At 41.5% G+C, this 69,451-nt stretch overlaps 5 protein-coding genes and 3 long non-coding RNA genes across 11 annotated transcripts; 2 read left to right on the top strand and 6 right to left on the bottom strand.

Annotated features, from left to right (window-relative positions):
- Nucleotides 1–25,061: 25,061 nt before the first annotated feature.
- LOC143502071 (uncharacterized) lies at nucleotides 25,062–26,592 on the bottom strand. Its single transcript, XM_076995256.1, has 4 exons — nucleotides 26,474–26,592; nucleotides 25,809–26,306; nucleotides 25,387–25,469; nucleotides 25,062–25,275 (listed from the first exon to the last, which is right to left on the bottom strand). Exons 1-4 carry the CDS (start codon nucleotides 26,480–26,482, stop codon nucleotides 25,131–25,133), a joined length of 735 nt encoding a protein of 244 aa, XP_076851371.1. The 5' UTR covers nucleotides 26,483–26,592; the 3' UTR covers nucleotides 25,062–25,130.
- Nucleotides 26,503–32,889, bottom strand: LOC143502073 (uncharacterized). Of its 2 annotated transcripts, none has more exons than XM_076995258.1 (2): nucleotides 32,135–32,889; nucleotides 26,503–26,613 (listed from the first exon to the last, which is right to left on the bottom strand). In XM_076995258.1, exons 1-2 carry the CDS (start codon nucleotides 32,585–32,587, stop codon nucleotides 26,587–26,589), a joined length of 480 nt encoding a protein of 159 aa, XP_076851373.1. In that variant the 5' UTR covers nucleotides 32,588–32,889; the 3' UTR covers nucleotides 26,503–26,586. The 2 variants fall into 2 exon arrangements, with proteins under 2 accessions (XP_076851373.1, XP_076851374.1); XM_076995259.1 differs by lacking the exon at nucleotides 26,503–26,613 and adding an exon at nucleotides 31,772–31,891.
- LOC143502084 (uncharacterized) lies at nucleotides 28,888–30,687 on the bottom strand. The gene is made up of 3 exons (XM_076995268.1): nucleotides 30,586–30,687; nucleotides 29,272–30,017; nucleotides 28,888–29,113 (listed from the first exon to the last, which is right to left on the bottom strand). The coding sequence occupies exons 1-3, from the start codon at nucleotides 30,685–30,687 to the stop codon at nucleotides 28,888–28,890; spliced, it is 1,074 nt and encodes a 357-aa protein (XP_076851383.1).
- LOC143502093 (uncharacterized) lies at nucleotides 32,643–34,442 on the bottom strand. The gene is made up of 5 exons (XM_076995277.1): nucleotides 34,341–34,442; nucleotides 34,150–34,250; nucleotides 33,940–34,015; nucleotides 33,027–33,772; nucleotides 32,643–32,868 (listed from the first exon to the last, which is right to left on the bottom strand). The coding sequence occupies exons 1-5, from the start codon at nucleotides 34,440–34,442 to the stop codon at nucleotides 32,643–32,645; spliced, it is 1,251 nt and encodes a 416-aa protein (XP_076851392.1).
- Nucleotides 34,443–34,562: 120 nt separating this feature from the next.
- Nucleotides 34,563–40,431, bottom strand: LOC143502070 (ubiquitin carboxyl-terminal hydrolase 42-like). The gene is made up of 9 exons (XM_076995255.1): nucleotides 40,226–40,431; nucleotides 38,178–38,219; nucleotides 37,845–38,054; nucleotides 36,960–37,070; nucleotides 36,756–36,855; nucleotides 35,769–35,836; nucleotides 35,521–35,591; nucleotides 35,093–35,175; nucleotides 34,563–34,692 (listed from the first exon to the last, which is right to left on the bottom strand). Exons 1-9 carry the CDS (start codon nucleotides 40,305–40,307, stop codon nucleotides 34,578–34,580), a joined length of 882 nt encoding a protein of 293 aa, XP_076851370.1. The 5' UTR covers nucleotides 40,308–40,431; the 3' UTR covers nucleotides 34,563–34,577.
- Nucleotides 40,432–40,706: 275 nt separating this feature from the next.
- LOC143502077 (uncharacterized) lies at nucleotides 40,707–43,337 on the top strand. The gene is made up of 3 exons (XR_013127082.1): nucleotides 40,707–40,966; nucleotides 42,950–43,036; nucleotides 43,120–43,337. It is a non-coding gene; the product is annotated as an uncharacterized LOC143502077 (long non-coding RNA).
- Nucleotides 43,338–49,752: 6,415 nt separating this feature from the next.
- LOC143502099 (uncharacterized) lies at nucleotides 49,753–51,247 on the bottom strand. The gene is made up of 3 exons (XR_013127091.1): nucleotides 50,739–51,247; nucleotides 50,131–50,397; nucleotides 49,753–49,795 (listed from the first exon to the last, which is right to left on the bottom strand). It is a non-coding gene; the product is annotated as an uncharacterized LOC143502099 (long non-coding RNA).
- Nucleotides 51,248–51,363: 116 nt separating this feature from the next.
- On the top strand, nucleotides 51,364–57,185 carry LOC143502075 (uncharacterized). 3 transcript variants are annotated; one of them, XR_013127080.1, is made up of 5 exons: nucleotides 51,364–52,120; nucleotides 52,386–52,471; nucleotides 53,331–53,505; nucleotides 53,891–53,987; nucleotides 54,465–57,185. It is a non-coding gene; the product is annotated as an uncharacterized LOC143502075 (long non-coding RNA). The 3 variants fall into 3 exon arrangements; XR_013127079.1 differs by having other exon boundaries at nucleotides 52,386–53,505; XR_013127078.1 differs by having other exon boundaries at nucleotides 51,364–52,471.
- Nucleotides 57,186–69,451: the final 12,266 nt, after the last annotated feature.

Raw genomic sequence — 69,451 nt, 5'->3', positions numbered from 1 at the left:
TTACAGACACAAAAGACCAAGATACCAAATCGCATACAAACAAGAGATTAAACACAAGACTTAAATACACTAACCAACCAAGGGACTCAACAAGACACAGCAGAAAGCAATAACGAGGGGGCAGGGGAGTGAAGACAGACACAACTAGGAAATTTCAAAATAAAAGACAAACAGAAGACATGACCGACAGGAGGGAGGCAGGACTGACACTGACCCATTTTCATGCCTGTTTAAAGACTGGTTTAGGCCAGTGGTTAGCAACAACCGAGAGGCCACTTCAGTCGCCGCTTTAAGTCATGCTGGTATTAAAAAATATTTTGTAGGTATTAAAAAGGTATTAAATTCAACTTAAGAATCTTTGTATATACCCTGATGTATTAAATCTGTATTTATATTACCAGCCTGTTACCTTAATTAATGAAATATGCAAACATTGTGTAGAAAAGGAACATTTAATAAACATTAATCATCAAATGAAATGTATTTATATAGTGGTTTTTACACAAAGCACCCTTATAAAAGTCCAGAATCATCAACAACAAAAAAAAAAACCTGGTGAGCAAGCCAAAGGCAACAGTGGTCAAGGAAAATCTCCTTCAAAAACTATAGGAAGAAACCTTGGGAGGAACCAAGACTCACAAGAGGAAACATCATCCTGTGCCATTAATACAGGTAATGAGTGGAGGACAGAGAAGCCTCTTAAAGAAGTTGTTACAGGTCTGTAACAAAAAAAAAAACATAATATAAACAAAAAACCTTCATTCCATCATTAAACATGAATAGAACTATAAATAATTTTGTATCTTTGTTTCTTCCAGTGTTAGAAGAATAATTTAGACAGGTACATCACTGTTTAAATCTAAGGGACCTTGGTAGTTGGTCATTACAACAACCGGTAGTCCACAGCAGATTCACTGAGCCTGAAAGGGTAAGAGGAATGGTTGTGTCCCAGATGTGGTATTCTTTGACTCTTCTGATAGCTCTCTCCACCAGGATTCAGAGACGAGCTATGGCTTGTGTTTTCTCCGTGTCCTCCTTGCTGAAGCAGGTGGATTTCTTGAAGGGGGGGATGATGAGTGTTGCACCAACATCAGACAGCATCTGGTCAATGATAAAGCCCTTGTCTGCCCTTGTCTCCTGGTTCCAGTAGGCTGAGAATTCCAGACTGTCTTGTTATTTCTTTGTCAGACACTGCCCCTGTGAAGAGCTTTGAAACAAAGGTGATTACACCACATAGGGCAACACCTATCAGTGCTCTAAAAGTTGTGTGATTCTTGTACACTGAAAATGTTTCAGACTGGAGTGTAAGCGATGATGGAGTTTTGCATCTGATTTCTGTACAGTCCAGGATCACTCTTAACGTTTGAACAGTACTGTTTAAACTTCTCTGGCATGGTTGCTTGGGACCTGTTCCCTTTACATCCAGGTTGGCACTGACCCCAAGACCAGGTATAAATAGTTGGCCCATGTGATGAGAACTCTGCTTACAGTTGTTGTGCTGACCCCAAAGATGTCTGCAAGAACCTTCTCTTTCAGGGCCAACTGCAACACAGCAGCAGTACCTGAACAATTAATCCACAAGTGCCAGTCTTTGGTTTGGACTTGGTTTCTCAATTTCCATCACACCCTCGTTCAATTACTGTTCATTTGTTAAAAAACATCTGCAATACATTAGCGTATACCCGATTATTGGTTATGATTTTTTAAATTCCTGTTTGATTTTTGGGTCTGGGTAAAAAGTAAAAAAAAAAAACATAAACATTTTAGGTTATATACTATATGTATTTTATACACACACTATGTTTTATACACGCACTCCTTTATAATCGTGTGTCCTGTAATCAATAGATTAACATAAATACTGCGTCCTGCTTTAAAAATGTGATTTGCATATCTGTCACGTGCTGCATGCCGGCGTGATGTTTGTTGGACACCGCCCCCACGCGATGCGATGCTGGCGACTCGGCGACGGAGAGCGATTTTATCGCTTTCGGTGTGAACGCACAGTTAAATGCGAGGTCAGTGATAAGAGCAATGAATAGCCAACCATATGACCATAAAATAGCTTTATTGTAATGTGCTGTTATGGTACCAGACTAGGAGGGTTTGGGTTAGCTAACGTTTATATTAAAACTTGTCAGAAAGCTCTCTGAAACATAAAGTTACATTACTCTCTGGCCACGTCCAAAACTGCTACTACACTGAATGTGTAAAAAATAAAATATAATGAATAAAACAAATAAACGAATAAATAAAAGGACACCATGGTTTGAAGTGTTTTCAGTAGTGCAGTATGTAATGTTCCAGAGTGTGCTGTTTGGGGACACGGACTGTCCAACATTAACGTTAGTCTTGTCTAGTCAGGAAACCTTAACATACATTTTTTGTCATTTCATTTCAGCATGCCACCAAAGAACAAATAAAACCACAGGACACAACACTCCTGAGTTTTTTTTTTAAAGAGCGGAAATAGTTTAAGTAAATAATAATAATCAAACCTGTTATATTATTTTAAATATTATGTATCACCTTATTAGAGAGTACTGGTACAAAGATACAGTAACAGTGCAGAAGCTGCAGAGATCATTCATGCTTTGCCTTCAGAGGTACATGGATTATTTGGGCAAGTGGAAGCTCTGGTTGCTTTTAGTAGTCCATGTTTCATCCTCTGAGGCAGAGAGAAGTTTTTTGGTTATATCTGAATATAATCCATACATTGCATGCATAATTTATTTAAAGTTTGTGGACAACAGTCATGTTGTATTTTGTTTATTTGCAATTTACCGTAATTCCACAAATGTTCTATGTCACTATACATACAGTGATTAACTACCTTGCCTACAGTGGAATCAGTTTATATTAATATTTTAGAGGATAGGATGGGCTTTGATTTGATAGCAAATGTATGTCTGTCTGCGGGTTAGGAGGCGCCGAGGCCGCTGGAGCATCTGGGGAGGAACATGGACATGCCCTTGCGCCGCCCCTCAGTCCCCTCTTCCTCCCCACATTGCCAATGGGGTCGGTCTGATGAGACATGAGGGCCCGACGCATAGGCTCATAGCACCCCCCCAAAAAAAGTCTTAGGAAAATCCACCATACTGGTGGAGAAGACCACTCCAGGAAGAGGTGTAGTAGCACCTACAGTCTCAGACATGCTGTAGGGCTGGGGGGCAACACCGGAGAACCTAGCCTGTAAGAGTTTGAAAAACCCCTCCACAGTCCAGGCTTCCTCCGTCCGGTGCGCAAGGATGAGGTTTGCCCACTGAAGCGCCTTTCCCTGTAGTCTTGCCCTCATAAAGAGCACCAGAGCCTTTCCGGTGGCATAGGGCATGTCAGGAACTGAAAATACAGGCTACATTGTAGAACAAAGGCATCAGCATTACGCTCCTCTCCATCGTACATGTCTGGGGAGTCAGTTAAAGAGGGCATTGCAACAGGTTTACCTGCAGTGTCCAAAATGAAACATGACTGCAAATAGTCCAGCTGTACCTGAAAGTCCTCATCATCTTTGGGAGGAGGCAAGCAAGCAACATGCCTCACTCCACTGTCCGCTGCGTTCATTGTAGGTCGGTTATTCTGTAACAACTAGGAGAGAGGGCTGAACGCAAGTGCGGACTGAACAATGAATTTAATGACAAAACTGATACATATACACAAAGCACACAAAACATACCCCAAGAATAATCAAACACCTAACTTATGAACCAAACCACACTAACAGAAATAGCTGGGTGAACAAGGCTAAATAAAAGCAAAGACATCAACAAGCAAAATCACTAGAGAAACCAAAGTCACACAAAATACAAGGAGTACATACAGACTAGTATTACAGACACAAAAGACCAAGATACCAAATCGCATACAAACAAGAGATTAAACACAAGACTTAAATACACTAACCAACCAAGGGACTCAACAAGACACAGCAGAAAGCAATAACGAGGGGGCAGGGGAGTGAAGACAGACACAACTAGGAAATTTCAAAATAAAAGACAAACAGAAGACATGACCGACAGGAGGGAGGCAGGACTGACACTGACCCATTTTCATGCCTGTTTAAAGACCTGGTTTAGGCCAGTGGTTAGCAACAACCGAGAGGCCACTTCAGTCGCCCGCTTTAAGTCATGCTGGTATTAAAAAATATTTTGTAGGTATTAAAAAGGTATTAAATTCAACTTAAGAATCTTTGTATATACCCTGATGTATTAAATCTGTATTTATATTACCCAGCCTGTTACCTTAATTAATGAAATATGCAAACATTGTGTAGAAAAGGAACATTTAATAAACATTAATCATCAAATGAAATGTATTTATATAGTGGTTTTTACACAAAGCACCCTTATAGAAGTCCAGAATCATCAACAACAAAAAAAAAACCCTGGTGAGCAAGCCAAAGGCAACAGTGGTCAAGGAAAATCTCCTTCAAAAACTATAGGAAGAAACTTGGGAGGAACCAAGACTCACAAGAGGAAACATCATCCTGGTGCCCTTAATACAGGTAATGAGTGGAGGACAGAGAAGCCTCTTAAAGAAGTTGTTACAGGTCTGTAACAAAAAAAAAAAAAACATAATATAAACAAAAAACCTTCATTCCATCATTAAACATGAATAGAACTATAAATAATTTTGTATCTTTGTTTCTTCCAGTGTTACAAGAATAATTTAGACAGGTACATCACTGTTTAAATCTAAGGGACCTTGGTAGTTGGTCATTACAACAACCGGTAGTCCACAGCAGATTCACTGAGCCTGAAAGGGTAAGAGGAATGGTTGTGTGCCAGATGTGGTATTCTTTGACTCTTTCTGATAGCTCTCTCCACCAGGATTCAGAGACGAGCTATGGCTTGTGTTTTCTCCATGTCCTCCTTGCTGAAGCAGGTGGATTTCTTGAAGGGGGGGATGATGAGTGTTGCACCAACATCAGACAGCATCTGGTCAATGACAAAGCCCTTGTCTGCCATGCATGCATCTCCTGGTTCCAGTAGGCTGAGAATTCCAGACTGTCTTGTTATTTCCAGTCTTGTTGTGCCAGTCTTTGGCTTGGACTTGGTTTCTCAATTTCCATCACACCCTCGTTCCTCTGTGCTTTACTCCAGTACACCAACCTGGATGCTGAGGGAGCAACCGACTCCCAAAAGATCAAAAATACCTTCTCTGATGGAAAACGGGTGTAGAATCTGAACTTCTCATCAGTTGCACAAAATCTGTTGATTTGCAGGCCCCTGAGCTGAGATTTCTAATTCTCTGACCTTGGCCTCCAATTCTCTGATTTTTTCAGCAGCAGCATCCAGGGCACCTGAAAAATGCCGACAAAAGCATCAGGGTAAAATGTCGTCTTTACAATACAGACATTTATATGGGAAGCCCATTCCCACCCACCTAAAGTAAAAAAAAACAGCACATATATTTTTTTCTCATTATTAAGTAAATTGCTATCTCATTATTTCGAGATACTAAGTCATTATTTTGAGATACTATAGTATAATGACTTAGTATCTCAAAATAATGAGATAGCAATTTTTTATTTTTTATTTTAGGTGGCGGAAATGGGCTTCCATACATTCCATTTATCTTCTTTATCAGAGCACTGTGTTTTAGAGCAGTATTGTGTAGCTCTTGTCGTGATGAAACGTTTAAAACGTGAGTCAGCTGCCCTCTAGTGGCTGGCTGCAGTACAACTTTTAACCCCGCCCATTCCCATGTTGGTGAACGGGCCGGACGACAAACTTTGAATTTTATTACACGTAAAATAAGTTTTTTGAGCAATTATATTTTGTCAATTCTGTAAGACCCCATTGCGTTAGTATCTCTTCCAGTGTTTTTCTCTATGATAAACAGATTTTATAGAAGTTATTAAGTGTTACTTAAAGGGGTGTGGCGATAAGGTGATTGACAGTTAATAGCTGCGTTGGTTGACATCTAATACCAGACGCTCAAACGTGAACGCGAAACTCTCGACAGCAAAACTCTCGACAGCAATATTAAAACCTTTTACCTTTGTTTATTTTGTAAAACGTCAAAAGTGTCTATACTGGTGGGCGTATCCTAACAAATGTCGGAGCGGAGATAGGTCTCTGGCGGAGATACTGTCCTGCCTACCGTTCTAATGCGCATGCTCTGGCTGCAATTTTCAAGATGGCAGCGTCCTTGTGGCCATCTTGGTGGCTTCAAAAACTCACAATGGGAGTCAACGGTGACGTACCGTCCATTATATATACAGTCAATGTCACTGACCCGAGCTCTCGCCTCGCTGGAGCGGCGGGTAGTTTGCGCCCGTGTTAAACGCGAGGTCAGTGGATAAGAGCAATGAATAGCCAACCATATGACCATAAAATAGCTTTATTGCAATGTGCTGTTATGGTACCAGACTAGGAGGGTTTGGGTTAGCTAACGTTTATATTAAAACTTGTCAGAAAGCTCCCTGAAACATAAAGTTACATTACTCTCTGGCCACGTCCAAAACTGCTACTACACTGAATGTGTAAAAAATAAAATATAATGAATAAAACAAATAAACGAATAAATAAAAGGACACCATGGTTTGAAGTGTTTTCAGTAGTGCAGTATGTAATGTTCCAGAGTGTGCTGTTTGGACACGGACTGTCCAACATTAACGTTAGTCTTGTCTAGTCAGGAAACCTTAACATACATTTTTTGTCATTTCATTTCAGCATGCCACCAAAGAAACAAATAAAACCACAGGACACAACACTCCTGAGTTTTTTTTTTTAAGAGCGGAAATAGTTTAAGTAAATAATAATAATCAAACCTGTTATATTATTTTAAATATTATGTATCACCTTATTAGGAGAGTACTGGTACAAAGATACAGTAACAGTGCAGAAGCTGCAGAGATCATTCATGCTTTGCCTTCAGAGGTACATGGATTATTTGGGCAAGTGGAAGCTCTGGTCAGGTTGCTTTTAGTAGTCCATGTTTCATCCTCTGAGGCAGAGAGAAGTTTTTTGGTTATATCTGAATATAATCCATACATTGCATGCATAATTTATTTAAAGTTTGTGGACAACAGTCATGTTGTATTTTGTTTATTATTTGCAATTTACCGTAATTCCACAAATGTTCTATGTCACTATACATACAGTGATTAACTACCTTACCTACAGTGGAATCAGTTTATATTAATATTTTAGAGGATAGGGTGGGCTTTGATTTGATAGCAAATGTATGTCTGTCTGCGGGTTAGGAGGCGCCGAGGCCGCTGGAGCATCTGGGGAGGAACATGGACATGCCCTTGCGCCGCCCCTCAGTCCCCTCTTCCTCCCCACATTGCCAATGGGGTCGGTCTGATGAGACATGAGGGCCCGACGCATAGGCTCATAGCACCCCCCCCAAAAAAGTCTTAGGAAAATCCACCATACTGGTGGAGAAGACCACTCCAGGAAGAGGTGTAGTAGCACCTACAGTCTCAGACATGCTGTAGGGCTGGGGGGCAACACCGGAGAACCTAGCCTGTAAGAGTTTGAAAAACCCCTCCACAGTCCAGGCTTCCCCCGTCCGGTGCGCAAGGATGAGGTTTGCCCACTGAAGCGCCTTTCCCTGTAGTCTTGCCCTCATAAAGAGCACCAGAGCCTTTTCCGGTGGCATAGGGCATGTCAGGAACTGAAAATACAGGCTACATTGTAGAACAAAGGCATCAGCATTACGCTCCTCTCCATCGTACATGTCTGGGGAGTCAGTTAAAGAGGGCATTGCAACAGGTTTACCTGCAGTGTCCAAAATGAAACATGACTGCAAATAGTCCAGCTGTACCTGAAAGTCTCATCATCTTTGGGAGGAGGCAAGCAAGCAACATGCCTCACTCCACTGTCCGCTGCGTTCATTGTAGGTCGGTTATTCTGTAACAACTAGGAGAGAGGGCTGAACGCAAGTGCGGACTGAACAATGAATTTAATGACAAAACTGATACATATACACAAAGCACACAAAACATACCCCAAGAATAATCAAACACCTAACTTATGAACCAAACAACACTAACAGAAATAGCTGGGTGAACAAGGCTAAATAAAAGCAAAGACATCAACAAGCAAAATCACTAGAGAAACCCAAAGTCACACAAAATACAAGGAGTACATACAGACTAGTATTACAGACACAAAAGACCAAGATACCAAATCGCATACCAAACAAGAGATTAAACACAAGACTTAAATACACTAACCAACCAAGGGACTCAACAAGACACAGCAGAAAGCAATAACGAGGGGGCAGGGGAGTGAAGACAGACACAACTAGGAAATTTCAAAATAAAAGACAAACAGAAGACATGACCGACAGGAGGGAGGCAGGACTGACACTGACCCATTTTCATGCCTGTTTAAAGACTGGTTTAGGCCAGTGGTTAGTAACAACCGAGAGGCCACTTCAGTCGCCGCTTTAAGTCATGCTGGTATTAAAAAATATTTTGTAGGTATTAAAAAGGTATTAAATTCAACTTAAGAATCTTTGTATATACCCTGATGTATTAAATCTGTATTTATATTACCAGCCTGTTACCTTAATTAATGAAATATGCAAACATTGTGTAGAAAAGGAACATTTAATAAACATTAATCATCAAATGAAATGTATTTATATAGTGGTTTTTACACAAAGCACCCTTATAGAAGTCCAGAATCATCAACAACAAAAAAAAAAAACCCTGGTGAGCAAGCCAAAGGCAACAGTGGTCAAGGAAAATCTCCTTCAAAAACTATAGGAAGAAACCTTGGGAGGAACCAAGACTCACAAGAGGAAACATCATCCTGGTGCCATTAATACAGGTAATGAGTGGAGGACAGAGAAGCCTCTTAAAGAAGTTGTTACAGGTCTGTAACAAAAAAAAAAACATAATATAAACAAAAAACCTTCATTCCATCATTAAACATGAATAGAACTATAAATAATTTTGTATCTTTGTTTCTTCCAGTGTTAGAAGAATAATTTAGACAGGTACATCACTGTTTAAATCTAAGGGACCTTGGTAGTTGGTCATTACAACAACCGGTAGTCCACAGCAGATTCACTGAGCCTGAAAGCGGTAAGAGGAATGGTTGTGTCCCAGATGTGGTATTCTTTGACTCTTCTGATAGCTCTCTCCACCAGGATTCAGAGACGAGCTATGGCTTGTGTTTTCTCCGTGTCCTCCTTGCTGAAGCAGGTGGATTTCTTGAAGGGGGGGATGATGAGTGTTGCACCAACATCAGACAGCATCTGGTCAATGATAAAGCCCTTGTCTGCCCTTGTCTCCTGGTTCCAGTAGGCTGAGAATTCCAGACTGTCTTGTTATTTCTTTGTCAGACACTGCCCCTGTGAAGAGCTTTGAAACAAAGGTGATTACACCACATAGGGCAACACCTATCAGTGCTCTAAAAGTTGTGTGATTCTTGTACACTGAAAATGTTTCAGACTGGAGTGTAAGCGATGATGGAGTTTTGCATCTGATTTCTGTACAGTCCAGGATCACTCTTAACGTTTGAACAGTACTGTTTAAACTTCTCTGGCATGGTTGCTTGGACTGTTCCCTTTACATCCAGGTTGGCACTGACCCCAAGACCAGGTATAAATAGTTGGCCCATGTGATGAGAACTCTGCTTACAGTTGTTGTGCTGACCCCAAAGATGTCTGCAAGAACCTTCTCTTTCAGGCCAACTGCAACACAGCAGCAGTACCTGAACAATTAATCCACAAGTGCCAGTCTTTGGTTTGGACTTGGTTTCTCAATTTCCATCACACCCCTCGTTCAATACTGTTCATTTGTTAAAAAACATCTGCAATACATTAGCGTATACCGATTATTGGTTATGATTTTTTAAATTCCTGTTTGATTTTTGGGTCTGGGGTAAAAAGTAAAAAAAAAAAACATAAACATTTTAGGTTTATATACTATATGTATTTTATACACACACTATGTTTTATACACGCACTCCTTTATAATCGTGTGTCCTGTAATCAATAGATTAACATAAATACTGCGTCCTGCTTTAAAAATGTGATTTGCATATCTGTCACGTGCTGCATGCCGGCGTGATGTTTGTTGGACACGCCCCCACGCGATGCGATGCTGGCGACTCGGCGACGGAGAGCGATTTTATCGCTTTCGGTGTGAACGCACAGTTAAATGCGAGGTCAGTGATAAGAGCAATGAATAGCCAACCATATGACCATAAAATAGCTTTATTGTAATGTGCTGTTATGGTACCAGACTAGGAGGGTTTGGGTTAGCTAACGTTTATATAAAACTTGTCAGAAAGCTCTCTGAAACATAAAGTTACATTACTCTCTGGCCACGTCCAAAACTGCTACTACACTGAATGTGTAAAAAATAAAATATAATGAATAAAACAAATAAACGAATAAATAAAAGGACACCATGGTTTGAAGTGTTTTCAGTAGTGCAGTATGTAATGTTCCAGAGTGTGCTGTTTGGGACACGGACTGTCCAACATTAACGTTAGTCTTGTCTAGTCAGGAAACCTTAACATACCATTTTTTGTCATTTCATTTCAGCATGCCACCAAAGAAACAAATAAAACCACAGGACACAACACTCCTGAGTTTTTTTTTTAAAGAGCGGAAATAGTTTAAGTAAATAATAATAATCAAACCTGTTATATTATTTTAAATATTATGTATCACCTTATTAGGAGAGTACTGGTACAAAGATACAGTAACAGTGCAGAAGCTGCAGAGATCATTCATGCTTTGCCTTCAGAGGTACATGGATTATTTGGGCAAGTGGAAGCTCTGGTTGCTTTTAGTAGTCCATGTTTCATCCTCTGAGGCAGAGAGAAGTTTTTTGGTTATATCTGAATATAATCCATACATTGCATGCATAATTTATTTAAAGTTTGTGGACAACAGTCATGTTGTATTTTGTTTATTTGCAATTTACCGTAATTCCACAAATGTTCTATGTCACTATACATACAGTGATTAACTACCTTGCCTACAGTGGAATCAGTTTATATTAATATTTTAGAGGATAGGATGGGCTTTGATTTGATAGCAAATGTATGTCTGTCTGCGGGTTAGAGGGCGCCGAGGGCCGCTGGAGCATCTGGGGAGGAACATGGACATGCCCTTGCGCCGCCCCTCAGTCCCCTCTTCCTCCCCACATTGCCAATGGGGTCGGTCTGATGAGACATGAGGGCCCGACGCATAGGCTCATAGCACCCCCCCAAAAAAAGTCTTAGGAAAATCCACCATACTGGTGGAGAAGACCACTCCAGGAAGAGGTGTAGTAGCACCTACAGTCTCAGACATGCTGTAGGGCTGGGGGGCAACACCGGAGAACCTAGCCTGTAAGAGTTTGAAAAACCCCTCCACAGTCCAGGCTTCCTCCGTCCGGTGCGCAAGGATGAGGTTTGCCCACTGAAGCGCCTTTCCCTGTAGTCTTGCCCTCATAAAGAGCACCAGAGCCTTTTCCGGTGGCATAGGGCATGTCAGGAACTGAAAATACAGGCTACATTGTAGAACAAAGGCATCAGCATTACGCTCCTCTCCATCGTACATGTCTGGGGGAGTCAGTTAAAGAGGGCATTGCAACAGGTTTACCTGCAGTGTCCAAAATGAACACATGACTGCAAATAGTCCAGCTGTACTGAAAGTCCTCATCACTTTGGGAGGAGGCAAGCAAGCAACATGCCTCACTCCACTGTCCGCTGCGTTCATTGTAGGTCGGTTATTCTGTAACAACTAGGAGAGAGGGCTGAACGCAAGTGCGGACTGAACAATGAATTTAATGACAAAACTGATACATATACACAAAGCACAACAAAACATACCCCAAGAATAATCAAACACCCTAACTTATGAACCAAACCACACTAACAGAAATAGCTGGGTGAACAAGGCTAAATAAAAGCAAAGACATCAACAAGCAAAATCACTAGAGAAACCAAAGTCACACAAAATACAAGGAGTACATACAGACTAGTATTACAGACACAAAAGACCAAGATACCAAATCGCATACAAACAAGAGATTAAACACAAGACTTAAATACACTAACCACCAAGGGACTCAACAAGACACAGCAGAAAGCAATAACGAGGGGGCAGGGGAGTGAAGACAGACACAACTAGGAAATTTCAAAATAAAAGACAAACAGAAGACATGACCGACAGGAGGGAGGCAGGACTGACACTGACCCATTTTCATGCCTGTTTAAAGACTGGTTTAGGCCAGTGGTTAGCAACAACCGAGAGGCCACTTCAGTCCGCCGCTTTAAGTCATGCTGGTATTAAAAAATATTTTGTAGTATTAAAAAGGTATTAAATTCAACTTAAGAATCTTTGTATATACCCTGATGTATTAAATCTGTATTTATATTACCAGCCTGTTACCTTAATTAATGAAATATGCAAACATTGTGTAGAAAAGGAACATTTAATAAACATTAATCATCAAATGAAATGTATTTATATAGTGGTTTTTACACAAAGCACCCTTATAGAAGTCCAGAATCATCAACAACAAAAAAAAAAACCCTGGTGAGCAAGCAAAGGCAACAGTGGTCAAGGAAAATCTCCTTCAAAAACTATAGGAAGAAACCTTGGAGGAACCAAGACTCACAAGAGGAAACATCATCCTGGTGCCCTTAATACAGGTAATGAGTGGAGGACAGAGAAGCCTCTTAAAGAAGTTGTTACAGGTCCTGTAAACAAAAAAAAAAAAAACATAATATAAACAAAAAAACCTTCATTCCATCATTAAACATGAATAGAACTATAAATAATTTTGTATCTTTGTTTCTTCCAGTGTTACAAGAATAATTTAGACAGGTACATCACTGTTTAAATCTAAGGGACCTTGGTAGTTGGTCATTACAACAACCGGTAGTCCACAGCAGATTCACTGAGCCTGAAAGGGTAAGAGGAATGGTTGTGTGCCAGATGTGGTATTCTTTGACTCTTCTGATAGCTCTCTCCACCAGGATTCAGAGACGAGCTATGGCTTGTGTTTTCTCCATGTCCTCCTTGCTGAAGCAGGTGGATTTCTTGAAGGGGGGGATGATGAGTGTTGCACCAACATCAGACAGCATCTGGTCAATGACAAAGCCCTTGTCTGCCATGCATGCATCTCCTGGTTCCAGTAGGCTGAGAATTCCAGACTGTCTTGTTATTTCCAGTCTTGTTGTGCCAGTCTTTGGCTTGGACTTGGTTTCTCAATTTCCATCACACCCTCGTTCCTCTGTGCTTTACTCCAGTACACCAACCTGGATGCTGAGGGAGCAACCGACTCCCAAAAGATCAAAAATACCTTCTCTGATGGAAAACGGGTGTAGAATCTGAACTTCTCATCAGTTGCACAAAATCTGTTGATTGCAGGCCCCTGAGCTGAGATTCTAATTCTCTGACCTTGGCCTCCAATTCTCTGATTTTTTCAGCAGCAGCATCCAGGGCACCCTGAAAAATGCCGACAAAAGCATCAGGGTAAAATGTCGTCTTTACAATACAGACATTTATATGGAAGCCCATTCCCACCACCTAAAGTAAAAAAAAACAGCACCATTATATTTTTTTCTCATTATTAAGTAAATTGCTATCTCATTATTTCGAGATACTAAGTCATTATTTTGAGATACTATAGTATATAATGACTTAGTATCTCAAAATAATGAGATAGCAAATTTTATTTTTTATTTTAGGTGGCGGAAATGGGCTTCCATACATTCCATTTATCTTCTTTATCAGAGCACTGTGTTTTAGAGCAGTATTGTGTAGCTCTTGTCGTGATGAAACGTTTAAAACGTGAGTCAGCTGCCCTCTAGTGGCTGGCTGCAGTACAACTTTTAACCCCGCCCATTCCCATGTTGGTGAACGGGCCGGACGACAAACTTTGAATTTTTATTTACACGTAAAATAAGTTTTTTGAGCAATTATATTTTGTCAATTCTGTAAGACCCCATTGCGTTAGTATCTCTTCCAGTGTTTTTCTCTATGATAAACAGATTTTATAGAAGTTATTAAGTGTTACTTAAAGGGGTGTGGCGATAAGGTGATTGACAGTTAATAGCTGCGTTGGGTTGACATCTAATACCAGACGCTCAAACGTGAACGCGAAACTCTCGACAGCAAAACTCTCGACAGCAATATTAAAACCTTTTACCTTTGTTTATTTTGTAAAACGTCAAAAGTGTCTATACTGGTGGGCGTATCCTAACAATGTCGGAGCGGAGATAGGTCTCTGGCGGAGATACTGTCCTGCCTACCGGTTCTAATGCGCATGCTCTGGCTGCAATTTTCAAGATGGCAGCGTCCTTGTGGCCATCTTGGTGGCTTCAAAAACTCACAATGGGAGTCAACGGTGACGTACCGTCCATTATATATACAGTCAATGTCACTGACCCGAGCTCTCGCCTCGCTGGAGCGGCGGGTAGTTTGCGCCCGTGTTAAACGCGAGGTCAGTGATAAGAGCAATGAATAGCCAACCATATGACCATAAAATAGCTTTATTGCAATGTGCTGTTATGGTACCAGACTAGGAGGGTTTGGGTTAGCTAACGTTTATATTAAAACTTGTCAGAAAGCTCCCTGAAACATAAAGTTACATTACTCTCTGGCCACGTCCAAAACTGCTACTACACTGAATGTGTAAAAAATAAAATATAATGAATAAAACAAATAAACGAATAAATAAAAGGACACCATGGTTTGAAGTGTTTTCAGTAGTGCAGTATGTAATGTTCCAGAGTGTGCTGTTTGGGACACGGACTGTCCAACATTAACGTTAGTCTTGTCTAGTCAGGAAACCTTAACATACATTTTTTGTCATTTCATTTCAGCATGCCACCAAAGAAACAAATAAAACCACAGGACCACAACACTCCTGAGTTTTTTTTTTTAAGAGCGGAAATAGTTTAAGTAAAATAATAATAATCAAACCTGTTATATTATTTTAAATATTATGTATTCACCTTATTAGGAGAGTACTGGTACAAAGATACAGTAACAGTGCAGAAGCTGCAGAGATCATTCATGCTTTGCCTTCAGAGGTACATGGATTATTTGGGCAAGTGGAAGCTCTGGTCAGGTTGCTTTTAGTAGTCCATGTTTCATCCTCTGAGGCAGAGAGAAGTTTTTTGGTTATATCTGAATATAATCCATACATTGCATGCATAATTTATTTAAAGTTTGTGGACAACAGTCATGTTGTATTTTGTTTATTATTGCAATTTACCGTAATTCCACAAATGTTCTATGTCACTATACATACAGTGATTAACTACCTTACCTACAGTGGAATCAGTTTATATTAATATTTTAGAGGATAGGGTGGGCTTTGATTGATAGCAAATGTATGTCTGTCTGCGGGTTAGGAGGCGCCGAGGCCGCTGGAGCATCTGGGGAGGAACATGGACATGCCCTTGCGCCGCCCCTCAGTCCCCTCTTCCTCCCCACATTGCCAATGGGGTCGGTCTGATGAGACATGAGGGCCCGACGCATAGGCTCATAGCACCCCCCCCAAAAAAGTCTTAGGAAAATCCACCATACTGGTGGAGAAGACCACTCCAGGAAGAGGTGTAGTAGCACCTACAGTCTCAGACATGCTGTAGGGCTGGGGGGCAACACCGGAGAACCTAGCCTGTAAGAGTTTGAAAAACCCCTCCACAGTCCAGGCTTCCCCCGTCCGGTGCGCAAGGATGAGGTTTGCCCACTGAAGCGCCTTTCCCTGTAGTCTTGCCCTCATAAAGAGCACCAGAGCCTTTTCCGGTGGCATAGGGCATGTCAGGAACTGAAAATACAGGCTACATTGTAGAACAAAGGCATCAGCATTACGCTCCTCTCCATCGTACATGTCTGGGGAGTCAGTTAAAGAGGGCATTGCAACAGGTTTACCTGCAGTGTCCAAAATGAAACATGACTGCAAATAGTCCAGCTGTACCTGAAAGTCCTCATCATCTTTGGGAGGAGGCAAGCAAGCAACATGCCTCACTCCACTGTCCGCTGCGTTCATTGTAGGTCGGTTATTCTGTAACACTAGGAGTGAACGCAAGTGCGGACTGAACAATGAATTTAATGACAAAACTGATACATATACACAAAGCACACAAAACATACCCCAAGAATAATCAAACACCTAACTTATGAACCAAACAACACTAACAGAAATAGCTGGGTGAACAAGGCTAAATAAAAGCAAAGACATCAACAAGCAAAATCACTAGAGAAACCAAAGTCACACAAAATACAAGGAGTACATACAGACTAGTATTACAGACACAAAAGACCAAGATACCAAATCGCATACAAACAAGAGATTAAACACAAGACTTAAATACACTAACCAACCAAGGGACTCAACAAGACACAGCAGAAAGCAATAACGAGGGGGCAGGGGAGTGAAGACAGACACAACTAGGAAATTTCAAAATAAAAGACAAACAGAAGACATGACCGACAGGAGGGAGGCAGGACTGACACTGACCCATTTTCATGCCTGTTTAAAGACTGGTTTAGGCCAGTGGTTAGTAACAACCGAGAGGCCACTTCAGTCGCCGCTTTAAGTCATGCTGGTATTAAAAAATATTTTGTAGGTATTAAAAAGGTATTAAATTCAACTTAAGAATCTTTGTATATACCCTGATGTATTAAATCTGTATTTATATTACCAGCCTGTTACCTTAATTAATGAAATATGCAAACATTGTGTAGAAAAGGAACATTTAATAAACATTAATCATCAAATGAAATGTATTTATATAGTGGTTTTTACACAAAGCACCCTTATAGAAGTCCAGAATCATCAACAACAAAAAAAAAAACCCTGGTGAGCAAGCCAAAGGCAACAGTGGTCAAGGAAAATCTCCTTCAAAAACTATAGGAAGAAACCTTGGGAGGAACCAAGACTCACAAGAGGAAACATCATCCTGGTGCCCTTAATACAGGTAATGAGTGGAGGACAGAGAAGCCTCTTAAAGAAGTTGTTACAGGTCTGTAACAAAAAAAAAAAAAAACATAATATAAACAAAAAACCTTCATTCCATCATTAAACATGAATAGAACTATAAATAATTTTGTATCTTTGTTTCTTCCAGTGTTAGAAGAATAATTTAGACAGGTACATCACTGTTTAAATCTAAGGGACCTTGGTAGTTGGTCATTACAACAACCGGTAGTCCACAGCAGATTCACTGAGCCTGAAAGGGTAAGAGGAATGGTTGTGTCCCAGATGTGGTATTCTTTGACTCTTCTGATAGCTCTCTCCACCAGGATTCAGAGACGAGCTATGGCTTGTGTTTTCTCCGTGTCCTCCTTGCTGAAGCAGGTGGATTTCTTGAAGGGGGGGATGATGAGTGTTGCACCAACATCAGACAGCATCTGGTCAATGATAAAGCCCTTGTCTGCCCTTGTCTCCTGGTTCCAGTAGGCTGAGAATTCCAGACTGTCTTGTTATTTCTTTGTCAGACACTGCCCCTGTGAAGAGCTTTGAAACAAAGGTGATTACACCACATAGGGCAACACCTATCAGTGCTCTAAAAGTTGTGTGATTCTTGTACACTGAAAATGTTTCAGACTGGAGTGTAAGCGATGATGGAGTTTTGCATCTGATTTCTGTACAGTCCAGGATCACTCTTAACGTTTGAACAGTACTGTTTAAACTTCTCTGGCATGGTTGCTTGGACCTGTTCCCTTTACATCCAGGTTGGCACTGACCCCAAGACCAGGTATAAATAGTTGGCCCATGTGATGAGAACTCTGCTTACAGTTGTTGTGCTGACCCCAAAGATGTCTGCAAGAACCTTCTCTTTCAGGCCAACTGCAACACAGCAGCAGTACATGAACAATTCATCCACAAGTGCCAGTCTTTGGTTTGGACTTGGTTTCTCAATTTCCATCACACCCTCGTTCAATACTGTTCATTTGTTAAAAAACATCTGCAATACATTAGCGTATACCCGATTATTGGTTATGATTTTTTAAATTCCTGTTTGATTTTTGGGTCTGGGGTAAAAAGTAAAAAAAAAATACATAAACATTTTAGGTTTATATACTATATGTATTTTATACACACACTATGTTTTATACACGCACTCCTTTATAATCGTGTGTCCTGTAATCAATAGATTAACATAAATACTGCGTCCTGCTTTAAAAATGTGATTTGCATATCTGTCACGTGCTGCATGCCGGCGTGATGTTTGTTGGACACGCCCCCACGCGATGCGATGCTGGCGACTCGGCGACGGAGAGCGATTTTATCGCTTTCGGTGTGAACGCACAGTTAAATGCGAGGTCAGTGATAAGAGCAATGAATAGCCAACCATATGACCATAAAATAGCTTTATTGTAATGTGCTGTTATGGTACCAGACTAGGAGGGTTTGGGTTAGCTAACGTTTATATTAAAACTTGTCAGAAAGCTCTCTGAAACATAAAGTTACATTACTCTCTGGCCACGTCCAAAACTGCTACTACACTGAATGTGTAAAAAATAAAATATAATGAATAAAACAAATAAACGAATAAATAAAAGGACACCATGGTTTGAAGTGTTTTCAGTAGTGCAGTATGTAATGTTCCAGAGTGTGCTGTTTGGGACACGGACTGTCCAACATTAACGTTAGTCTTGTCTAGTCAGGAAACCTTAACATACATTTTTTGTCATTTCATTTCAGCATGCCACCAAAGAAACAAATAAAACCACAGGACACAACACTCCTGAGTTTTTTTTTTAAAGAGCGGAAATAGTTTAAGTAAATAATAATAATCAAACCTGTTATATTATTTTAAATATTATGTATCACCTTATTAGGAGAGTACTGGTACAAAGATACAGTAACAGTGCAGAAGCTGCAGAGATCATTCATGCTTTGCCTTCAGAGGTACATGGATTATTTGGGCAAGTGGAAGCTCTGGTTGCTTTTAGTAGTCCATGTTTCATCCTCTGAGGCAGAGAGAAGTTTTTTGGTTATATCTGAATATAATCCATACATTGCATGCATAATTTATTTAAAGTTTGTGGACAACAGTCATGTTGTATTTTGTTTATTTGCAATTTACCGTAATTCCACAAATGTTCTATGTCACTATACATACAGTGATTAACTACCTTGCCTACAGTGGAATCAGTTTATATTAATATTTTAGAGGATAGGATGGGCTTTGATTTGATAGCAAATGTATGTCTGTCTGCGGGTTAGGAGGCGCCGAGGCCGCTGGAGCATCTGGGGAGGAACATGGACATGCCCTTGCGCCGCCCCTCAGTCCCCTCTTCCTCCCCACATTGCCAATGGGGTCGGTCTGATGAGACATGAGGGCCCGACGCATAGGCTCATAGCACCCCCCCAAAAAAAGTCTTAGGAAAATCCACCATACTGGTGGAGAAGACCACTCCAGGAAGAGGTGTAGTAGCACCTACAGTCTCAGACATGCTGTAGGGCTGGGGGGCAACACCGGAGAACCTAGCCTGTAAGAGTTTGAAAAACCCCTCCACAGTCCAGGCTTCCTCCGTCCGGTGCGCAAGGATGAGGTTTGCCCACTGAAGCGCCTTTCCCTGTAGTCTTGCCCTCATAAAGAGCACCAGAGCCTTTTCCGGTGGCATAGGGCATGTCAGGAACTGAAAATACAGGCTACATTGTAGAACAAAGGCATCAGCATTACGCTCCTCTCCATCGTACATGTCTGGGGAGTCAGTTAAAGAGGGCATTGCAACAGGTTTACCTGCAGTGTCCAAAATGAAACATGACTGCAAATAGTCCAGCTGTACCTGAAAGTCCTCATCATCTTTGGGAGGAGGCAAGCAAGCAACATGCCTCACTCCACTGTCCGCTGCGTTCATTGTAGGTCGGTTATTCGGTAACAACTAGGAGAGAGGGCTGAACGCAAGTGCGGACTGAACAATGAATTTAATGACAAAACTGATACATATACACAAAGCACACAAAACATACCCCAAGAATAATCAAACACCTAACTTATGAACCAAACAACACTAACAGGAATAGCTGGGTGGACAAGGCTAAATAAAAGCAAAGACATCAACAAGCAATACCCCTAGAGAAACCAAAGTCACACAAAATACAAGGAGTACATACAGACTAGTATTACAGACACAAAAGACCAAGATACCAAATCGCATACAAACAAGAGATTAAACACAAGACTTAAATACACTAACCGACCAAGGGACTCAACAAGACACAGCAGAAAGCAATAACGAGGGGGCAGGGGAGTGAAGACAGACACAACTAAGAAATTTCAAAATAAAAGACAAACAGAAGACATGACCGACAGGAGGGAGGCAGGACTGACACTGACCCATTTTCATGCCTGTTTAAAGACTGGTTTAGGCCAGTGGTTAGCAACAACCGAGAGGCCACTTCAGTCGCCGCTTTAAGTCATGCTGGTATTAAAAAATATTTTGTAGGTATTAAAAAGGTATTAAATTCAACTTAAGAATCTCTGTATATACCCTGATGTATTAAATCTGTATTTATATTACCAGCCTGTTACCTTAATTAATGAAATATGCAAACATTGTGTAGAAAAGGAACATTTAATAAACATTAATCATCAAATGAAATGTATTTATATAGTGGTTTTTACACAAAGCACCCTTATAGAAGTCCAGAATCATCAACAACAAAAAAAAAAACCCTGGTGAGCAAGCCAAAGGCAACAGTGGTCAAGGAAAATCTCCTTCAAAAACTATAGGAAGAAACCTTGGGAGGAACCAAGACTCACAAGAGGAAACATCATCCTGGTGCCATTAATACAGGTAATGAGTGGAGGACAGAGAAGCCTCTTAAAGAAGTTGTTACAGGTCTGTAACAAAAAAAAAACATAATATAAACAAAAAACCTTCATTCCATCATTAAACATGAATAGAACTATAAATAATTTTGTATCTTTGTTTCTTCCAGTGTTACAAGAATAATTTAGACAGGTACATCACTGTTTAAATCTAAGGGACCTTGGTAGTTGGTCATTACAACAACCGGTAGTCCACAGCAGATTCACTGAGCCTGAAAGGGTAAGAGGAATGGTTGTGTGCCAGATGTGGTATTCTTTGACTCTTCTGATAGCTCTCTCCACCAGGATTCAGAGACGAGCTATGGCTTGTGTTTTCTCCGTGTCCTCCTTGCTGAAGCAGGTGGATTTCTTGAAGGGGGGGATGATGAGTGTTGCACCAACATCAGACAGCATCTGGTCAATGACAAAGCCCTTGTCTGCCATGCATGCATCTCCTGGTTCCAGTAGGCTGAGAATTCCAGACTGTCTTGTTATTTCCAGTCTTGTTGTGCCAGTCTTTGACTTGGACTTGGTTTCTCAATTTCCATCACACCCTCGTTCCTCTGTGCTTTACTCCAGTACACCAACCTGGATGCTGAGGGAGCAACCGACTCCCAAAAGATCAAAAATACCTTCTCTGATGGAAAACGGGTGTAGAATCTGAACTTCTCATCAGTTGCACAAAATCTGTTGATTTGCAGGCCCCTGAGCTGAGATTCTAATTCTCTGACCTTGACCTCCAATTCTCTGATTTTTTCAGCAGCAGCATCCAGGGCACCTGAAAAATGCCGACAAAAGCATCAGGGTAAAATGTCGTCTTTACAATACAGACATTTATATGGAAGCCCATTCCCACCACCTAAAGTAAAAAAAAAAAAAAAACAGCACATATTTTTTTTTCTCATTATTAAGTAAATTGCTATCTCATTATTTCGAGATACTAAGTCATTATTTTGAGATACTATAGTATATAATGACTTAGAATCTCAAAATAATGAGATAGCAATTTTTTTTTTATTTTACGTGGCGGAAATGGGCTTCCATACATTCCATTTATCTTCTTTATCAGAGCACTGTGTTTTAGAGCAGTATCGCGTAGCTCTTGTCGTGATAAAACGTTTAAAACGTTAAGTCAGTGCTTAATTTGTAAATCAAACGATGCCAGAACGCAAACAGCGGCATGAGACAAGGGGTCACTGATGCCAACAATGTCACCGGCACGCACACAAAACACAACGCTTAGGCACACAAATGTCAAAATAGCAAGCCAATTCGTATATATAAATGACTTTTAAATGATTTACGTGTGTTTTATAAGTGTTTTAAGTGCAGAAGTGCATTTAAGTGCATTTTCAAGTACTTTAGCCTAAATTCCAGCAATTTACAAATCTGAAACACAAAGCAACATTAAAATTTGTCAGGTAAATATTCCTTCCCCTGTTTTTGAGGGGTGTTTCTTTATACTACTAACTAGCACACTAAATAATGTGACGCGGCAAGTATAAACGCCTCCTCCTCCTCCGGAGGTTCGCGCGATGTGTGCGGAGTCGCGCGCTACGGTCACTCGCTAAAGTATAACTAGCTTTATAGGGGAGACGCCTAAAGGCATCGCTAAAAAGGAGGGCTCTTATGTGATTTAGGAAGCCTGAATGTGGCTCTTGTGTTTAAAAAATGTATTTTATAGAATTATTTGTTCAATTAATTGGTTTAACACAGACAGATTTCTTCATAACTTATAATTAGTAGGCTTGAAAGTTACCGGATCGAGGCAGACAGTTCCCGGAACGCACCCTTCAAAATGAAAGAGTTCCCGGATCCTGTTCCGGCAGGATCCGGCTCAAATTAAGCCCTGGTTTTAGTGTACTAATGTGCTAATATACTAATGTACTGAATGTGGTTATCTTGTTTTATCTGTGGCTAATTCCTTGCTGTCAGTTGCACCCAGTGGTGAAAATAAAAATTACATGTAATCAGTTGAACTCCCATTTCAGCTAAAGGTATGCTTACGGGAGTAATCACCACACCTTACAAATCTGTTTAGATGATTTTGTTCTTTCAAATTATAACCAAACATCACAAGCTTTTTGCTAATATCAAAACCTTTTTACTCTCCTTGTTTCCAACCACAATTCCCAGCAGGGCCGGAGTGGGCCACTTTTTCAGCCCGGGAGTTTCATGCCCAAATCCGGCCCAAAATTATTTTTCCCTCCTAATCGGCCCAAACTAGAGATTGACATGAGCCGGCCCATCGGGAATCCTCCCGAATCTCCCGATTAGCCACTCCGGCACTGATTCCCAGCAGCTATAGTTGTGTGAAGTTGATCAGCACATTTCTGGCTTCTCAGGATGTACCACAGCACTAATCAATTTTTGTGGAAGGCATATGACCTCTTTCAGGTACCAGACACTAGGTGGATGAGAGCCCATTTTGAAGATATCCCATTTTGTTTTAAAACAGGTGAAAATACCATATCTTGGCTGTCTAAATGGGCATAATGGCAGGTTGTACAATTTTACTGTTGGCATTTACCATGTCAATGGATGTGTTTATTTTGGCTTTTAAGGGGGTTGTTGGTGGAAAGAAGTTGCAGGATGGCACTCAAATCCCTTCTTTCAGAGAATACATGTATGATATGACACCACTCACAACTCATCTTCAATATACTCATTGGTTGCTTGACTGATAATTTAAAGCTAGGTGTCATGCACAAAACCAAATTACACAGTGGACAGGGAGTCAGGTGATGGGAAAAAAACAGTTTATTTTTTTACACCAACAGGGTATGCAATAACAAAGTCGTTGAGAACAACATAAAACCTTAATTTTGGAGTGTTGGATGTGAATCCTCCATTCGTGTCCCTTTCTCTTACCTTCAAGCTCCTCCCTCTCTTACACCTGGTAGCTGAACTGTCATGATGTAATTGTCCTTCATTCATCAGCTTTGACCCAAGTATGATGCTAGTAGGAAGCAGTTGAAGCAGGCTTTGACCCAACTATGACCTATGACCTCTCAAAGACTGTGGGTTGATGCTGAGGCCTCAGGCCCATTTAATGCTTTACATGGTTCCTTACAGTACACAATAAGGTGATGGAGGGATTCTGCATCTCAGATGCAAAAACCTAACTGTATCAGTCCCCTGATAGAAGTTTGTCATGACACTTGTCAGAAGAAATCTGACAACATGGATGAAGAACAGGATGATGTTCTTGATGACGGTTTCAGTGAAAGTGAACAAGCTCACTCTGGTCAGGATCAAAAGGATATTTACACAGATTCAGCCTATTTGATATGAGTGCTTTAATTCACCTAAATGCAGTATGAACCTAAAATGGATTTATGAGGAAATGGTACAGTGAAATATGCAAAAACTTACTGTTATGATAGTTAAGGGTTCATACTCTCATGCAGCAGTGGAATTCTTTTGGCATTATGGGAGACTTCTGAGAAACTGATAACCAATTTCTGAGAAATGTATCTCCAAGCCCTAACAAAATTAAGACTTCAGTGTGGATTTTTGAAAAATGGTACAGCAGAATCTGTCTACATTTGCCCTGGGGGATAAACAAAGGCTACCAATTCTTGGGTGGTAGTAGAATTTTTTTGGCATTATGGGAAAATTCAGACAAATAGGAAACCACAGTCTCAGAATTAAACAAGCATTTAAGCAGAGATGCTAGGTGAGGGAGTGCAGTTATGACTGACACAGTCCCCAAACGACCGGGGCCCATTTGGTTTTTTCAAGCGGCCAAAATCCCTAGAACTGGAAACTGCTAATATTTAAGATGAGTTTTCTCCTAAGCACATCCCACATTAACCCCATACTTCTGTTTTCCATTCTAGAATTATCCATTACAAATTATTTTGTTCATAACTTTATTGTGTCATTTAAATCAGCAGGACTGGTTGTGTAAAGATCATGGACATGTAAAGGTATAGAATCTAGTAAATTATCAAGAAAATCTCATTTACAGTTTTTAATGGTCAGGTTGAATTTCAGTGTTCCTTTACATTTTGTGTGCACTGAGAAACCAAGTTATTGCTTAGGTAACATGCTATTATACTTTATTTGTTATATGAGCATATGGAAGCATTTCTTTTGTCTTGTCTTTAACACTTCCGCTCCTCACGCGCTCGTCTGCCTTCTCTAGAGCCTGGCGCACCAGACAGAGACGCTGCCGCATCTTCCCTGCAGTCATCGCCGTTGGGCTCAAAGGCGTCCGCAGTTGCCACGGGCCTCTCTAAAGCCACGTGCCCGTCGCCCCCCTGTGAGCAGAGGTCGTGGTTGGCCTCTGGGGGCGCCGTGGTGCCTTTTGTCACATGGGTGTCGTAGCAGTAGATGGGCTCCTCAGCCGAGGCCGTCTGGGTGCGAGGCGTGGTGTCGGTTGGCTTAGCTGGCGTCTCGGGGGCTGAATGGGGCCTGTGCGGAGGCGGGGACAGCGGGGACATGTTGAGTGAGAGGCTCGGACATCGCTTTTGTCCGTCCAGAGGAAGGCGAAGGAGGGAGCGTGGCATCAGAGCACGATGGCTTGGAGCTGAACAGAGAAGAAAAAGGCAGCAGTGTTACTCACTTCATCTACCTGCAGTGTTTCCTTTCTATTCGCTGAATGAGTGAATCTGAAAGATGACCAGAGCGGCTTGTGTACCTGTATGCGTTCTTTCTGAGCTGGGAGTCCAACCCGCTGGTGGGGCTCACCAGGGAAGATAAAGATGCTCCAATTTCTGTAGCCTGAACAACGCAAGCAACAAAAAGCTGTTAACGGCCATTTGATGGCTTCAGTTTACCGATTATATTACTTAATGGGTTCACAATTCCTCTGTCTAATTCCTCTTGTCTAATAGTATTATCTGAATACTGAAGCTGATGGAACTACACAGCTATAGCATTTCAGGAGTAGAACCAGGAAACCATGTGCTGTTTGCAAATATTCAAATGAAAGCATTTTTGGTCTTTAAATGTTAAAGTAATATAAAACATACATATGCAGAATTTAAAAAATACTGTGATAAAAAAGGTACCCCACCGAAAACACCATCGCTTAATCAGCTTTGACTGATCAATTTATACCTTATCACATGGTTTGAAGCCATTGACTTTATGGTGGCCATTTTGGGCACTGTGAACAAGTCCCGATCCGTTTTCTCGTGGGAGAATTCCGGGGAAGCAACTGGAACCGTTGGTCTTGGGCGTGAGGGAGCTTGAGCTGTGGAAGAGGGGACCATCCATCCCACCTTTCCCGTCGGATGCCTTGGCACCAGGGTAAGACTTCCCTGTGCCATTATCCAAGGCTCCGCCTTCCTGGTCGGACTCGTCGGATGACTCTTGGCCATACGGAACCAGGAAAGCTGCTCTATTGTGAGCGGCGGCGCCACCGTTCACCTGCACAGGCCAACTGAGGTCTGAGGTAGACTGTGGTGCGCTGGAGGAAGAGGACGAGGGCAGCGGGCGCAGGTGGGATGCGGCAGCCGAAGAACTGCAGGGGCTGGGCCGGCTCTTCGGGACGCTGCTGCTGTTGCTGCCGCCAGGCTTTGAGCCACCTTGGTCCTCCTTCATGGGAGAGTTATTCTGCAAAGTGAACAGCGGTCAGTTATGGGAAATCTGAATATAAGGAACAGAAAGTAAGAGTTTAACAGTGTAAACAAACAAAACACAGCCCTCTCAATTATACTAGTGAACAATAACAACCAGTTCCCAGTCAGATTTCCTGGCATGGTGCAGTGGTGTGGTGATACCTTTGCCATGTGAGGAGGAAGCTGTGGACCGATGACGGAGGTGGAGGTGAACTGAGGCCCGTTCACCTTGGCCGTGCTGACCGGGCGAGGGGAGCAATGACCGGGACCACGGGTCACAGAGTTACATAAGATCTGTTGACCTAAAAATGATGCATTGGGGGGGGGATAAAAGTGTATAAAATGCCTTTCATACCACTGCTCATTACTAGTTTGTAATGGATAATTGAAACTTGGAAAGAAAGTTGACCCTTATGCACCTGAGTGACGTTAAGTTGGTATTAGTCCTCAGTAGTACAGTTGTGGTCAAAAGTTTACATACACTTGTAAAAAACATAATGTTATGGCTGTCTTGAGTTTTCAATAAGTTCTACAACTCTTATTTTTCTGTGATAGAGTGATCGGAACACATACATGTTTGTCACAAAAAACAGTCATAAAATTTGGTTCTTTCATAAATTTATTATGGGTCTGCTGAAAATGTCACCAAATCTGCTGGGTCAAAAATATACATACAGCAACAAAATTTGTCAATTTTGGTGATGTAGCGAGTTGTGTCAATCAAATTAGCTTCATGTCATGGCCTCTTCACTTCTTGTAAGTGATTCTGATTGACTACAGCTGTTGACTTCTCATGAGCCCATTTAAATAGGGCTCATTTGACCCAGTGATTAGACTCAGCTACAAAAGCTACAATGGGAAAGTCAAAGGAACTCAGTGTGGATCTGAAAAAGCGAATTATTGACTTGAACAAGTCAGGGAAGTCACTTGGAGCCATTTCAAAGCAGCTACAGGTCCCAAGAGCAACTGTGCAGACAATTATACGCAAGTACAAAGTGCATGGAACAGTTGTGTCACTGCCACGATCAGGAAGAAAACGCAAGCTATCACATGCTGCCGAGAGGAGATTGGTCAGGATGGTCAAGAGTCAACCAAGAATCACCAAGAAGCAGGTCTGCAAGGATTTGGAAGCTGATGGAACACAGGTGTCAGTCTCCACAGTCAAGCGTGTTTTACATCGCCATGGACTGAGAGGCTGCCGTGCAAGAAAGAAGCCCTTGCTCCAGAAAAGGCACCTTAAGACTCGGCTGAAGTTTGCTGCTGATCACATGGACAAAGATAAAACCTTCTGGAGGAAAGTTCTCTGGTCAGACGAAACAAAAATTGAGCTGTTTGGCCACAACACCCAGCAATATGTTTGGAGGAGAAAAGGTGAGGCCTTTAATCCCAGGAACACCATGCCTACTGTCAAGCATGGTGGTGGTAGTATTATGCTCTGGGGATGTTTTGCTGCCAGTGGAACTGGTTCTTTGCAGAAAGTAAATGGGATAATGAAGAAGGAGGATTACCTCCAAATTCTGCAGGAAAACTTAAAACCATCAGCCCGAAGGTTGGGTCTTGGGCGCAGTTGGGTGTTCCAACAAGACAATGACCCAAAACACACATCAAAAGTGGTAAAGGAATGGCTAAACCAGGCTAGAATTAAGGTTTTAGAATGGCCTTCCCAAAGTCCTGACTTAAACCCCATTGAGAACATGTGGACAGTGCTAAAGAAACAGGTTCATGCAAGAAAACCATCACATTTAGCTGAACTGCACCAATTCTGTCAAGAAGAGTGGTCAAACATTCGACCTGAAGCTTGCCAGGAGCTTGTGGATGGCTACCAAAAGCGCCTAGTTGCCGTGAAAATGGCCAAGGGACATGTAACCAAATACTAATGTTGCTGTATGTATATTTTTGACCCAGCAGATTTGGTGACATTTTCAGCAGACCCATAATAAATTTATGAAAGAACCAAATTTTATGACTGTTTTTTGTGACAAACATGTATGTGTTCCGATCACTCTATCACAGAAAAATAAGAGTTGTAGAACTTATTGAAAACTCAAGACAGCCATAACATTATGTTTTTTACAAGTGTATGTAAACTTTTGACCACAACTGTAGGTGGCTTGGCGCTGGGTGAAGACCCGTCTGGGTCGCAGCTGAGGCGGCGCACACACTTCCGCTCCTCACACGCTCGTCTGCCTTCTCTAGAGCCTGGCGCACCAGACAGAGACGCCACCGCATCTTCCCTGCAGTCATCGCCGTTGGGCACAAAGGCGTCCGCGGTTGCCACGGGCCTCTCTAAAGCCACGTGCCCGTCGCCCCCCTGTGAGCAGAGGTCGTGGTTGGCCTCTGGGGGCGCCGTGGTGCCTTTCGTCACATGGGTGTCGTGGCAGTAGATGGGCTCCTCAGCCGAGGCCGTCTGGGTGCGAGGCGTGGTGTCGGTTGGCTTAGCTGGCGTCTCGGGGGCTGAATGGGGCCTGTGCGGAGGCGGGGACAGCAGGGGAGCGATATCCTGAGTAAGAGGCTCGGACATCGCTTTTGTCTGTCCAGAGGAAGGCGAAGGAGGGAGCGTGGCATCAGAGCACGATCTACTGAGTCTGGTAATAGTCCTCAGTAGTAGGTCGCTTGGCGCTGGGTGAAGACTCGTCTGGGTCGGAGCTGAGGCAGCGCTTACGTTTGTCTAAGCTGTGGCCAGAGCGACACTCCATTCGAGGCTCCTCCTCCAAGTTGTGCCTCCTCCTCTTCTTTTTCATCTTTTTGTGTCGGAAGGAGCTGCTGTCCCCATTCCTGTCTGATGGGTCCCTCTCAGAACTCCTGCAGATTGAAAATGATTTGCTTAAGGAAACTGTAGTACACTTTCTGGCTTATGGTTGCTAGATTTTCTACAACAGTAACAGTTCTGTTTGCTGACCCCTCCTGGTCACACACAGTATAGCAATGGCCGTTCTCATGCAACATAAATAGCTCCTTACCTCCGCTTGTCCTTCTTCTTCTTCTTGGATTTCTTATGTTTTTTGACAGGCCGCTCTTCACATGGATCCTCCCTGTCCGACAGGCTACGCTTTTGTGCCTGGGGCCGCGGGGCAGGGCTGGCGGGGCGTGGTGCTTTAGCCCGCTTGTGTCCCGAGTCTTTCTTCCCAACATAGTACTCAAATGAGCGAGGGAAGTCACCTTGACCATTCTCCACATCCCGGTCTCGTTCGTCCTTGCTGCTGTGATGGCGCCGGTGGTGGTAGTGGTCTCGGCGGTGGTGGGTGTGCCCGTCCCGGTGGCGATCTCCCTCTCGCTCTCCAGGGATCCTCTCTCGACTGGCCGAGCGATCCTTATCAGTATGGTGGTCTCTGTTGGGACGATGGCGATGGCGATGGCGGTGCCCGTAGCGCTCCCGACTCCGGTTTTCCCGCTCGCGATAATGTCCCTGCCTGGATCTGCCTCGCTCCTTCAGGGTGGAGGAAAGGTGTGGCTGCCCAGAGTCTTTATCACACTTCCGCTCCTCACGCGCTCGTCTGCCTTCACTAGAGCCTGGCGCACCAGACAGAGATGCTGCTCTATTGTGAGCGGCGGCGCCACCGTTCACCTGCACAGGCCGTCTGAGGTCAGAGGTCGGGGATGCGGCAGCCGAAGAACTGCAGGGGCTGGGCTGGCTCTTCGGGACGCTGCCGCTGTTGCTGCCGCCAGGCTTTGAGCCACCTTGGTCCTCCTTCACGGGAGAGTTATTCTGCAAAGTGAACAGCGGTCAGTTATGGGAAATCTGAATATCAGGAACAGAAAGTAAGAGTTTAACAGTGTAAACAAACAAAACACAGCCCTCTCAATTATACTAGTGAACAATAACAACCAGTTCCCAGTCAGATTTCCTGGCATGGTGCAGTGGTGCGGTGATACCTTTGCCATGTGAGGAGGAAGCTGTGGACCGATGAAGGAGGTGGAGGTGAACTGAGGCCCGTTCACCTTGGCCGTGCTGACCGGGCGAGGGGAGCAATGACCGGGACCACGGGTCACAGAGTTACAGTCAATAAAAGTGTATAAAATACCTTTCTAAATATTCCACTATTCAAAAATCTGGAGCTGGTTTAAACATTAGGTTGAACTTACCGGATGTAGAACAGTAAATACGCTTGTTGGTTCAGCACTGATTGTATGTCGCTTACAGTTACTGATGCGTCGTTCATCTTATACCACTGCCCATTACCAGACTGAAATAAAAACATTATTCCATCCATTAGCTAGAGCAGAAACTCAGTGCAAAAACGCAGAGAATGCTGAAACCGCGCAGCACATCAAACCTTCACATAGCAGTAGTAGTGTCCGGCGTGGCAGCTAATCCCGGAGTGGACCAGCACAGCGTACAGGCCGTAGAGCTGTGGCTCTCCGTGGGACTGCGACATGAACGGACGCATGTCCAGATACTCTGGATACCTCACGTCCTGCACAGGGGGACAGAGAACAGTTGTGCAACGGCATAGATCACGTGCAACGACTAAGGAAAGTGTACAACAGTGCGGCAGAATTAAGTACGGTGGTCAAACCTTTGCAATTTTGCTTCCGTTGAAGTCGAAGCGCTTTAAAACAATGGTGAGCACATTCGAGCTACGGTGGACGGTAAATCTTTTTCAGGCATGAACCATTTTCTTACATCTACAAACACAACCAAATTCACAATGAGGACAGAAAAGATAATAGGCAACACAGACCACAGTAAATTCACCACTAGTGGTCCCATGACAACAAATAGAGCTTGGTTTATCTCCAGAGATAAACTGGTGTGCCTCAGACTTATCCAAGATAGACTTGCCGTGTGTTAAGGGACAGAAGTAAAGGGCACCTTTATCCCAGTCATCATCGTTGGGCACAAAGGCGTCTGCGGTTGCCACGGGCCTCTCTCCGTTGGTCTTGGGCGTGAGGGAGCTTGAGCTGTGGAAGAGGGGACCATCCATCCCACCTTTCCCGTCGGATGCCTTGGCACCAGGGTAAGACTTCCCTGTGCCATTATCCAAGGCTCCGCCTTCCTGGTCGGACTCGTCGGATGACTCTTGGCCATACGGAACCAGGAAAGCTGCTCTATTGTGAGCGGTGGCGCCACCGTTCACCTGCACAGGCCAACTGAGGTCTGAGGTAGACTGTGGTGCGCTGGAGGAAGAGGACGAGGGCAGCGGGCGCAGGTGGGATGCGGCAGCCGAAGAACTGCAGGGGCTGGGCCGGCTCTTCGGGACGCTGCTGCTGTTGCTGCCGCCAGGCTTTGAGCCACCATGGTCCTCCTTCATGGGAGAGTTATTCTGCAAAGTGAACAGCGGTCAGTTATGGGAAATCTGAATATAAGGAACAGAAAGTAAGAGTTTAACAGTGTAAACTAACAAAACACAGCCCTCTCAATTATACTAGTGAACAATAACAACCAGTTCCCAGTCAGATTTCCTGGCATGGTGCAGTGGTGCGGTGATACCTTTGCCATGTGAGGAGGAAGCTGTGGACCGATGAAGGAGGTGGAGGTGAACTGAGGCCCGTTCACCTTGGCCGTGCTGACCGGGCGAGGGGAGCAATGACCGGGACCACGGGTCACAGAGTTACAGTCTCAGTTTAAGATCTGTTGACCTAAAAATGATGGATTGGGGGGGGGGAATAAAAGTGTATAAAATGCCTTTCTAAATATTCTAAATATAATGGTTTAAACATTAGATTGAAATGACTGGATGTAGAACAGTAAGTACGCCTGTTGGTTCAGCACTGATCGTATGTCACTTAGAGATACTGATGCATCGTTCATCTCATACCACTGCTCATTACTAGTTTGTAATGGATAATTGAAACTTGGAAAGAAAGTTGACCCTTATGCACCTGAGTGACGTTAAGTTGGTAATAGTCCTCAGTAGTAGGTCGCTTGGCGCTGGGTGAAGACCCGTCTGGGTCGCAGCTGAGGCGGCGCACACACTTCCGCTCCTCACGCGCTCGTCTGCCTTCTCTAGAGCCTGGCGCACCAGACAGAGACGCCACCGCATCTTCCCTGCAGTCATCCTCGTTGGGCACAAAGGCGTCCGCGGTTGCCACGGGCCTCTCTAAAGCCACGTGCCCGTCGCCCCCCTGTGAGCAGAGGTCGTGGTTGGCCTCTGGGGGCGCCGTGGTGCCTTTCGTCACATGGGTGTCGTGGCAGTAGATGGGCTCCTCAGCCGAGGCCATCTGGGTGCGAGGCGTGGTGTCGGTTGGCTTAGCTGGCGTCTCGGGGGCTGAATGGGGCCTGTGAGGAGGCGGGGACAGCGGGGGAGCGACATCCTGAGTGAGAGGGTCAGACATCGCTTTTGTCTGTCCAGAGGAAGGCGAAGGAGGGAGCGTGGCATCAGAGCACGATCTACTGAGTCTGGTAATAGTCCTCAGTAGTAGGTCGCTTGGCGCTGGGTGAAGACTCGTCTGGGTCGGAGCTGAGGCGGCGCTTACGTTTGTCTAAGCTGTGGCCAGAGCGACACTCCATACGAGGCTCCTCCTCCAAGTTGTGCCTCCTCCTCTTCTTTTTCATCTTTTTGTGTCGGAAGGAGCTGCTGTCCCCATTCCTGTCTGATGGGTCCCTCTCAGAACTCCTGCAGATTGAAAATGATTTGCTTAAGGAAACTGTAGTACACTTTCTGGCTTATGGTTGCTAGATTTTCTACAACAGTAACAGTTCTGTTTGCTGACCCCTCCTGGTCACACACAGTATAGCAATGGCCGTTCTCATGCAACATAAATAGCTCCTTACCTCCGCTTGTCCTTGTTCTTCTTCTTGGATTTCTTATGTTTTTTGACAGGCCGCTCTTCACATGGATCCTCCCTGTCCGACAGGCTACGCTTTTGTGCCTGGGGCCGCGGGGCAGGGCTGGCGGTGCGTGGTGCTTTAGCCCGCTTGTGTCCCGAGTCTTTCTTCCCAACATAGTACTCAAATGAGCGAGGGAAGTCACCTTGACCATTCTCCACATCCCGGTCTCGTTCGTCCTTGCTGCTGTGATGGCGCCGGTGGTGGTAGTGGTCTCGGCGGTGGTGGGTGTGCCCGTCCCGGTGGCGATCTCCCTCTCGCTCTCCAGGGATCCTCTCTCGACTGGCCGAGCGATCCTTATCAGTATGGTGGTCTCTGTTGGGACGATGGCGATGGCGATGGCGGTGCCCGTAGCGCTCCCGACTCCGGTTTTCCCGCTCGCGATAATGTCCCTGCCTGGATCTGCCTCGCTCCTTCAGTGTGGAGGAAAGGTGTGGCTGCTCAGAATCTTTATCACACTTCCGCTCCTCACGCGCTCGTCTGCCTTCACTAGAGCCTGGCGCACCAGACAGAGATGCTGCTCTATTGTGAGCGGTGGTGCCACCGTTCACCTGCACAGGCCGTCTGAGGTCTGAGGTCGGGGATGCGGCAGCCGAAGAACTGCAGGGGCTGGGCTGGCTCTTCGGGACGCTGCTGCTGTTGCTCCCGCCAGGCTTTGAGCCACCTTGGTCCTCCTTCATGGGAGAGTTATTCTGCAAAGTGAACAGCGGTCAGTTATGGGAAATCTGAATATCAGGAACAGAAAGTAAGAGTTTAACAGTGTAAACAAACAAAACACAGCCCTCTCAATTATACTAGTGAACAATAACAACCAGTTCCCAGTCAGATTTCCTGGCATGGTGCAGTGGTGCGGTGATACCTTTGCCATGTGAGGAGAAAGCTGTGGACTGATGACGGAGGTGGAGGTGAACTGAGGCCCGTTCACCTTGGCCGTGCTGACCGGGCGAGGGGAGCAATGACCGGGACCACGGGTCACAGAGTTACAGTCAATAAAAGTGTATAAAATGCCTTTCTAAATATTCCACTATTCAAAAATCTGGAGTTGGTTTAAACATTAAGTTGAACTTACCGGATGTAGAACAGTAAATATGCTTGTTTATTCAGCACTGATTGTATGTCGCTTACAGTTACTGATGCGTCGTTCATCTTATACCACTGCTCATTACCAGACTGAAATAAAAACATTATTCCATCCATTAGCTAGAGCAGAAACTCAGTGCAAAAACGCAGAGAATGCTGAAACCGCGCAGCACATCAAACCTTCACATAGCAGTAGTAGTGTCCGGCGTGGCAGCTAATCCCGGAGTGGACCAGCACAGCGTACAGGCCGTAGAGCTGTGGCTCTCCGTGGGACTGCGACATGAACGGACGCATGTCCAGATACTCTGGATACCTCACGTCCTGCACAGGGGGACAGAGAACAGTTGTGCAACGGCATAGATCACGTGAAACGACTAAGGAAAGTGTACAACAGTGCGGCAGAATTAAGTACGGTGGTCAAACCTTTGCAATTTTGCTTCCGTTGAAGTCGAAGCGCTTTAAAGCAATGGTGAGCACATTCGAGCTACGGTGGACTGTAAATCTTTTTGAGGCATGAACCATTTTCTTACATCTACAAACACAACCAAATTCACAATGAGGACAGAAAAGATAATAGGCAACACAGACCACAGTAAATTCACCACTAGTGGTCCCATGACAACAAATAGAGCTTGGTTTATCTCCAGAGATAAACCGGTGTGCCTCAGACTTATCCAAAATAGACTTGCCGTGTGTTAAGGGACAGAAGTAAAGAGCACCTTTATCCCTCTTATCCATTGGTTTCAAAGCCCTCTGTAGTACGTGGCCGAAGACGGCTTTTTGAGTTTTATGTGAAAATATTTTGAAAATGAGGCTGGCAGTTTGTATCCGCCTTCCTGAGTCTAAAGTTACTGGTCATGCTACTTTTGGAAAAAACACATGGTTACCCTGTTGGACAGCATGGTGGAGCAGATCTGAGCTGGGACACTTACTTGGTGCACTTGTAGGCATTGTCTCCATCAAGCTGCTCAGGCTTAACAAACTGCTCAAGAGCTTTGGTGATGGTTGGAGCAGTCTACAAAACACATGTAAACACGCTTAGGCACAGACACAGGGCTAAAGAAAATCTTGTCAAACTGATCCCATGATGCTTTACATCTCAGACACCAGTTTGGGACAAGCAATTATCAATTCACTGAGTAATCATTAATTCACTAAGACAGCAACTCTCATACAAGACTAAATTGTAAGCCAGACATGCCATGATTAGCAGACCTAATTAATAATCTAAACAAATGTCCACCTCACACATGTACACATGCACGCACACACTTTAACAAACTGATAGAATCAATTTCAAAGCCCAGATCATTTCTATGGACATCTTTATAAAAGATACAACAGAGTGACTGATGGCTACCTCAATGTCCAGTGCAATGTCCAAATACTGATCAAACGTATCAGATACTCCATTGCAGTTCAAACACTCCACTGTGAAATCAGAAAGAATATAATCAATTTAACTGATCAAAAACATCTCAAATAGCATTGCCAGTCATACACATTGAACACTTATGAAATAAATAATTTATAGTAACATTTTACAGTAAATACCATTTTACCATTTGATGTTCACAAATTGAAATGAAGTATGACTGACAAACTCACATCTTGACCTCAGGTAACCTCCAAATATCTGATGGATCAGAGTGGTTGCCTGTGTTTCCCTGTCCAGTCTGATTAAATAAAAACATCAGACAAGGCAGAAAATGTAATTTATTCAGATAGAAACTAAAACAAGAAATTAAAAAGAGAATATAAACAAACATGCAATTGTAAGAGTACAACCTTTAAGTGTATCTAAACGCCTTTCTGAATAACGCTTTCTAAAAGCACAAAGCAGAACAGAAATGAGGTCTGACGTGAAAATTGCCAGAAACTAGAACGACGCAGCGATTCCCTGATGGATTCATCTCCACACGTAACTGGTAAAGTCAAACGCTTCGTTCTGAATGTAGGCTGCTGGCTGGCCAGTAGTGGAGAGATGTTGAGAAGCAGCAGCTGGCACCGCATCAAAGCAACTTGGGAGAGAGCGCACAGCCCACATACAGAGCGCTGGTGGACTAACGTGTTAGCCACACATAAACAAGCTGTCGACTGTGGTATGGAAGAGAGGGGTGAGAGTAAACCACCCTGTATGCCTGTGCAGTTTCTGCACAAATGCAGAACTACTTCTATTTTCTTAGACCAACCTGGCCTCATTTAGATACAGGACAATCTTAATAACTGGTGGATACATCAGCAATTTTCTTCACACCGGTATCAAGCACCAGTCTCCGCTCTTTTTTCAGTCAGTGAAATAGAAAGCACAAAAAACGCCAAAAAAGGACCCTTGGATCCACGTATTTACTCTCCAAATAATATTAATAATAATAATAATAATAATAATAATAATAATAATAATACACCTGACTAACAGCCACAGCTGCACCTGCTAGAAGTGACATTTTTAAATATCTGTCTGCAAGAAGAGTCAAGTAACAATTCTGCGACCCACAGATATCCAACAAACATGCTAAGAAATAGATGAATGCTAAAATTTCAATAATTTAGCAACTTGAGCAATAATATAGGGTGTGGTCCAAGTAAACATACATGCTCCAAAACAGGCAGGACTCTTGCATAGTGTCCACTGTGTACCGCAAGAACTCATGAGCGTCTTCTTGACTCCCAAAACAGAAATGACTTGCAATACCTTTGAAAAAGAAAAGGAGATGGACCACAATTAGAAATGTTCATATTTAACGGTGCTCAAAGGAATATGATGTTGCTTTTGTCCATCACCATTTGCATACTCACATTTTAGTTCATTCAGCACACTGATGGGTTTAATGACTTTTCCTGAATTGGCAAACACCTGGGTGATGTGATTCTCCATGATGCACATCATGCAAAATCCAGGTTCATGACCTTCGGGGGAAAAAGAGGACTCAGAATTAAGGCATAATAAATATACAGATGGTATCACTAAATACCAGTAGATAATCTTGAAAGTTAATAAGCAGTTAATAAGCAGGTAATTAACACAGCCATGTTTCCAACCAAATGTTTTCTATGTATATCAATTAGAAAACCTTTACGGAAGCAAATAACATTGACAAACTCACAATAATGTTAAATAGTTTGTACAAAGGACAACTGCACCCCTTGGTTGATAAAGACTTCATTCAACAGATGGGAAAACATACAATAAACCCAAAACATCATAGCAAATGTTCATCAGATCTGCGTTTTGTCTTACAGCATTACATAGAAACTCTGAACACATTGTGAAATTAAGGACTGTGTGTAGATCATCCTGAGATGATCGAGATACTGAATGAACTGTTGCAGCCAATGGGAAGAAGCACACTCTGCTCCCAACAAAGACACCTGCTGGTTCATGCAAAACAGAGGCCTGCTGACACCTCTGTTAACACCTTTTATTGAACAGCCCTAAATATCGTCTCATACCAGTGGACACTCCATTCTTTACCCAACATTGGTCTAGACAACCAAGCTTAATTTCTGCTCCTCTCTTGTGATATTAGAAATGTTAGACAATTTACTCTTGTTCAACTTGCAGTCAGCTCATATAAGGCTGATTACATAATGATGCAAGAACTAAAACAGGCTACGTTGGATATGTTAAATACTTTAGAACCAAGATGTGTGGCAGGAGGAGAAGGATGGGGAGTGACTCACATGTTGTGGAATGCTCTCTGGACAGCATGTAGTTGGCGAGAGGAGCAGTGTAGGAGAGACACTGAAGGGCAGAGTTTAAAAAACACGTGTTGCCCAGGTTCTGTAGACCTGCTCCAATACGATGGACCTGGTTCCAATTTAAACAGAGGTGTTCTGCTGGGAACAGGACCATCTGGGGTAGAGGGATGCCATCGCCACTGGCAAGCACCACTACATGGACAAACAGAGGCATTCGTTACGGCTTTCGTACAGCAACACGGTTGCTTCAGAAATGCTTGCAGGACACAGAACCGGTGCATCCCTGGAACATGGAGTAAACGGTAAAGTACTCACCAGTCTCCTTGGGCTTATCTTCTCCATGGTCACTATTCATTCCTGCCAGATAGAATCAGATCGTTGAAGTTAGATGCACTTTTCAAGAACTCACCTGTGGTAATTGCTCAGAATGACACAAACAGAACATACATGCTGGCTGGGGGGGGGGGGTCACATTGTTACAACTATTACTTGAGGTCTACTGCCTCAAGCTTGTACGATAACCTGTTTTGTTACTCAAAATCAAACAGTAAAATGCCCTCAAATTGGATACTCCAACCATTTTTTGGTACAGTTCACTGTTGAGAAATTAGTTACAGGTACATGCAGACATGGACGTAATTTTGTAATAAAAAGTGGGGGGGGTATTTAAATATTTGGTTTTAACCGTAAAAACTGGGGGGGTCCAAAACTGGCTTTTGAAAAAGTGGGGGTGACATGACCCCCCCTCCCCCCCCAAATTACGTCCGTGCATGCAGATACACAGGGTTGCCAACTCTCACGCATTGAGCGTGAGACACACGCATTAGACCGTCTTCACACGCTCTCACGCCACACATACGATTTCTCAAGCCGGAAAAAAAATCTAGTTTATTTACCTCTGATTCACATCTATGATTCAATGAGTTACTAGTTCGCTCTGGTGCCAACCACTGGCGATCGATCGCGATATAATACTTAATTTGTGTCCATTTTACACCCCGGCCGGTGACAACTTACGTTCGCAACCCCCCCACCCACCCACTGCGTGAGAAATCGGAAGTGTGGCGTGAGAGCGAGTGAAGACGGTCAAATGCGTGTGTCATTTGGCAACCCTGTTTTAAATGCAAAACACCAACCCAGGGCACAGAGGAAGCATGAGTCTATAAGATCATCAGGTCTATAAGAAAAAAAATAGAGATAAAAGCTATCACAAATAATTAAATACAATTGATTTAAATAGAACAAAAATTCAATAATGAAATGTTAGAAATAAATTTATAGAGGAAAACACATTATTAAATTTTAAATTAAATGTAGACATTTAAATAAAACGTTTGACATAAAAGATATAAAGTGCATCAAATCAAAGCTACAGAATAGCTGTGCTTTTCACTTGAGAGCTAAAACAGCTGAATAAATCTGTAAGGCATGGGAGCACATTTTTTCTGTTTCTGAAAGTGACTATAATCTGTGCAGATCTCATGACTTCAAGAAGTTTATTCCTCTTATATTCCTTTATTCTTATTGTAAGTGATTATGAACAAGTGATTATAAGAAGGGCTATGGTGCCATGTGATGTCATTAGAATGTGGGGAGAATGCATAAGAATTTGTGATGTCATGTCATGAAACCCGTTTCTTTTTAAAAATGTTTATTTGTATTTGCATTTTCCATGGCAACATGGAGAATGTTAACATGGTGGGATTTATGAAAATTGTGCTGAGTCAAAGAAATAACCCATGCTCCATTAATTATAATAATCAAAATGTCCTGTACACATGAAATAAAGAGCTTGAAAGTCACCAGTAGAATACATATATATATATATATATATATATATATAGGTTATTTTTCTAAACCTTAGAAAACTACATACATGTGTATATTACATTTTTAATATAAATAAGCCTATGGAAATCAATACTCATAAGCAATGTTGACTAAATGTACTGTCTTATATAGAAGTATACAGGGTTGCCAACTTTTGAAGATCGCTTGGAGTGAGATTTGAACCTGGAGGAGGTGGCGAGTGTAAATTGGTGGCGAACGTAAGTTGTCGACGGGGGGTGAACATAAAATGGACACAAATTAAGTGTTATATCGCGATCTATCGATAAAATGGACACAAATTAAGTATTATATCGATCGCCGGTGGTTGGCGCCAGAGCGAACTAGTAACTAATTGAATCATAGATGTAGATCAGAGATAAATAAACCGGATTTTTTTTTTCGCCGTGAGATATCGCAAGTGTGGCGTGAGAGCGTGTGAAGACGGTCAAATGTGTGTGTCTCACGCTCAATGCGTGAGAGTTGGCAACCCTGAGTATAAAGTTATGTACAGTATATGAACATTTTTTTCTCACCATGAGTGGTAAAATCTGGCGTGTCCATGACGTGGTTCTGTTCCTGCCCAGGCAGGTCAGTTATCAGAGGGTAAAAACTCATTCTCAAAGTGAAGATTAGAAAATCGCATTAGATTGTAAATCGCAGAGCAAAATCTCATACGACCGGTTTTGAGCTTTTCAGCATCGAAACTGAAATCCAAACATTCCACCTTCCCAATCAAACATTCAAAACCAAACATTCTAAGTGGCTTAGCACGCGCGATGTCACGACTTCCAAATGTTTTAACCAAAACACCAAATCAGCCAGGCTGCTACAATAACCTGATGAATATGGAGCTAAAAATATGGAGCATAAATATTTGAATCTGAATTTTGTATATTTGTATTATATTTACATTACATTTAATACACTTGAAATATTTAATGGCGTAATTCATACATTTGAATTTTAACAATGCTTTTTTATGTTTTGAACTTGCGAGATGGTGAAATTTGCTGTTGGAAAAAAATAAATTTCAATATTACAACTTGCATTTTTCACATGAAAAAAAATTAGATCCTTAAATTCAAATCGCTATGATTCAAAACTCAGAAATACAGATTCAGACCCGCGATGAAACATCCGGGCTTCTCAGGAAAAGTAAACCTTAGAGCAATCCAACGCATTAAACCAATCACAGCGGTGCCTCACTCTCGGTCGCGTCTGTGGGTGAAGATCAGTCGCGTTTGTGGCGGAGACAACTAATGGAGCACAACGAGGTAAGTGCATCCAAAGTTATTCAGATTCAACGCGGCAAGTTTGATGTGTTGCGTTACGTAACGGTGGTTGCGTTATAACGCGGGGGAACTTTAGCTAGTTAGCTAGCTTGTTAGTAGAGGTTAACTAAGAGCTTTGGTTGGTATGAGCTGCTCTCATATAAAGAGTTTGAAGTGTACTGATTAACATTATCGTTTAAGTATGTGTTTCCCTGACGTAGTAACATTCATTTGTCAGAATGGTTGTAGGATAGAAAATAGTTAATTTTAGGGCATAAAACAATCAGGGTCTTGCTGGTTCTAGTTATCAGAACTAGCTACAGGCTGTAAAACGGGCAATACGTTTAAACTTCGCGTTTGGACCGTTCAAAAGTATCGTAGTAAATGGTTTGCTATTGGCAGTTAATGTTTTAAATGCATATAAAAAACAAAGGCATAGCAGAGTGTTTCAGAAGTTGTTCATGCCGCCATTTTATACATGTTTATTCATTCTTGTTAAACCCTTTATTTTCTTTCCACGATTGGCAGCATGGCGGGAATGCGTAGGATGCAAGAAAGGGTACAAATATTAGTTGTGTTTTCTTTGTGCTTGTAGGGAAATGCAAATGTTATCAGGTCCACAAGGAACCTGTTGTCCTTGTTGACCTCGCAGTCAGGAAGTGCAGCTGGCCCTAGTCAAGATAATGTCAGGTCTCTTATATATTTTAATGTAGTGAGCTAAATATTTTGTACTATGTGCTACAATACAAATAATATGTTGTGGTCAAATTTGTGAATAATGGAAATAATGAAGATAATGAAATGAAATTTTCAAGGAAGGAATAAAATACAATTGGCCTACAGGATATGGAACCACATCAACATTACTTTGATCAATACAGGTCAAATGTCAAGGTCAAAGATTAAGGGAGGAATTACTGGTTATCCTTTCTGTGGAGCGTCTAAGCTACATGTACTCGACCTGCAGGATGCGCGTTTTTGTACTGAACAAATTCACTCATTGCCGGTTCTCGGATGGTTATGAAATTTCACATGGTAGCAGTTAAGAGTTTATAAAATCTTCCTAACCATGAATTAATTCTGCCTTCGAACAGGAAGTTACTTTATTTAGCGCTTACAAATCACCTTAATCTTCAAAACTCCAGAACTTTTGATCTACTGAACGGTATATAACAGAACAAACACGAACATGTTCAACAAGATTTGATATGTTCGAAATTACGTAAATCACATAAAATTAGCCACTAATTCATTCATTTTAAGTGCGAGTCCAGCGAGACCACGAAAAAGTGGTCTGAAATTGCTGTTTAACAGATTTCTTCTTGAATGGGATACCAACCATAGACAGTTATTTCTGTTTCACTTATTATTGGCATCTAGACTAAATAATGCTCAACTGAATCTGAACTCTGTAGAGAAAACATATTTACCTTCCTTAAAGTGCTTTCAGTGCACCTTCCTGATCATGTTTCAACAGTTATACAGAAATAACTTCTGGTTCATTTGCAGCAAGTATAGCCATTATCAGTAAATATTCATATCAGTAATTTTTTCATCACCACCTAAATAACTAGCCCATAGTTAGTTCATTGATCTGATCTAAGAAGTACCATGCTCAGTTATTTATCAATTGAATCTTCAAAATCATGTCTAGCTTGCAAGATTTAGGCTGCAGGTGTTGGGCTAGACGTTTCTGTACCTTTTCAAGTCAAAAATTGTAAAGCATTGTAAAGCTTTTTGTATGAAAGAACAGTAGGAAATGTCTAGTCAATACAGCAAAAATATAGTCTGTAGTATTAATAATTTTAACCCCAAGAATTTGAGCCAAGATCTTTATTGTGGATGATAATAGAATGACCCTAATTCAGTTTCTGATATTGGAGGACTAAGTCCAGCACACCACCTTCAACTTGTTAATTGTTAATTCATTTACACAACTTGTTAATTTCTGTGTTTTTATCTTTTAAATTGTGTTTACCATATTAGGAGATGTTGCTGTTGGTGAAGGAGTGACAAGATACTTCTTTTCAGCAATTATTCAAAGGCTTAAAGCTGGCTTCAGTATTAATCTAGGTATGATGATCATTGTTACATATGTTTATTACTTTTTCTTGGAATTAGAAATGTTGACATTTGTGTCCATCTTTCAATTACAGGAAATACCGAAAGGACATGCCTATTTGAAGGTGAACCTGATCATCTGGTCCCTTCATCATCCCAGTTCCTCATTGAGGGTGACATGTTTCTAGTAGCTGGACGGATGCTGGGACATTCTTACATGGGGGGCCTCGGCTGCCTGGACTCAGCAGAGCAATTGTCCATGATTCACCTGAGACAGCCACAGTGCAAATAGAAGATTGTCCTGACCATGATATACGAGAAATCATCAAATTGGTATGTACATCATGTGTTTAATTTTTTTTTCTTTCTATTTTTATTGAAAAAGTTGTTGCAGCCATTTATGTCCAGGTTGATGGAGATGATGAACTCAGTGAAGATGAATGCCAGGCTGTCCTTGAATCTTTCTTGGGATCTACCTGGCCCAACCAATACAAACAGAAGGTGGCTCTTTGAACGCCTTTTGTCACATGCGGTAACATGCCCTATCTACACATTCCATTTCACTGCAAATTTTAATACATTACATGAAATTAAGCAGTATTGTATTGTGACTTTTGCCAAATCTGCAGGTAATTGGTAGACGATTGCGTCAGTTGAAACAAATTTGGAAAGGACTAAAGGAAACCAAGGTGTGGTCACTGTTGATTGAAAGGAAAGATGTGCAGGTTTTTCCAAAGGAAAGTGAATATTCACTTATGCCACAGGTATGTTTATGTACATATTTTTTAAAGAAAACAATTTTCGATAACACATTTATGTGGTGTACATGACCTAGACATATACAAACGGCAGGAGTCTTGAGTGCTTTTGTTTTTAAGATATTGCTCCCATACATACGCTGGCCCACTGAAAGCAGTGCAGATGATGATGATGACGACTGACCACTGGAAAACAAGTGTCGCATCTCGGGATATTTTCAGCAGTTCATTGAGACTGGTATGAGTTTCTTTCAATTATTATTGTGCTGTTAGCTTGTGCTGTTAGTGTTGTAAGTGTAGCTTTAGCACCTCCTATTAGTGATTTTGTAAATAGTCAGTAACATCACAGGAAGTAGAAAGTTCATGGATGTTTTACATGTGTTTGATGACTGACAGATAATCCACATGCATCTGCCTTCATCCTTCGTCTTTCGTGGTATCGTCTGTATGTATATTGTTTATTTACTTATATTTAGTTCTATCATGATATATTGCAATATCAGATAAATTTATTCTGTAGCTGTCATATATTATTGAAGCCAAATGTTTATAGTGCACTAATACAGTGTCAATGTATGCTATGTTACACTGTAGGGACCGTGTATTATTACAATAGTATATGTTGTAATTGTATTTTGTTGTAGTTTTTATTCAGTTTCACACTGATGATGATCATTGTTACACATGTTTATTACTTTTTCTTGGAATTAGAAATGTTGACATTCGTGTCCATCTTTCAATTACAGGAAATACCGAAAGGACATGCCTATTTGAAGGTGAACCTGATCATCTGGTCCCTTCATCATCCCAGTTCCTCATTGAGGGTGACATGTTTCTAGTAGCTGGACGGATGCTGGGACATTCTTACATGGGGGGCCTCGGCTGCCTGGACTCAGCAGAGCAATTGTCCATGATTCACCTGAGACAGCCACAGTGCAAATAGAAGATTGTCCTGACCATGATATACGAGAAATCATCAAATTGGTATGTACATCATGTGTTTAATTTTTTTTTCTTTCTATTTTTATTGAAAAAGTTGTTGCAGCCATTTATGTCCAGGTTGATGGAGATGATGAACTCAGTGAAGATGAATGCCAGGCTGTCCTTGAATCTTTCTTGGGATCTACCTGGCCCAACCAATACAAACAGAAGGTGGCTCTTTGAACGCCTTTTGTCACATGCGGTAACATGCCCTATCTACACATTCCATTTCACTGCAAATTTTAATACATTACATGAAATTAAGCAGTATTGTATTGTGACTTTTGCCAAATCTGCAGGTAATTGGTAGACGATTGCGTCAGTTGAAACAAATTTGGAAAGGACTAAAGGAAACCAAGGTGTGGTCACTGTTGATTGAAAGGAAAGATGTGCAGGTTTTTCCAAAGGAAAGTGAATATTCACTTATGCCACAGGTATGTTTATGTACATATTTTTTAAAGAAAACAATTTTCGATAACACATTTATGTGGTGTACATGACCTAGACATATACAAACAGCAGGAGTCTTGAGTGCTTTTGTTTTTAAGATATTGCTCCCATACATACGCTGGCCCACTGAAAGCAGTGCAGATGATGATGATGACGACTGACCACTGGAAAACAAGTGTCGCATCTCGGGATATTTTCAGCAGTTCATTGAGACTGGTATGAGTTTCTTTCAATTATTATTGTGCTGTTAGCTTGTGCTGTTAGTGTTGTAAGTGTAGCTTTAGCACCTCCTATTAGTGATTTTGTAAATAGTCAGTAACATCACAGGAAGTAGAAAGTTCATGGATGTTTTACATGTGTTTGATGACTGACAGATAATCCACATGCATCTGCCTTCATCCTTCGTCTTTCGTGGTATCGTCTGTATGTATATTGTTTATTTACTTATATTTAGTTCTATCATGATATATTGCAATATCAGATAAATTTATTCTGTAGCTGTCATATATTATTGAAGCCAAATGTTTATAGTGCACTAATACAGTGTCAATGTATGCTATGTTACACTGTAGGGACCGTGTATTATTACAATAGTATATGTTGTAATTGTATTTTGTTGTAGTTTTTATTCAGTTTCACACTGATGATGATCATTGTTACACATGTTTATTACTTTTTCTTGGAATTAGAAATGTTGACATTCGTGTCCATCTTTCAATTACAGGAAATACCGAAAGGACATGCCTATTTGAAGGTGAACCTGATCATCTGGTCCCTTCATCATCCCAGTTCCTCATTGAGGGTGACATGTTTCTAGTAGCTGGACGGATGCTGGGACATTCTTACATGGGGGGCCTCGGCTGCCTGGACTCAGCAGAGCAATTGTCCATGATTCACCTGAGACAGCCACAGTGCAAATAGAAGATTGTCCTGACCATGATATACGAGAAATCATCAAATTGGTATGTACATCATGTGTTTAATTTTTTTTTCTTTCTATTTTTATTGAAAAAGTTGTTGCAGCCATTTATGTCCAGGTTGATGGAGATGATGAACTCAGTGAAGATGAATGCCAGGCTGTCCTTGAATCTTTCTTGGGATCTACCTGGCCCAACCAATACAAACAGAAGGTGGCTCTTTGAACGCCTTTTGTCACATGCGGTAACATGCCCTATCTACACATTCCATTTCACTGCAAATTTTAATACATTACATGAAATTAAGCAGTATTGTATTGTGACTTTTGCCAAATCTGCAGGTAATTGGTAGACGATTGCGTCAGTTGAAACAAATTTGGAAAGGACTAAAGGAAACCAAGGTGTGGTCACTGTTGATTGAAAGGAAAGATGTGCAGGTTTTTCCAAAGGAAAGTGAATATTCACTTATGCCACAGGTATGTTTATGTACATATTTTTTAAAGAAAACAATTTTCGATAACACATTTATGTGGTGTACATGACCTAGACATATACAAACAGCAGGAGTCTTGAGTGCTTTTGTTTTTAAGATATTGCTCCCATACATACGCTGGCCCACTGAAAGCAGTGCAGATGATGATGATGACGACTGACCACTGGAAAACAAGTGTCGCATCTCGGGATATTTTCAGCAGTTCATTGAGACTGGTATGAGTTTCTTTCAATTATTATTGTGCTGTTAGCTTGTGCTGTTAGTGTTGTAAGTGTAGCTTTAGCACCTCCTATTAGTGATTTTGTAAATAGTCAGTAACATCACAGGAAGTAGAAAGTTCATGGATGTTTTACATGTGTTTGATGACTGACAGATAATCCACATGCATCTGCCTTCATCCTTCGTCTTTCGTGGTATCGTCTGTATGTATATTGTTTATTTACTTATATTTAGTTCTATCATGATATATTGCAATATCAGATAAATTTATTCTGTAGCTGTCATATATTATTGAAGCCAAATGTTTATAGTGCACTAATACAGTGTCAATGTATGCTATGTTACACTGTAGGGACCGTGTATTATTACAATAGTATATGTTGTAATTGTATTTTGTTGTAGTTTTTATTCAGTTTCACACTGATGATGATCATTGTTACACATGTTTATTACTTTTTCTTGGAATTAGAAATGTTGACATTCGTGTCCATCTTTCAATTACAGGAAATACCGAAAGGACATGCCTATTTGAAGGTGAACCTGATCATCTGGTCCCTTCATCATCCCAGTTCCTCATTGAGGGTGACATGTTTCTAGTAGCTGGACGGATGCTGGGACATTCTTACATGGGGGGCCTCGGCTGCCTGGACTCAGCAGAGCAATTGTCCATGATTCACCTGAGACAGCCACAGTGCAAATAGAAGATTGTCCTGACCATGATATACGAGAAATCATCAAATTGGTATGTACATCATGTGTTTAATTTTTTTTTCTTTCTATTTTTATTGAAAAAGTTGTTGCAGCCATTTATGTCCAGGTTGATGGAGATGATGAACTCAGTGAAGATGAATGCCAGACTGTCCTTGAATCTTTCTTGGGATCTACCTGGCCCAACCAATACAAACAGAAGGTGGCTCTTTGAACGCCTTTTGTCACATGCGGTAACATGCCCTATCTACACATTCCATTTCACTGCAAATTTTAATACATTACATGAAATTAAGCAGTATTGTATTGTGACTTTTGCCAAATCTGCAGGTAATTGGTAGACGATTGCGTCAGTTGAAACAAATTTGGAAAGGACTAAAGGAAACCAAGGTGTGGTCACTGTTGATTGAAAGGAAAGATGTGCAGGTTTTTCCAAAGGAAAGTGAATATTCACTTATGCCACAGGTATGTTTATGTACATATTTTTTAAAGAAAACAATTTTCGATAACACATTTATGTGGTGTACATGACCTAGACATATACAAACGGCAGGAGTCTTGAGTGCTTTTGTTTTTAAGATATTGCTCCCATACATACGCTGGCCCACTGAAAGCAGTGCAGATGATGATGATGACGACTGACCACTGGAAAACAAGTGTCGCATCTCGGGATATTTTCAGCAGTTCATTGAGACTGGTATGAGTTTCTTTCAATTATTATTGTGCTGTTAGCTTGTGCTGTTAGTGTTGTAAGTGTAGCTTTAGCACCTCCTATTAGTGATTTTGTAAATAGTCAGTAACATCACAGGAAGTAGAAAGTTCATGGATGTTTTACATGTGTTTGATGACTGACAGATAATCCACATGCATCTGCCTTCATCCTTCGTCTTTCGTGGTATCGTCTGTATGTATATTGTTTATTTACTTATATTTAGTTCTATCATGATATATTGCAATATCAGATAAATTTATTCTGTAGCTGTCATATATTATTGAAGCCAAATGTTTATAGTGCACTAATACAGTGTCAATGTATGCTATGTTACACTGTAGGGACCGTGTATTATTACAATAGTATATGTTGTAATTGTATTTTGTTGTAGTTTTTATTCAGTTTCACACTTTCTACGTTATTAAACCTGTGGACAACCTGTGGTCTTCAGAGTACTAATGGAAGAGAAGTGTTCAACCTTGCTGCCAGTTCCTCCTCTGCACAGTGCAAAGTTGGAAGGACAGTACAATTATGGTGATTGCGTTACATTTTGCTATTGTTTGTTGGTTGGCGAGTACATTATTTACATAGCCCGCTAGCTAGTAGCCACACGGCAATCGCGGACAATCTCTAATAGTAGCAAAAAAAAAAAGATGCAGCTCATTGTGAGCTATTTTTAGAACAGGCCCGCGGGCGACTCATGACGTCCTTGCGGGCGCCATGTTGGTGACCCCTGCTCTAGAGGATCTGTTGATTTTCTAAGTGGAAAAAATTTTCTTTGACCATGGTTACATTTTACCATATATATATCCTATATAGACATAAATATATATATATATTAGTGGTGGGCCGTTATCGGCGTTAATGCCGTTAACGGCCCACCACTAATTTTTATTATTACTTTTATTAACATGCTGACTGTGCAAGCATTGTTACAATTGTGCATGTCTTTGAATGTCTGTTTACATTCTGCAGAGAAGTGTTTCTCTACTGTAATGCATAAACCCTTTTTTGTTACCATACACCACCTTTCATTAACAAAATATTGGTCACAAGTGACAATCTTGGAAGTACATAAACTTTTATTTGTGTTCTACTTGACATTGTGAATTACAAATAAAATTGTAATGAATACATTTAAGCTTTTATGGGATATCTTTATACTTCCTATTAGGAAACTACTAGTTTTAAGACATTGATGAAAACTTAAATGTTTAAGGCAATAGTGTCTTAACATTTCCAGTCTTTTCTATTTGAAAACGATCCACTGCAGCAGTTTTCTTGCCTTCACCCCCATCATCCTCCAAAACACATTCATAAACCTCTCACTCAAAGAGTCTGGTAGAACTGCACAGCAGCCATGTAGATGTCAGCACCACGTGACTGTGATGTTGCTCTGGGGTCAATGAGGTCTCTGAGTGCTGTAAACTGCTCTGCTGTAAGTGGACAGCCTGTTGCAGCAACATGAATTCCAGCATTTCTAATGTGTGGTAACCCACTGCTCTCCCAGTCAATCTCTGGGATGTCCAATGCCTAGATAAAAAATAAAAAAGCAAAAATCAAGGAAGTGCGTTGTACCAACCAATAGTTTGAGATTTCTTATAGTACTTAAACCTGACCTGGCTTAAACCAGGGGTTCTAAACCCTGGTCCTGGAGTACCTCATGCCCTACATGTTACTATTTACCCTGCATCCATACCACCAAATACGTTCATTAACAAACCCTCTATTAGGTTAAGGAGGTGTGTTAGAGGAAGAAATACACAAAAATATGCAGGACTGGGTAATCCAGGGTCAGTGTTGAATCAAAAAAACTTCCAAGTGTATTAGAGTAAATACAGACATGTGATGGGTAACAACATACCCACCTCCTCATTTTGGGGCTCCTGAACTGGCTGATAAACGTGTCCTATTGCCCACAGTTGGTTTGGAGTCCTGTTGCCTTCTGGTGATTGTCCCAGCCATCTTGAAAAATGTCTAGGTCATCTTGAAGTCTTGGTACAAAGGTATAATGGCAACAGAAAATGTATGTTTGGTCTGCCATGTCAAGATAGTTGCCTTCCTCAAGATAGTGGAGGACATCATAGTACACGCTGGTCACTGCAGTCCACACATCTCTCCATAATCTCTCGATACTAAAAAGTAAAAGTACTGCACCTCAGAAGACAGTAAGTACTGCTGTAGTAGCCTCCATTTACAATATGGAATGGTCCTGTTTCGAAATAATTACTTATAGAAAGCATGTTAGAATTCCTGAATAACATTAAAATTTGGGTTAAGGCCAAAACACAGGTAAAAGCATGTAATTTTTAATCAACTAAAAGCGTTAATTGTTACATTAAGAGCAGAAAAATCATCAAAGCCTACAATGTTACTTGAAAACAAGACTACAGTTTGTGTATCCTTAATCTCAGAGATCTTCACAGGATTAAAGAGAATATGAGAATGTCTGATACATATTTTGGTTTAAACGCACCGCTGGTTGTGGACACTTTTTCCAGAAATGAAACTGCTCCTCCCAGTACCACGGACTGAACATGAAGCGTGCTATCTGGACATTCTCAACTCCCTGATCCCCCCTTACTCTAGAATGTTGCAGAATATATAAAAATAAAAAATATGTGAATGGCACAATTATTAACTTAATGGTACATATTTGCTACTAAGCAAAGCACTAGCAATGGCAAGGTCATGGGTTTGGCTGAAACAATTGTGAAAATTTTGTAATTAAAAGAGCATTTAAAAAATATGTAAAATATTACAATATGCTCAACATTTATTGGAAAAAAAAATTAAAAGCTTAAAACAGTGTAATTGTCATTATGTGCACATTTTATAGAGTACTGTAACATACCTAAGAGGGAAGCCAAATAATAACAGTTTTCACATTGACAAGGAGTTAATGCTGGTAATGTAAGAAATAAAAACAAAATTTAAAAAGGTACTGCAATTCAATATATATATATATATATGTATGTGTGTGTGTGTGTGTGTGTGTGTACAAAAACGAAAACAGTAAACACTTATCAAATATACAGAGAAGTATACAGATGCTGTTTGAAAACAACCCCCCCCCCCCCCCCCCCCGGACACCATCTTGTCAGCTACAGCGCTGCCCTATTACACCGTATCATCTGCCACAGCGAGACCTGTTCCAGAGGCCCGCCTGGGGCCTGCACCCGTTCCAGAGGCCCGCCTGGGGCCTGCACCCGTTCCAGAGGCCCGCCTGGGGCCTGCACTCGTCCAGCCATGCAGCTGTCCATCTGGTCCCTGTGCATGTTTGTCTTACCATTGTGTTAACCTCTTCCCCTACTCCCAGACCGCTCTCTTCTTGACTTCCATCTGTCTTCCTCCGTTATCCGCTCTGTCTCCCCCAGGCTCATTCCTATGTCTCAACCAGACCCCCCACGTTTGCTCTACTCCTCAATCCTGTTCCCTTGCCCCAACCAGTTTCCTGTCCTGGCTGCCCATTTGGGTCAGAGCACTCCGCGGGGTGAGACACTTCTCACCCTCAGTGTTCCCCTTCCTTGTATTGTTTACCTGTTCCATGCCTGTTCAGCCCCTCGTTTGTCATGTTTCATCTGTGTCATGTTCCTGTCTTCAATTAGTTTACTCTAGTCTTTGCCAAGTCTGCAGCCATCTTTAAAATGAATGGTTCATAACAAAATGGCAGTGGATTCTGTATATTAATACAAGCTTTTCATGTGTACAAAATTGTATGCGTTTATGGTAGCTTATGTTTGTTGAGGGTTTTCTCTTAACCCTCATGTTGTCTTAATATTCTGTATATACCCCGTAAAAAATGACCATGGCAAGGAAAAACTCCAGGAAGAACCCATTCTCCATTGGGCGCCCAAGGTAAGTGACTTGCAAACCTTAGTTAGCTAACTAAGTTAGCCTACTCTGTACTAGCTAGTAGCTAACAAACCTGTTAACTAGTGGTAATTATAGCAAGTAGCTGTTAACGGAGGGCTATTTATCTAACGTTAATGTAACAAAGTAGTACAGCATATTTTCAGTTTTAAATGAGAATGTCAAGATGTGTCTGTAACAAGCCTTTAGCTCTCCACAGGTGAAGTTGTCAGTAAGCTAATCAAGCTAACTCTCCCCCTTTCAAATGCAGTGTCAGATATAGTGAATGAGGAAGTAGTGGTGCAGGCAAGGTGTTACCGGTCGATGAGAAAAAACGAGGAGCCCCATACACTACAGGTTTCTCAATGTTCAGGAGTCCGAAACGATGCCCTACTCCGTATTCCTTAGAAACATCCACATGCATTAGCCGGTGCCCTCTAGTGCATTATATTTTATTTCTTCTTACACACCTGATAACGTGACCAGTGAAGGTAGCTACAGGGCAAGTGTTCTAATAAACTGGCAACTCTTTGTATATCACAAATGAGTAGAATCAGGTTCACTAAATGAGGGCAAATGCAGAAATGTTAATGCTGTGGGGTCCTCAGGACTGCTGTAAGGATTGCCACATCATTGGACACCTAAGTCTAATGCAGTGCATGGTAGGATTTAAACTGTTCCTCAGTTTAATTTCAGGCACACAAAAAAAACAAATCTCAAAACTATGTAGTGAATAGGGTGCAGTTTTGGACAGTTTAAAGTTTATAATTTGTTCCTTTCAGTTACATTGATCAGCCAATACATGTTGGGTTTCCAAATTTTGCTTTAGTTTTAAACTGAAGCTGCAATACTAATGTGGCTATTAATTACTGAAAGTCAAGAGTCACCTGAATCCTTAAGTTCTATGTCTTGAATCATATCGACTAGTCTGAACTCCCTACAGATCTTGTATGCTGTTTTAGTGGTAAGTTTTGGGCTTGTAGTTATGGAAACGGTTTGGGTGATAATTGGCATCCAGTGATTCAAAGTCTTTTAAGCTTTGCGGCTCCATTTTTTTCACTGAAATAGGGGAAAATGTTTTTGCCAATCTGCTACACTTAAGTGGAAAATTGTGAGAATTAGATTTTTTTAACTTAACCATTCCTTATGAGTGAGTGTATTCTTATAGTGTAACATCTGCATCTTTTATTCTAATGTTGTTGTTCTTTCTTTCAAGGTTGTACTGCAAGCAGTTATGAAGCCTGTGGTGTTAAACAGCTTCGGCTTTGTGTAACCATTTGGTTGCACTGCTTTTTCAAGCTGCACACTACAGCACAATGGGGGCAAAAACAGTGCCACCACCACTATCATGCACTAGTGTCCTTCAAACATGGCACAGACCAAGGAACCAGGTAAGATGTCTGAACCAGTTTGATAGTTTAAAGTTTGCAGGTTCAAATTGTTGGTAAACAGTTGCATCCTGCAGTCAAGCAGTTGGTCTTCACAGTATATTAGTGCCCGTGTACGCCCCATGCTATATACTTATACTATATATGACATTCCCATACTTGCATGGGACTGTTATGTCTGATATACCAAACAATGTCAGTGTCACTGCTGTGAATGTGGTACAGAGGGGGTATTTTGCAGATCAGCTGCGGCTCTGCAGACAGTAATTGTACACTTAAGGTCACTGTGATGTATTGACCTGATAAAATGGCCAGTGAAGGTAGCTACAGGGCAGGTGTTTTAATTAACTGGTAACTCTTCTGGTGACTGTTTCTGCATTTGTTAAAGGGGATTCGTCCAGAACCCATAGATGAACTTGTGGTACGGAAGCCAAAGGCACCAGGACGAAGCTGTGTTAAGTCTACATTCTATCGAGCATACCCAGGTGAGTATTTTAATAATATAATTTGGTATAATTAAGCAATAGAGAGGGACTGTGTTATTCATGATAACATAACACACAACCTCGAGAGTTGCTTTTATACAACAGTTTTTACAAAATAAAGAAAGAAAATAAGTCATAGAAGCCCTAAATGTCATACTGAATATGTCTTAATATTGACAATACTTTATAACGAGAGACAGCACTCGTTATACATGTGGAACTAGTTTTTGGTGGAAGATATTGTCAATATTAAAGCATATTCAATATGAAATTCAGGGCTTCTTTGATTTATCCTCTTTATTTTGTAAAAATTGTTGTATGAAAGCAATAGAACACTTGAGGGCATGTGTTATCGCGAATAACATCACGTCTGTGATGATGATATTCGAAATAACACACTCCCTCTCATGTTCTGTTGTTTTAACATCGCCCACGCCTTTTTAGCGGTTGGTAGGACTGATAGTTTTTGTTTTTTAGGACCCCTTCCTGACCCAGCAGTTTTATCAGCTGGAGCCCTGTTAAGAGACCTTAGACCGATTTCTTCCGTTACCTTCAAGTGCGCAGTTTTGCTAACTCAATGAACCCCCAGTTTCCACTAACTCCACAGTCTACACCATTCGATGAGTTTTTAAGACCGCAAACTACATTTAAGAAAATTATTTCTCATCTATACAACTTAATTAGCTCGGTCCAAACTACACCCTTACTGAATCTTAAAGAACAATGGGAGAAGGATCTAGGTGTGCCCCTGCCCGATGATGACTGGCAGCAAATATTGTATAGGATCCATTCATCATCCTATTGTGCCAGACATGGAATGATCCAATGTAAAGTCTTTCATCGGGTATATTGGACTAAAGTTAGACTTAACAAAATTTACCCAGATGTGGACCCAAAATGTGATCGCTGCCACCAAAGTCCCGCCTCCCTAATACACATGCTCTGGCAGTGCCCATCACTGTTCACATTCTGGACTGAAATCTTTTCAACACTATCAGAGGTTTTGGAGCTACAGTTTGATCCTAACCCTGTCACAGCCGTATTCGGTGTTACACCACCTGAACTGTTCTTGCCAAAATATCGCTCTGATTTTGTGGCCTTTGTGACCTTATTAGCAAGACGTCTAATTTTATTAAAATGGAAGCTCCCTGCTCCACCCACATATCCCGAGTGGATCAGAGATGTCCTTCTGTATTGTACTCTGGAACGAATTCGATGCACTCTGAACGGTTCTCTCTCCAAATTTGAAAGATCATGGAAGCCTTTTTTTGCTTTTATGGAAAAGCTTTTACTTACAGCAATTCCAGAATAACGATATGACCTCTCTCCCTGTCTTCAAGGCCTGATATGCTGTTGTTGTTCAGAATCGTGTAAAAGCCTGATACAGAGTAAGATATGGAGTGACGAGCTCCTTGCTTAGCGCCTAGGGACTATGTCTATGTAAGGAGGGGTTGGGGTGTTCTTTTATTTTATTTTATTTTTTATTTTATTCTCCTCTCTCTTATTAGTTCACTCACTCTGTGAGATGAATGTGTATGTGTTGTCTTATGAACCTGTGCAATGGAAATCTCTGTAATATATGTACTCTGCTCCCCTATGTTCAGTGTTAAAATTAAAACTGACAATAAAAAGATTTACTCAAAAAAAAAAGAGACCTTAGACCACAACCAGGAATTTGCAAGGTCTTGTGCGGCTTATCTGATATGAGAGAACTGAACCATGTGGGACAGGTCCAAATTTTGAGTCCACTAAAGTCATATCAGTGTCCACCAGTGGTAACACAAGAAATCAGTAAGCATGGTAATGCCCCCTTATTCCCACAGCTTCCAGTACATGGCTAAAATTTGGAACAACATCTTCATTTTGTTCCAAATTACCATCACTTTTACCATTTAGAGAGTTTAGAGATCACTAGTGAGTTATCCAGCATCATTGAGAAGAACACAAGGGGCCTGTCAGAAAATCCACTGTGGAAGCAAGTGCGTCAGCCACGATTGACCTCCAGCAGATTTGGGGAAGTTTGCAATGTTCAGGGGGAGTCATCTAGTCAGGCTTTAGCAGTCAGGATCCTAAAGGGGGTGCGGCAGACGTCAGCCATGAAGAGGGGTATTGACCTAGAGCCAGAGGTCTTGCAGCAGTATAGTGACCTGTGTAATGTAGATGTGTTACTGTCTGGATTTTTAATACATCCTGATGCACCTTACCTTGGTACCAGCCCTGATGCTAAGGTATATGATCCTTCTGCACATCTTCCCTTTGGGCTTGCTGAAGTCAAATGCCCAAACATTGACTGTATATCGGACGCCACACACATCAGGTTCATCAATGGTCAGGCCAAACTGAAAAGGAACCACAAGTACTTTTGGCAGGTTCAAGGCCAGTTGGTAGTAACTGGTTTGCTCTGGTGTGATTTTATCACATCTACCAAAAGCGACCTCACAGTTGAGAGTTTGGCGAGATGACTCTGTGCTCAGGGAAATGAAGATGAAACTTGACCTTTTCTTTTTCAACACCTATATGGAAACCTATCTGAATGTGCAGTGATGGGCCAGCATTTTAGTATTAAAGGGGCTCATATCCTACATTTTTATGTAACATTCTTGTACATAATTCATTGTTTTTGTTATTGTGACTTTATTTTGCCTGCCAGTACAGTGGTACCTCGAGATACGAGCTGCTCTATATACGAGCGATCCAAGATGCGAGCACCGAGACGAGCAAAATTTCTGTTCGACACCCGAGTGCACGCTCGAGATACGAGCATGAACCACTAGGTGGCAGTACAGTACTATATGGAAAAAAAGATTTTTTACAGTTGAAACATGTTCTCTGTTAATTTCTATTGTTCAGCATGTACGTACGTGTGTCCGGTGCATCGATCAGGTTCCTCACCCCCCGTACTCCCTCCCCCCTCCCTTTTGTCTTCTCAGCTTTAATTCGCCTGTCTCGTTTAGACTGTGAAAGTGTTTCTATTGTTAAGCATATGTGTGGTATGGTGAAGTAGACTCGTACAACACCCCCCACTCCCCCCACCCCCCGCAGCGCCATTTAAGGATTACAGTACGTACTTACTGTACTGTACCATGTTTATTGATACTACTGTACTGTAATAACTATTTCTCCTACATTTATTTTATTGTTTAATTATACATGTTGCGTGTGCCTTTATTAATAAAGAACATGTCTTTTTTCCCCACATTTACGCTAGTTTTGTGACTTTTTTAAGGACCGGAACCAATTACAATACTTTACATTGTTAAATTGCTTCCAGAACCGAGCAGTTCGAGATACGAGCACGGGTCTGGAACGGATTAAACTCGTATCTCGAGGTACCACTGTATACTCAATGTTTTTGTGCAGTGGTTCCCTACCCTAGTCCTGGAGTAACCTAGAAGTTGTGCTTTATGCCCCCATGCTAATATGTATTAAATCTGTATTTATATTACCAGCCTGTTACCTTAATTAATGAAATATGCAAACATTGTGTAGAAAAGGAACATTTAATAAACATTAATCATCAAATGAAATGTATTTATATAGTGGTTTTTACACAAAGCACCCTTATAGAAGTCCAGAATCATCAACAACAAAAAAAATTCTGGTGAGCAAGCCAAAGGCAACAGTGGTCAAGGAAAATCTCCTTCAAAAACTATAGGAAGAAACCTTGGGAGGAACCAAGACTCACAAGAGGAAACATCATCCTGGTGCCATTAATACAGGTAATGAGTGGAGGACAGAGAAGCCTCTTAAAGAAGTTGTTACAGGTCTGTAACAAAAAAAAAAACATAATATAAACAAAAAACCTTCATTCCATCATTAAACATGAATAGAACTATAAATAATTTTGTATCTTTGTTTCTTCCAGTGTTAGAAGAATAATTTAGACAGGTACATCACTGTTTAAATCTAAGGGACCTTGGTAGTTGGTCATTACAACAACCGGTAGTCCACAGCAGATTCACTGAGCCTGAAAGGGTAAGAGGAATGGTTGTGTCCCAGATGTGGTATTCTTTGACTCTTCTGATAGCTCTCTCCACCAGGATTCAGAGACGAGCTATGGCTTGTGTTTTCTCCGTGTCCTCCTTGCTGAAGCAGGTGGATTTCTTGAAGGGGGGGATGATGAGTGTTGCACCAACATCAGACAGCATCTGGTCAATGATAAAGCCCTTGTCTGCCCTTGTCTCCTGGTTCCAGTAGGCTGAGAATTCCAGACTGTCTTGTTATTTCTTTGTCAGACACTGCCCCTGTGAAGAGCTTTGAAACAAAGGTGATTACACCACATAGGGCAACACCTATCAGTGCTCTAAAAGTTGTGTGATTCTTGTACACTGAAAATGTTTCAGACTGGAGTGTAAGCGATGATGGAGTTTTGCATCTGATTTCTGTACAGTCCAGGATCACTCTAACGTTTGAACAGTACTGTTTAAACTTCTCTGGCATGGTTGCTTGGACCTGTTCCCTTTACATCCAGGTTGGCACTGAAACCAAGACCAGGTATAAATAGTTGGCCCATGTGATGAGAACTCTGCTTACAGTTGTTGTGCTGACCCCAAAGATGTCTGCAAGAACCTTCTCTTTCAGGCCAACTGCAACACGGCAGCAGTACATGAACAATTCATCCACAAGTGCCAGTCTTTGGTTTGGACTTGGTTTCTCAATTTCCATCACACCCTCGTTCCTCTGTGCTTTACTCCAGTACACCAACCTGGATGCTGAGGGAGCAACCGACTCCCAAAAGATCAAAAATACCTTCTCTGATGGAAAACGGGTGTAGAATCTGAACTTCTCATCAGTTGCACAAAATCTGTTGATTTGCAGGCCCCTGAGCTGAGATTCTAATTCTCTGACCTTGGCCTCCAATTCTCTGATTTTTTCAGCAGCAGCATCCAGGGCACCTGAAAAATGCCGACAAAAGCATCAGGGTAAAATGTCGTCTTTACAATACAGACATTTATATGGAAGCCCATTCCCACCACCTAAAGTAAAAAAAAACAGCACATATATTTTTTTCTCATTATTAAGTAAATTGCTATCTCATTATTTCGAGATACTAAGTCATTATTTTGAGATACTATAGTATATAATGACTTAGTATCTCAAAATAATGAGATAGCAATTTTTATTTTTTATTTTAGGTGGCGGAAATGGGCTTCCATACATTCCATTTATCTTCTTTATCAGAGCACTGTGTTTTAGAGCAGTATTGTGTAGCTCTTGTCGTGATGAAACGTTTAAAACGTGAGTCAGCTGCCCTCTAGTGGCTGGCTGCAGTACAACTTTTAACCCCGCCCATTCCCATGTTGGTGAACGGGCCGGACGACAAACTTTGAATTTTTATTACACGTAAAATAAGTTTTTTGAGCAATTATATTTTGTCAATTCTGTAAGACCCCATTGCGTTAGTATCTCTTCCAGTGTTTTTCTCTATGATAAACAGATTTTATAGAAGTTATTAAGTGTTACTTAAAGGGGTGTGGCGATAAGGTGATTGACAGTTAATAGCTGCGTTGGTTGACATCTAATACCAGACGCTCAAACGTGAACGCGAAACTCTCGACAGCAAAACTCTCGACAGCAATATTAAAACCTTTTACCTTTGTTTATTTTGTAAAACGTCAAAAGTGTCTATACTGGTGGGCGTATCCTAACAAATGTCGGAGCGGAGATAGGTCTCTGGCGGAGATACTGTCCTGCCTACCGGTTCTAATGCGCATGCTCTGGCTGCAATTTTCAAGATGGCAGCGTCCTTGTGGCCATCTTGGTGGCTTCAAAAACTCACAATGGGAGTCAACGGTGACGTACCGTCCATTATATATACAGTCAATGTCACTGACCCGAGCTCTCGCCTCGCTGGAGCGGCGGGTAGTTTGCGCCCGTGTTAAACGCGAGGTCAGTGATAAGAGCAATGAATAGCCAACCATATGACCATAAAATAGCTTTATTGCAATGTGCTGTTATGGTACCAGACTAGGAGGGTTTGGGTTAGCTAACGTTTATATTAAAACTTGTCAGAAAGCTCCCTGAAACATAAAGTTACATTACTCTCTGGCCACGTCCAAAACTGCTACTACACTGAATGTGTAAAAAATAAAATATAATGAATAAAACAAATAAACGAATAAATAAAAGGACACCATGGTTTGAAGTGTTTTCAGTAGTGCAGTATGTAATGTTCCAGAGTGTGCTGTTTGGGACACGGACTGTCCAACATTAACGTTAGTCTTGTCTAGTCAGGAAACCTTAACATACATTTTTTGTCATTTCATTTCAGCATGCCACCAAAGAAACAAATAAAACCACAGGACACAACACTCCTGAGTTTTTTTTTTTTAAGAGCGGAAATAGTTTAAGTAAATAATAATAATCAAACCTGTTATATTATTTTAAATATTATGTATCACCTTATTAGGAGAGTACTGGTACAAAGATACAGTAACAGTGCAGAAGCTGCAGAGATCATTCATGCTTTGCCTTCAGAGGTACATGGATTATTTGGGCAAGTGGAAGCTCTGGTTGCTTTTAGTAGTCCATGTTTCATCCTCTGAGGCAGAGAGAAGTTTTTTGGTTATATCTGAATATAATCCATACATTGCATGCATAATTTATTTAAAGTTTGTGGACAACAGTCATGTTGTATTTTGTTTATTATTTGCAATTTACCGTAATTCCACAAATGTTCTATGTCACTATACATACAGTGATTAACTACCTTACCTACAGTGGAATCAGTTTATATTAATATTTTAGAGGATAGGGTGGGCTTTGATTTGATAGCAAATGTATGTCTGTCTGCGGGTTAGGAGGCGCCGAGGCCGCTGGAGCATCTGGGGAGGAACATGGACATGCCCTTGCGCCGCCCCTCAGTCCCCTCTTCCTCCCCACATTGCCAATGGGGTCGGTCTGATGAGACATGAGGGCCCGACGCATAGGCTCATAGCACCCCCCCCAAAAAAGTCTTAGGAAAATCCACCATACTGGTGGAGAAGACCACTCCAGGAAGAGGTGTAGTAGCACCTACAGTCTCAGACATGCTGTAGGGCTGGGGGGCAACACCGGAGAACCTAGCCTGTAAGAGTTTGAAAAACCCCTCCACAGTCCAGGCTTCCCCCGTCCGGTGCGCAAGGATGAGGTTTGCCCACTGAAGCGCCTTTCCCTGTAGTCTTGCCCTCATAAAGAGCACCAGAGCCTTTTCCGGTGGCATAGGGCATGTCAGGAACTGAAAATACAGGCTACATTGTAGAACAAAGGCATCAGCATTACGCTCCTCTCCATCGTACATGTCTGGGGAGTCAGTTAAAGAGGGCATTGCAACAGGTTTACCTGCAGTGTCCAAAATGAAACATGACTGCAAATAGTCCAGCTGTACCTGAAAGTCCTCATCATCTTTGGGAGGAGGCAAGCAAGCAACATGCCTCACTCCACTGTCCGCTGCGTTCATTGTAGGTCGGTTATTCTGTAACAACTAGGAGAGAGGGCTGAACGCAAGTGCGGACTGAACAATGAATTTAATGACAAAACTGATACATATACACAAAGCACACAAAACATACCCCAAGAATAATCAAACACCTAACTTATGAACCAAACAACACTAACAGAAATAGCTGGGTGAACAAGGCTAAATAAAAGCAAAGACATCAACAAGCAAAATCACTAGAGAAACCAAAGTCACACAAAATACAAGGAGTACATACAGACTAGTATTACAGACACAAAAGACCAAGATACCAAATCGCATACAAACAAGAGATTAAACACAAGACTTAAATACACTAACCAACCAAGGGACTCAACAAGACACAGCAGAAAGCAATAACGAGGGGGCAGGGGAGTGAAGACAGACACAACTAGGAAATTTCAAAATAAAAGACAAACAGAAGACATGACCGACAGGAGGGAGGCAGGACTGACACTGACCCATTTTCATGCCTGTTTAAAGACTGGTTTAGGCCAGTGGTTAGTAACAACCGAGAGGCCACTTCAGTCGCCGCTTTAAGTCATGCTGGTATTAAAAAATATTTTGTAGGTATTAAAAAGGTATTAAATTCAACTTAAGAATCTTTGTATATACCCTGATGTATTAAATCTGTATTTATATTACCAGCCTGTTACCTTAATTAATGAAATATGCAAACATTGTGTAGAAAAGGAACATTTAATAAACATTAATCATCAAATGAAATGTATTTATATAGTGGTTTTTACACAAAGCACCCTTATAGAAGTCCAGAATCATCAACAACAAAAAAAAAAACCCTGGTGAGCAAGCCAAAGGCAACAGTGGTCAAGGAAAATCTCCTTCAAAAACTATAGGAAGAAACCTTGGGAGGAACCAAGACTCACAAGAGGAAACATCATCCTGGTGCCCTTAATACAGGTAATGAGTGGAGGACAGAGAAGCCTCTTAAAGAAGTTGTTACAGGTCTGTAACAAAAAAAAAAAAAACATAATATAAACAAAAAACCTTCATTCCATCATTAAACATGAATAGAACTATAAATAATTTTGTATCTTTGTTTCTTCCAGTGTTAGAAGAATAATTTAGACAGGTACATCACTGTTTAAATCTAAGGGACCTTGGTAGTTGGTCATTACAACAACCGGTAGTCCACAGCAGATTCACTGAGCCTGAAAGGGTAAGAGGAATGGTTGTGTCCCAGATGTGGTATTCTTTGACTCTTCTGATAGCTCTCTCCACCAGGATTCAGAGACGAGCTATGGCTTGTGTTTTCTCCGTGTCCTCCTTGCTGAAGCAGGTGGATTTCTTGAAGGGGGGGATGATGAGTGTTGCACCAACATCAGACAGCATCTGGTCAATGATAAAGCCCTTGTCTGCCCTTGTCTCCTGGTTCCAGTAGGCTGAGAATTCCAGACTGTCTTGTTATTTCTTTGTCAGACACTGCCCCTGTGAAGAGCTTTGAAACAAAGGTGATTACACCACATAGGGCAACACCTATCAGTGCTCTAAAAGTTGTGTGATTCTTGTACACTGAAAATGTTTCAGACTGGAGTGTAAGCGATGATGGAGTTTTGCATCTGATTTCTGTACAGTCCAGGATCACTCTTAACGTTTGAACAGTACTGTTTAAACTTCTCTGGCATGGTTGCTTGGACCTGTTCCCTTTACATCCAGGTTGGCACTGACCCCAAGACCAGGTATAAATAGTTGGCCCATGTGATGAGAACTCTGCTTACAGTTGTTGTGCTGACCCCAAAGATGTCTGCAAGAACCTTCTCTTTCAGGCCAACTGCAACACAGCAGCAGTACATGAACAATTCATCCACAAGTGCCAGTCTTTGGTTTGGACTTGGTTTCTCAATTTCCATCACACCCTCGTTCAATACTGTTCATTTGTTAAAAAACATCTGCAATACATTAGCGTATACCCGATTATTGGTTATGATTTTTTAAATTCCTGTTTGATTTTTGGGTCTGGGGTAAAAAGTAAAAAAAAAAAACATAAACATTTTAGGTTTATATACTATATGTATTTTATACACACACTATGTTTTATACACGCACTCCTTTATAATCGTGTGTCCTGTAATCAATAGATTAACATAAATACTGCGTCCTGCTTTAAAAATGTGATTTGCATATCTGTCACGTGCTGCATGCCGGCGTGATGTTTGTTGGACACGCCCCCACGCGATGCGATGCTGGCGACTCGGCGACGGAGAGCGATTTTATCGCTTTCGGTGTGAACGCACAGTTAAATGCGAGGTCAGTGATAAGAGCAATGAATAGCCAACCATATGACCATAAAATAGCTTTATTGCAATGTGCTGTTATGGTACCAGACTAGGAGGGTTTGGGTTAGCTAACGTTTATATTAAAACTTGTCAGAAAGCTCCCTGAAACATAAAGTTACATTACTCTCTGGCCACGTCCAAAACTGCTACTACACTGAATGTGTAAAAAATAAAATATAATGAATAAAACAAATAAACGAATAAATAAAAGGACACCATGGTTTGAAGTGTTTTCAGTAGTGCAGTATGTAATGTTCCAGAGTGTGCTGTTTGGGACACGGACTGTCCAACATTAACGTTAGTCTTGTCTAGTCAGGAAACCTTAACATACATTTTTTGTCATTTCATTTCAGCATGCCACCAAAGAAACAAATAAAACCACAGGACACAACACTCCTGAGTTTTTTTTTTAAAGAGCGGAAATAGTTTAAGTAAATAATAATAATCAAACCTGTTATATTATTTTAAATATTATGTATCACCTTATTAGGAGAGTACTGGTACAAAGATACAGTAACAGTGCAGAAGCTGCAGAGATCATTCATGCTTTGCCTTCAGAGGTACATGGATTATTTGGGCAAGTGGAAGCTCTGGTTGCTTTTAGTAGTCCATGTTTCATCCTCTGAGGCAGAGAGAAGTTTTTTGGTTATATCTGAATATAATCCATACATTGCATGCATAATTTATTTAAAGTTTGTGGACAACAGTCATGTTGTATTTTGTTTATTTGCAATTTACCGTAATTCCACAAATGTTCTATGTCACTATACATACAGTGATTAACTACCTTGCCTACAGTGGAATCAGTTTATATTAATATTTTAGAGGATAGGATGGGCTTTGATTTGATAGCAAATGTATGTCTGTCTGCGGGTTAGGAGGCGCCGAGGCCGCTGGAGCATCTGGGGAGGAACATGGACATGCCCTTGCGCCGCCCCTCAGTCCCCTCTTCCTCCCCACATTGCCAATGGGGTCGGTCTGATGAGACATGAGGGCCCGACGCATAGGCTCATAGCACCCCCCCAAAAAAAGTCTTAGGAAAATCCACCATACTGGTGGAGAAGACCACTCCAGGAAGAGGTGTAGTAGCACCTACAGTCTCAGACATGCTGTAGGGCTGGGGGGCAACACCGGAGAACCTAGCCTGTAAGAGTTTGAAAAACCCCTCCACAGTCCAGGCTTCCTCCGTCCGGTGCGCAAGGATGAGGTTTGCCCACTGAAGCGCCTTTCCCTGTAGTCTTGCCCTCATAAAGAGCACCAGAGCCTTTTCCGGTGGCATAGGGCATGTCAGGAACTGAAAATACAGGCTACATTGTAGAACAAAGGCATCAGCATTACGCTCCTCTCCATCGTACATGTCTGGGGAGTCAGTTAAAGAGGGCATTGCAACAGGTTTACCTGCAGTGTCCAAAATGAAACATGACTGCAAATAGTCCAGCTGTACCTGAAAGTCCTCATCATCTTTGGGAGGAGGCAAGCAAGCAACATGCCTCACTCCACTGTCCGCTGCGTTCATTGTAGGTCGGTTATTCGGTAACAACTAGGAGAGAGGGCTGAACGCAAGTGCGGACTGAACAATGAATTTAATGACAAAACTGATACATATACACAAAGCACACAAAACATACCCCAAGAATAATCAAACACCTAACTTATGAACCAAACAACACTAACAGGAATAGCTGGGTGGACAAGGCTAAATAAAAGCAAAGACATCAACAAGCAATACCCCTAGAGAAACCAAAGTCACACAAAATACAAGGAGTACATACAGACTAGTATTACAGACACAAAAGACCAAGATACCAAATCGCATACAAACAAGAGATTAAACACAAGACTTAAATACACTAACCGACCAAGGGACTCAACAAGACACAGCAGAAAGCAATAACGAGGGGGCAGGGGAGTGAAGACAGACACAACTAAGAAATTTCAAAATAAAAGACAAACAGAAGACATGACCGACAGGAGGGAGGCAGGACTGACACTGACCCATTTTCATGCCTGTTTAAAGACTGGTTTAGGCCAGTGGTTAGCAACAACCGAGAGGCCACTTCAGTCGCCGCTTTAAGTCATGCTGGTATTAAAAAATATTTTGTAGGTATTAAAAAGGTATTAAATTCAACTTAAGAATCTCTGTATATACCCTGATGTATTAAATCTGTATTTATATTACCAGCCTGTTACCTTAATTAATGAAATATGCAAACATTGTGTAGAAAAGGAACATTTAATAAACATTAATCATCAAATGAAATGTATTTATATAGTGGTTTTTACACAAAGCACCCTTATAGAAGTCCAGAATCATCAACAACAAAAAAAAAACCCTGGTGAGCAAGCCAAAGGCAACAGTGGTCAAGGAAAATCTCCTTCAAAAACTATAGGAAGAAACCTTGGGAGGAACCAAGACTCACAAGAGGAAACATCATCCTGGTGCCCTTAATACAGGTAATGAGTGGAGGACAGAGAAGCCTCTTAAAGAAGTTGTTACAGGTCTGTAACAAAAAAAAAAAACATAATATAAACAAAAAACCTTCATTCCATCATTAAACATGAATAGAACTATAAATAATTTTGTATCTTTGTTTCTTCCAGTGTTACAAGAATAATTTAGACAGGTACATCACTGTTTAAATCTAAGGGACCTTGGTAGTTGGTCATTACAACAACCGGTAGTCCACAGCAGATTCACTGAGCCTGAAAGGGTAAGAGGAATGGTTGTGTGCCAGATGTGGTATTCTTTGACTCTTCTGATAGCTCTCTCCACCAGGATTCAGAGACGAGCTATGGCTTGTGTTTTCTCCGTGTCCTCCTTGCTGAAGCAGGTGGATTTCTTGAAGGGGGGGATGATGAGTGTTGCACCAACATCAGACAGCATCTGGTCAATGACAAAGCCCTTGTCTGCCATGCATGCATCTCCTGGTTCCAGTAGGCTGAGAATTCCAGACTGTCTTGTTATTTCCAGTCTTGTTGTGCCAGTCTTTGACTTGGACTTGGTTTCTCAATTTCCATCACACCCTCGTTCCTCTGTGCTTTACTCCAGTACACCAACCTGGATGCTGAGGGAGCAACCGACTCCCAAAAGATCAAAAATACCTTCTCTGATGGAAAACGGGTGTAGAATCTGAACTTCTCATCAGTTGCACAAAATCTGTTGATTTGCAGGCCCCTGAGCTGAGATTCTAATTCTCTGACCTTGACCTCCAATTCTCTGATTTTTTCAGCAGCAGCATCCAGGGCACCTGAAAAATGCCGACAAAAGCATCAGGGTAAAATGTCGTCTTTACAATACAGACATTTATATGGAAGCCCATTCCCACCACCTAAAGTAAAAAAAAAAAAAAACAGCACATATTTTTTTTTCTCATTATTAAGTAAATTGCTATCTCATTATTTCGAGATACTAAGTCATTATTTTGAGATACTATAGTATATAATGACTTAGTATCTCAAAATAATGAGATAGCAATTTTTTTTTTATTTTACGTGGCGGAAATGGGCTTCCATACATTCCATTTATCTTCTTTATCAGAGCACTGTGTTTTAGAGCAGTATCGCGTAGCTCTTGTCGTGATAAAACGTTTAAAACGTTAAGTCAGTGCTTAATTTGTAAATCAAACGATGCCAGAACGCAAACAGCGGCATGAGACAAGGGGTCACTGATGCCAACAATGTCACCGGCACGCACACAAAACACAACGCTTAGGCACACAAATGTCAAAATAGCAAGCCAATTCGTATATATAAATGACTTTTAAATGATTTACGTGTGTTTTATAAGTGTTTTAAGTGCAGAAGTGCATTTAAGTGCATTTTCAAGTACTTTAGCCTAAATTCCAGCAATTTACAAATCTGAAACACAAAGCAACATTAAAATTTGTCAGGTAAATATTCCTTCCCCTGTTTTTGAGGGGTGTTTCTTTATACTACTAACTAGCACACTAAATAATGTGACGCGGCAAGTATAAACGCCTCCTCCTCCTCCGGAGGTTCGCGCGATGTGTGCGGAGTCGCGCGCTACGGTCACTCGCTAAAGTATAACTAGCTTTATAGGGGAGACGCCTAAAGGCATCGCTAAAAAGGAGGGCTCTTATGTGATTTAGGAAGCCTGAATGTGGCTCTTGTGTTTAAAAAATGTATTTTATAGAATTATTTGTTCAATTAATTGGTTTAACACAGACAGATTTCTTCATAACTTATAATTAGTAGGCTTGAAAGTTACCGGATCGAGGCAGACAGTTCCCGGAACGCACCCTTCAAAATGAAAGAGTTCCCGGATCCTGTTCCGGCAGGATCCGGCTCAAATTAAGCCCTGGTTTTAGTGTACTAATGTGCTAATATACTAATGTACTGAATGTGGTTATCTTGTTTTATCTGTGGCTAATTCCTTGCTGTCAGTTGCACCCAGTGGTGAAAATAAAAATTACATGTAATCAGTTGAACTCCCATTTCAGCTAAAGGTATGCTTACGGGAGTAATCACCACACCTTACAAATCTGTTTAGATGATTTTGTTCTTTCAAATTATAACCAAACATCACAAGCTTTTTGCTAATATCAAAACCTTTTTACTCTCCTTGTTTCCAACCACAATTCCCAGCAGGGCCGGAGTGGGCCACTTTTTCAGCCCGGGAGTTTCATGCCCAAATCCGGCCCAAAATTATTTTTCCCTCCTAATCGGCCCAAACTAGAGATTGACATGAGCCGGCCCATCGGGAATCCTCCCGAATCTCCCGATTAGCCACTCCGGCACTGATTCCCAGCAGCTATAGTTGTGTGAAGTTGATCAGCACATTTCTGGCTTCTCAGGATGTACCACAGCACTAATCAATTTTTGTGGAAGGCATATGACCTTTTTCAGGTACCAGACACTAGGTGGATGAGAGCCCATTTTGAAGATATCCCATTTTGTTTTAAAACAGGTGAAAATACCATATCTTGGCTGTCTAAATGGGCATAATGGCAGGTTGTACAATTTTACTGTTGGCATTTACCATGTCAATGGATGTGTTTATTTTGGCTTTTAAGGGGGTTGTTGGTGGAAAGAAGTTGCAGGATGGCACTCAAATCCCTTCTTTCAGAGAATACATGTATGATATGACACCACTCACAACTCATCTTCAATATACTCATTGGTTGCTTGACTGATAATTTAAAGCTAGGTGTCATGCACAAAACCAAATTACACAGTGGACAGGGAGTCAGGTGATGGGAAAAAAACAGTTTATTTTTTTACACCAACAGGGTATGCAATAACAAAGTCGTTGAGAACAACATAAAACCTTAATTTTGGAGTGTTGGATGTGAATCCTCCATTCGTGTCCCTTTCTCTTACCTTCAAGCTCCTCCCTCTCTTACACCTGGTAGCTGAACTGTCATGATGTAATTGTCCTTCATTCATCAGCTTTGACCCAAGTATGATGCTAGTAGGAAGCAGTTGAAGCAGGCTTTGACCCAACTATGACCTATGACCTCTCAAAGACTGTGGGTTGATGCTGAGGCCTCAGGCCCATTTAATGCTTTACATGGTTCCTTACAGTACACAATAAGGTGATGGAGGGATTCTGCATCTCAGATGCAAAAACCTAACTGTATCAGTCCCCTGATAGAAGTTTGTCATGACACTTGTCAGAAGAAATCTGACAACATGGATGAAGAACAGGATGATGTTCTTGATGACGGTTTCAGTGAAAGTGAACAAGCTCA

Source organism: Brachyhypopomus gauderio, unplaced genomic scaffold (assembly GCF_052324685.1).
Source record: "Brachyhypopomus gauderio isolate BG-103 unplaced genomic scaffold, BGAUD_0.2 sc189, whole genome shotgun sequence".
NCBI lineage: Eukaryota > Metazoa > Chordata > Actinopteri > Gymnotiformes > Hypopomidae > Brachyhypopomus > Brachyhypopomus gauderio.
Note: the sequence above shows the minus strand (reverse complement) of the source record. Positions and strands in the feature narration are given on the sequence as shown.

Excerpts from the sequence above, each read along its gene's own strand:
- LOC143502084 (XM_076995268.1), bottom strand. The coding sequence starts at position 30,687 with ATGTCGCAGTCCCACGGAGAGCCACAGCTCTACGGCCTGTACGCTGTG. Across the intron at positions 30,018-30,585 it reads ACTACTACTGCTATGTGAAG|AATAACTCTCCCGTGAAGGA; the intron begins GTTTGATGTGCT and ends TTCACTTTGCAG. Across the intron at positions 29,114-29,271 it reads AAGAAGAAGGACAAGCGGAG|GAGTTCTGAGAGGGACCCAT; the intron begins GTAAGGAGCTAT and ends TTCAATCTGCAG.
- LOC143502070 (XM_076995255.1), bottom strand. The coding sequence starts at position 40,307 with ATGAGTTTTTACCCTCTGATAACTGACCTGCCTGGGCAGGAACAGAAC. Across the intron at positions 36,856-36,959 it reads TGTGCTGAATGAACTAAAAT|GTATTGCAAGTCATTTCTGT; the intron begins GTGAGTATGCAA and ends TCTTTTTCAAAG. Across the intron at positions 34,693-35,092 it reads AATGCCTACAAGTGCACCAA|ATGTAAGAAAATGGTTCATG; the intron begins GTAAGTGTCCCA and ends TTGTGTTTGTAG.
- LOC143502073 (XM_076995258.1), bottom strand. The coding sequence starts at position 32,587 with ATGTCTGACCCTCTCACTCAGGATGTCGCTCCCCCGCTGTCCCCGCCT. Across the intron at positions 26,614-32,134 it reads ACCAACTTAACGTCACTCAG|GTCAACAGATCTTATGTAAC; the intron begins GTGCATAAGGGT and ends CATCATTTTTAG.
- LOC143502093 (XM_076995277.1), bottom strand. The coding sequence starts at position 34,442 with ATGTCGCAGTCCCACGGAGAGCCACAGCTCTACGGCCTGTACGCTGTG. Across the intron at positions 34,251-34,340 it reads ACTACTACTGCTATGTGAAG|TCTGGTAATGAGCAGTGGTA; the intron begins GTTTGATGTGCT and ends TTTTTATTTCAG. Across the intron at positions 34,016-34,149 it reads TATTTACTGTTCTACATCCG|CACGGCCAAGGTGAACGGGC; the intron begins GTAAGTTCAACT and ends TCGCCCGGTCAG.
- LOC143502071 (XM_076995256.1), bottom strand. Across the intron at positions 25,470-25,808 it reads GCTTCAAACCATGTGATAAG|GCTACAGAAATTGGAGCATC; the intron begins GTATAAATTGAT and ends TGCGTTGTTCAG. Across the intron at positions 25,276-25,386 it reads CTCAGAAAGAACGCATACAG|CTCCAAGCCATCGTGCTCTG; the intron begins GTACACAAGCCG and ends TTCTCTGTTCAG.